Source organism: Pongo abelii, chromosome 8 (genome assembly GCF_028885655.2).
Source record: "Pongo abelii isolate AG06213 chromosome 8, NHGRI_mPonAbe1-v2.0_pri, whole genome shotgun sequence".
NCBI lineage: Eukaryota > Metazoa > Chordata > Mammalia > Primates > Hominidae > Pongo > Pongo abelii.
Window position 1 is genome coordinate 81544663 of NC_071993.2, and position 72089 is coordinate 81616751.

Sequence of the window (72089 nt, forward strand, 5' to 3'; positions counted from 1 at the left end):
AAATGTCTCCCCTGGCAGCTCAGCATTGCTTCTGTCACTGAGGGAAGGCCCTTGGCCATCCATGGCAGGACGCTGAGCAAAAAGGACCCCTCCCTGGGGCTCTCCATCTTTGTGGAGAGAAAATGATGATGATGTATGAGACAGCTGTGCCTTTGGAGTCTAAGGAGGACATGACAGACGGGATAATATGGGAGGAAAACCTTGTCTTCGTAATGGAGACTGATGGCCTCTGCCTGTCTTAAGCTGCCATTGTCAGGGCTGGGCTGAGCAGGGCCTGCTCCTGAGGAACATCACTGGGTGGCAGGTTCGGTATGTCAGCCACGCCACCCTCAGTGGTAGCCTTCAACCCAGGCAGGGGAGGCGGGCAACCAAATGAAGGCGTGTGTGGGGGTGTTGAGTGGACCCCAGACCGCCTTGGGTTGACATGCATGTTTGTCAGGCGTGACAGTCCTAACTTGATTGGCTTTTCTTTATCTTTTTTTTTTTTTTTTGGCCTCCTCCTTACACCTTTAACTTCTCCCTGCTCTCCTTCCCTCCCGAAACAACTAAGTGAAACTGAAACTCTAAAACTTAAATATTAAAAAAAACGGGTCCCAAATTCTCACCAAACCCCTCCTGTTCCCACTTCAGGCCCCTACTTGGCCTCAGGAAAGAAAGCTCAAAGCGAAAGTAGGAATGTCATCTTTAGAAATCATCTTTTGGAGCAGTTTTATTAATTTTACTTCTCTGTGGTTACCACATGTTTGGGGAAGACAATTGATTTCACAGATCTGTGTGGGAGGCTGAAGATTTGGCTCTGAGGCAGCAGAGAAAACCTGCCATAAGAACAGGCGCACTAATTGACATACAGCAAAAGTCTATTCTTTAAGGAAACTTTTCTCTTAGTGCTTGTTATGTTAAAATGTAATTCTAAATTCTTAATTCAATTGTATTTTTTTAAAGAGAGTTTCAATTTTCTTCTTCCTCTACCCATGTACTCCTCCAACCACCCTTCCCAAGATTTCCACTTAGGACATTAAAAGGTAAACCAGACCAAGTGTGAAATCATAAAGTTGGCTTCAAAGACAATACCAATGGCTGGAGGAGTGTCCAGGCCCAGGGCTCCAACAGAAATGAGCCCTCGCTACCTGGGAAGGAACCAGCACTTTTGTTTCTGCCCCTGTTTTGGAACCTCCAATTTAGGCATTCCTGGTCTGAGCAAGATCTCAGCAAGGTTGGGGGAAGTAGGTGATAATGGTCAATGCATGAGCCTTCCTGGATTTGGCACAATCCCACCCTCAGCCACAGAGGTCACTGTTGTAGTACCTCACTGGTTCTTCTTAAGAGGGAGGGGACTCTATTGTCGGATGCTTTCAGATGTCAGCCTAAATGACTACATCATCCAGATAGAAATCAGTTCTGATTCTAAATAAATAATAGGCCAAGCCAGAAAAAAAATCTCTATCACTAGATCTGTGGGTGGTGGTGGGTGCGCAGCTGCTGTTTTAGAACTTTAAATGTGGGTTCCTTGGCATTAGCTTTATTTGAAATAGGAGTGGTAGCTCTCCACGCCCTCTGAAAAGTTCATAGCCCACCTTACAGGAGATGGTAGCCTGCAGTGTTTGATGTTACTGATTATATTGCCCTTGTGGGAAGAGGACAGGGTGCTTTAGAAAACTCACAGAAGACAGGGTTCTTCCCCAACCAGCCTCCATGATGACTTGATAAGAAATTGATTAGCAGATGTGAAATAGACAGGTGCCTTATGTCCCTGCCCAAACATTCAAGGAGTTCCTGCACTGGTCACTTTGGCATTGCTGAAGGCCAGCTGTGATCACCTCGCTCCTCCCCTTTGTCTTTTCATCCACTCTGTCCTCTGTTCCTCTGTTCAGGGCAAGCAGGTCCAAACTGAGCCAGGTGTGGCTGGGAGGGAGGCTTCTCTCCGTTATCATGGTTCTCCCCTAAAGTTTCTCCGAGTAGTGTGAAAATGCCAAAGTAGGTCATGCAACATGGCTGAGCTGCTCATACATGCAGACCCCGAATAACTGCTCTGTGAAGCGATGGGAAGGGAAGGAGGCTCCAGGGAAGGCTGGATGTGGGTGGGAGGCCGTTCCAAGTTCAGACGATGACAAGAAAACGGCTGTGGGGCCCCTCCTGAGGCTCCTGGGGCGAGGGATCGAATCTCAGCTCTGTTGTTTCTGACCCTCTCTGTGACCTTGGCTGAGATCAAAACTCGCTGCATCACAAAACTCTCCCCAGAAAAATGGGAGTTATATCATATCAGCCTGCCAAGGAGGGGTATTATTACAAACACGAAAGCATTACATTAAAAAAAAAAGTGAGACCCAGGGGAAGGAAGGAAAATGGGGGCTGTGAGTGGAAAGGAAGTGACACGTTTCATGAAATCGGAACTTTTTAAGGTTGTTTTGGGCACAGTTTCAAGAGGAAGTGCCGTTTATTAAGACAAACAATCACTAATCTAATCTCTATCAGGAGACACATCTAAGCTCAAGCACACATTTTTTTAGGCTCTTCTGGATTTTGGATTTTCAATTGAATGCTGTAATATGAGTGTAAATCTGATGGAAGAAAAACAATTTAAGGAAGAACTTGTATTGAATTCTTTCTTTCTGATTTCTGTTATATATAATGAAGTTGGAGAAAAATGATCAGCAATCAAGAACAATATAATTGTCTGGACCTCTGCCTAAAGCCCCCTTCCGTAGTTAACTAGTTAATCTTCCTTTAACTAAGACCTCCTCCTTTGAAGGCTCCCCCAGGCTCCTGCTCTGGCCATGCTGCCCTCCTCCAGGCTCCTGCAGTCCCCTGGGCTCACCTACATCCTGAACACATCACACTAGGCTGGAGTGCTCTGGTTACTTGTTTGTTTTTCCTACTAAACTGACTTCTTGAAGACTAGAAATATCTAGCCCATGGTAGATGCTCAATAAGAAGTCAATATTGACTATAGATGGAAAATAGAGAAATAAGCATTATTCCTATGTTGGTTTACCATCCCACAGTTTCACTGGGTCAGGAGTCTATGCACAGGCTAGCTGGGCCTTCTGCTGAGAGTTTGCTCAGGAGGCTGCCATCAGGTGTTGGCCTGGGCTGTGATCTTATCTGGAGGCTCTGAGGGAGGATCTGCTTCTGAGCTCATTCAAACTGTTGGAAGAATTCATTTTCCTGAGGCTGTATGACTGAGGCCCCCTGCTTCTTACTGGCAGTTGGCTGGAAACCACTCTCAGGTCCTAGAAGCCACCGGCCAGTCCAGCATGGATATTTGCCTTTTCAAGCCTGGCGGGATACTCTTTCTCATTCCAGCTGGCTAAGACTGAATTTTATAACATAATCAAGGGAGCAATATCCCATTATCTTTGCCATATTCTATTGGTTAAAAGCAATTCTCAGGTCTTGGCTACACTCAAGGGGGTGGGATTAGATGAGGGTATAAATCCCTGAGGGGGCAGGTCATGTCAGGGTATGTCCACCTTGATCTCTATATATTACCATAAGCACTTTCACACCACAAAGTGTCCATTTGTTTTTTTTCCTTTGAGGCTTATGGGAAAGTAGTTTAATATTTCTAGTCTGTACTCCATTATCTGAAATAGTTTTTATATTTTGTGGTGTCTTGTTCAGAAAATAACATAGCAATTTGATATTTCTCAAGTCATGTGCTATGTAAAAGTCCTCATGTCAGTTACTAAATTATTGGTTTCCAGCTCCAAATCCACCCTTCTCTACTTTCTTTGTTGTGTGATCCTGGGACTCTGCAAACCATATTTCTTTTTTTTTTTTTTTTTTTTTTTGAGACGGAGTCTCACACTGTCATCTGGGCTGGAGTGCAATGGTGCGATCTTGGCTCACTGCAAACTCTGCTTCCTGGGTTCAAGAGATTCTCCTGCCTCAGCCTCCCAAGTAGCTGGGACTACAGGCACCTGCCATCATGCCTGGCTAATTTTTTGTATTTTTAGTAGAGACAGGGTTTCACTATGTTGGCCAGTCTGATCTCGAACTCCTGACCTTGTGATCTGTCCCTTCAGCCTCCCAAAGTGTTGGGATTACAGGTGTAAGCCACTGTGCCTGGCCTGCAAACTATATTTCCTCTTTGTTAGCTGGCTTCAGGTTAGGTTATTACAAGGGGGGACAGGGAGAGGGGACAGGGGACTTGCTCTTCTTCTGCAAGCAATGGCCCTTCACCCCAGCAGTGGCAGTGGGTTCAGTTCACCTTCTTCTGGCACTTGCAGAGCCAACTTTAATGCAGGCCCTCAGAGAGCAGCATGAGCTGGGCAGTGCTTCCATGGAGGCTGGCATCTCAGCTCCATGGGGCCCCCCACTGAGCTTGTAGGTTCTGATAACTCCAATTTCTTGTTGCTTCTCCTGGGTGGTGGTGGATACTTCCTGAACTTATTACCTTGGTGTTAGCTCAGTGTGTTTATTTTGCTATTTCAGTCCTCCATTGTCTATTTCACCAAATCCCTATATTATATTTTCTCTGTTAGAATACCCAGTATTGTTTATTTTCCTGACTGTATCCTGACTGATACAGTACTATAATTTTCATCCAAGTTGACAAGAAACTGTAGGGTTTCAATAACTATTATTGGAATTTTATATGCCAAAGGAACTGATGTTTAGAAAACAGACAAAACCCATCAAAACCCATCTCTCTTTTCAGGTATTAGAATATTGGGCCCATATTTGACTTTGCAAATCTATTCAAGGCTGCCTGGGTAAGTAGTAATAGATCTAAATAAGTACACAGGGGTGTCATACATCCACTCCCCAAATCACCATGAATCCTGAGTAAAGAGACTTTAGCCCCTGAGAAGCTCATACTTAGAAATCAGTAAGGCTAACTGTAGAAGTTATGGAGTACACCCAGGTATCTCCATTTCATAGAGGAGGAAACAGAAGGATTCATTTCTATCCAAGGGCTTCTTGCCAGTGGAAGCCTTAACCTCACACACTATAGCAACAGATGGTTTTTCTCCTGTCCCTGAACTGGTTCCTCTTCCTGCATTTTCTAACTTTTAAAATGGTATCTGTACCCAAGTTCAAAGGTCTTTAAATCACCAAAAGAGGACTCAATTCTCTCCTTCTCCTTTGAATTAGGCCAGCTGATCTTCCTTCAAAGTGTTTTGGCCATCTATGCCCTGCATTTGTTTTCTATAGACTTTTTGGCTTGTTTAGGCACTCATTGTCTCTTACCCAGGCCATTAAAATAGCTAAGTAGCCTGACTGGGTTCTCTATTGCTGTCCATTTGGTACACTGCTACCAGAAGAATGTATCTGAAATATAACTCACGGCATATTACTCCTTTCCTCAAACACCTTTGGCTGCTCCCTGTTGCCAATAGGGTAACATTCAAATACCTCATTTGGGAAGGTTAAACTTCTTTCAAAATTTTATCTCAGCCTCTGTTTCCAGCCTTGCCTCTTTTTTTCTCCCTGTTAAATATCCTTCGTGTCAGCCAGGTGTGGTGGCTCACACCTGTAATCTCAGCACTGTGGGAGGTCAAGGCAGGTGGATTGCTTGTGCTCAGGAGTTCAAGACCAGCCAGGGCAACATGGTGAAACCCTGTTTCTATAAAAAACACAAAAATTAGCCAGGTGTGGTGGTGGCCGCCTGTAGTCCCAGCTACTAGGGAAGCTGAGGTGGGAGAATTGCTTGAGCTTGGGAGGTTGAGGCTGCAGTGAGGCAAGATTGTGCCCCTGCACTCCTGCCTGGGCAACATAGCAAGACCATGTCTCAAAAAAAAAAAAAAAAAAAAAAAAAGAGATCCTTCATGCCAGCCAAATCTGTCCACAGCCTCTAGGACCCAGGCTCCACTGTTCCTCATGCTGAACCTGGCTCACATCCTTATCATGGGCTACCCCTCCTGAACCCCATCTCCTCTCCCAAAATCCCACCTATCCTCTAAGATCTAGCTCAGATTCTACCTCCTCCATCCATTGTTTCTTCATTCTACTGAATAGAATAATCTTTCCGCTTTCTCTAATGACTATGTAAGGGAAATACATACAGATGATGATAAGAGCCACCAAGAGCAGTACAGCTAATATATAATAATGACCTAGCTCTTCCCTCCACTGTATACGCCCTTCACTTGCATCATCTCAGTTCATCCTCATGGAGATCCTGTGATAGGTACTTTTTATTTTAAAGATGAGAAAACTGGTTTAATGAGGTTACATAAATTGCCCAAGATCACATACCGTATTTTTGGTTTTATGTAAATTATTCATATATTTCTCTTGTCTCTCCTCCAGATGGATAGCTCTCTGAAAGCGGGAAGCATGCCTTGTTCAGGTAAGGTCCTCTCTTCTAAATTTATGGAGTATTTTGTGCATGGTGGACAATAAGTCACCAATTTGCTAAAGTTTCAGAATTCACGGCTTTTTGCCACCAAATGGTTTGTTGTTGAGCTTTATTTTATTTTTTTGGTTTTATATCAAGCATACACCTATGTTCTATGTAATGTAAGTCAAAGAGGAGGTGTTTCTTAAAAGTCTGGAATAAATTAATTCCTGTTTTCCTTCTGTTATAGTTTGAGAGATGATCTTTATTTGATGCTGGCTCCCGAAGTCTTTGCTTTAACTCCTTTGCTTTAACTGAAAGTGCTCCTGAATTTAAGTGTTCATTTGTGAAGGAGCACTTTCAGTTTGTAAAGAAATTGTAGTTGAGTCCTCATCATGCGAAGAATCCTTCTGAATGTCTGCTAGTGATTCCTTTTGTTTCCTAAGCTTGAATTTTTGTTTATTGGCATTTTTTTTTAAAAGCAGGGCATTGCCTTATACACAATTCTGGATGCATGTCTATTTGAGAGAATTGAATGCAGCTGGAGTTGGGGTGGGAATTATTCAAAAACTACTCAAAAGACTTATTAAACAAAAAGACAGGAGCATAGATTCAAGGTCACGAGTTAGAACCCTGGGGTCAGAATGAGCTCAATTCTCTTGAAAATAATAAGGCTGACCTTTCAGGAGGGTGGTTTTGTGAAGATTGCCGTATAGATAGCACTTGGGATTCACATGCAGAGAGAGACATTTTTGGCAAATGCATTCAGTTGCCTTTTGCTCTGACTTCTGAGCTGCAAGAGTTATGGAACCACTCCCGGATTTGGGACTGCTTTCAAAGAAGCAAGGGCTTCTTACACAGCCCCACTTCCGGGTGACAATTTTGTATTCCTGTGAGGGGCCCAGGGAACAGAGATGGACATGTCTGAAATGCGGGGGTGGAGAGAGGAAGTTCAGGAAAGAGGGTAGGGCAACCAGGCTGCTTGTCAAACAAGTGGAGGAGGCGTAGGGGGAAAAAGTCATTTGGTGCTTCTCTTTCTTTCTCCTGAGCACCTTTTCCAGAAGCTACTCCTATTACTGTTGAAGAGGGACGGTCACTGTAACGAGATACTTCCTCTCTGTGCATAAAGGCCCCACAAGTGGCCCGACCCTCTTGGGGCCTGGGCTTGGAGGATTTCCCGCACTGATCATGGCGTCCCGTTGCTTTCTCCCCCCTGCCCTGGCTTTAGTTAGAGTTATCCCGTGGTCATAGAATAGGGCAGAGTTAACTGGTCACCATGGGATTGTACCCTCCTTGCAAATCTTACTGTGCTCAGTGTCTTGATTGACTCTATCTCATTGGGCTGAGTGGAGACAGAAAACTGGACCTGCATTGGCAACCTCTCTGCCCTGGCCTGCAGCTGTTCTGTGCTGGGCCTGGGGAGGCCAGGGACACCTATCTGCTGGCTGACACAGGAAAGGGAGTAAACACTGGGAAGGGAGATCCTGAACCCTTCTCTTGTGATCCCACACATAGGCTAAGCAGGTAGCTACCCATACAAAAGTGCAGAAAGGTAGGGCAACTACATAATTTATCATTTCCATAGGGTAGCTTCTGAGAGTGAAAGGGGGCACTAAATAGTTATGTTTGGGCAACAGGCAAGAACTGGGCACCTTGATCTCAACTCAATCAGCAGACATTTCCTAAGCAGCTCTGTAACAGGCCTGTCCCTTCCATAATTGGATACAGACATGTCAACAAGTAATGACAAGATTGAGTTAGGTGGAACTCTAATAATGGAAGCAGGTGCAAAGGCAACAAAAAGAGGGTGAGGTTAGTCTCTGGGGGCAGGGGTGGGGGAGTAGTTGGGAAGCCTTCAAAGCAAGGGGCTTTGTAAGGTAAATGTTTCATAGGCATATAGATGATGGAAGGGCTTCTAGAAAGAGAACAGCAAATGTAAAGTCACAGATACCTGAAAATACACAGCACATGGGAAGGATTGGAAGAAAAGTGGCATTGATGGTGAGCAAAGTGTGAAGTAGGAGTGTCAGGACTCAGGCTGGCTGAATCCAGGTTGTGATGCCACATCAACAGGCTTGGACATACTTGTTAGAGCAGGAGTGGCAAACTGTGGCCCTTGGGCCAATTCAGCCTGCTGCCTGTTTTTGTGAATCAAGTTTTATTGGAACACAGCTGAGCTCATTGATTATGTACCATCTATGGCTGCTTTCACACGATAACAACAGAGTTGAGTAGTTGCAACAGAAACTAACTGTAGGGCCCACAAAGCCTGAAATATCTGCTGTTTGTTTCTTTATAGACAGAGGTTGGCAAGCCCTGGCTAAGAGCCATGGTGGAAACATTGAAGGACTTTAAGTAATGATGTAACTATATCTCTGATTTAGAAAGATCTCACCATGTCAGGTGGGCGATAGGCTGAGGAAGGAAGGAAGGTGGGAGGCTACAGTGACAGGCTTTGATTCATGCAACCAACCTTTTCTGAGGGCCCACTTTATGCCAGACACTGTGCCAGACTGGAATGCAGAGATGAGGTCACAGTCCACTCCTTATGACCACTGCAAACAAGAAAAGGTAAGAGCCTGGACCAAGGCGGTAGAAATGAAGATGGATGGGAGGGGATAGACCAGAGAGAGGTTTAGAGAGGTAGAGTGAGAGGTTCTGGGGCTCCAGGTTTGGGACCAGATGCTTGGCAGTATCCTTCCCTGAGGTGGGGACACTCAAGGAGAAGCAGGTTTGCTTCCACTTCACTCCCCCTTAGCCTCTTTGAACTCACTGCACTTGCCCTGTGAGATGAAGTTAAGAGATTTCTAGAGATAGAGAGGTTTTAACTAGATTTAGATTTATCTGAGACAGACACCTGAACAAAAACTAAGTTAACCAAGTGTTGCCATCTGAATTCATCGTCACTTAGATAAGAGCAAAGCCCCCACTGAATTTGAAGGATTAGGTCCTGCATGGGCCCATGGAACAGCTGCTCCCTTGAGCTGACAGGTGGAAGGGACTGACTTCCTCATGCTTGTAACCCCCATAGGTCCTCCACAGATGTACACTGGATGAAAGTCTGAGACCAAATCACTTAGGGTCTTGGCAAATAAAGATGGCACACTCAAGGGCTTCAGTTGGAGACTGTTGAGTAAGGGGCTCTGAACAGACATGTGGGCAGGTGAGTGGAGCAATGAAGACGTAGTGAGGCAGCCAGAGGCTGGCAACAGTAGAAACCATCCCCTCTTCTAAGCTTGAAGGAGAAGAAGCATCTCCAAAACCAATGTGAGTCAAAGCCGTGAAACAGTGACCAGCCAGAGGGATCTGAGGCTGTAAGTAACTCCAGCCACTGCCGAAACCATGACCTGGCGTAGAGCAACAGAGGTACAGATGGGGGGGAGGAGGAGTAAACACACCATCTCTCACTCCTACCCTCTCATCTGCTGGTGTCATCCATTGGCTGCACTCCATCAGACCCCCAAGTGGGGGACCCAGATAATGCAGCAAGTGGGGCCATCTTCCTCCCCCACAGAGCCTGGAAGAGAAGAGCCTTTTTGTGATTCCTTTTAGTTTTGCCAAGCTTGGTGTGATCACACTTTCACTATTGAATTGTTAGTAGCATTTCATTACTGAAGTACTTGGACAACACATCATCATTTAGATAAATAAATATTTATTGGTTGCATATTTTTGCAAGCAGTTCTGGACCACCTAAGAAGTGCCAGGTACTTTACCATGAGTCACATACAGAGATGGCTAGAGGGTTTTCAAAGATATTGCCATCTGTGGGCATCCTTGTACACAAAGCTTTTGAGTATTCCAGCAGCATAGATTCCTGGAAGTGGAATCCTGGGCCAGGGCGAATTCATAGTTTACATTTGGTAGACACTCACAAATCACCTTTCTAAAAGGGCTGATGTACACTCTTACAAGTATTTGAGCATGTCCTTTTTTGCCATGCCTTCTCTTGGTCCCTGGTGAGGTTAAGCATCTTTTCATATGTTTTTCAGTTCTTTGTAATTTTTCTTTTGTGAAACACAGTGGTTTAGAGCTTGGTGTCTGAAATCAGACTGTTAGGTGGATTCAAACTCTGTCTTTGCCCCTCATGAGCTATGTGATCTTGAGCAAGTTATTTAACCCTTCATTACTCCCATTCCTCATGTGTAACATGAGGATGGTGTCATTAGCTACTCTTTGGGGTTTTGCAGACTAAGTGCTTACACAGTGCCTGGCACAGGGTAAACTTGATGTAAGGGTTGGCTATTGTAATATTTGACCATGTCTTTTTGCCTAGTTTTCTTTCCTGGTGATGTTAAAGTGTGACCAGAGTTAAAGACTACCAGGCAGAAAGCAGCCTGTTTCTGTGGCTCTTGTTTTATATGTACATGCACAGAGTAACAAGACTGAATCAATCTATTTCTGAAATGGTCTTCTGGTTCCTGTGTCATGATGTGCACTCAGATGATAACATTTCACTTTCTTACCTGGACCACAGATAAGTGTGTGTGCTGATGAGTGGAGGGTCATTTCACTGCTTCGGCTCTCCTGGCATCTCTGGAATTCTGAACTGTTGGAATTTGACCAGAGGTTCCCCCAGAGTAAGTTTGCTCCAGGGAGTGACAGCTGCCCCCTGTGCATTGTTCAGGGCAAGCCTAGAGGTTCTTGAGCCTTTGCTCTGGCGGCCAGCAGATGGAACTGCTGGAGCTCCGGGCTGTAGGAGGCCAGGTGCTCTGTGCTCTCACTTGCAGCGAGCTGAGGGCTGTGGTTGTGGCTGCCTGAGCTATTGCTGCCATTGGGGAGATCACACGCCCACAAGGGGAATGCCTCAAGTGAATGAAAAAAAAAAGTTAAAGGAAGAAGAGAAAAGCTGCTTCCTTTATAGGCCAACCTCACAGTTACGCAACTCTGACTGTACATTTTCAGACTTTCCGTGCAAGTGAAGGTCACCTTAAGATAGATTGAAAAGCATGTATCATAGTCATAGGAAAGTTCAAGAGTGTGAGGGTGTCTGAGGCATTACTTGGTGGTGAATGTGTGTGTAGATTTCCTATAGTGAGACAGGCTTACATGGGCAACGGAAGGAAGTTGCTGCTGGGCCACCAGCAGGGCCAGCATGGGAACCACCAGTGCTGTCCTTAATTGATGCCAAGAATTGTCCAACGTGTTAGCATTAATTCTCATGCTAATACAGCAAGGAAGATACTATTAGCCCAATTTTATTGATGAGGAAATTAAAATCAGAAAGTTTAACTAGAAGACCCATCAGCTAGAAAGCAGTGAGGCACATTTTTGAAAACAGGTTTTTCTGATGTCAAAGTTCACATTCTGTCCACTGCCCAATGCACAGAGTTGCAGAATTTAGAATTCAAAGGGACTTTAGAATTCACAGCTTCTCTGTGCCCAAGATCACAAAGTTTGTGGCAACCTTGGAAATAGAATCTTCATCTCTTATTTTTTTTTTGTTTTTGGTTTTGCTTTTTAGGGTTTTTTTGAGACAGTCTCGCTGTGTTGCCCAGGCTGGAGTGCACTGGTGCGATCTCGGCTCATTGCAACCTCCACCTTCTGGGTAAGAGTGATTCTACCTCAGTCTCCCGAGTAGCTTGGATTACAGGTGTGTGCCACCCATGCTTGGCTAAGTTTTGTATTTTTAGTAGAGACAAAGTTTCACCACATTTTCCAGGCTGGTCTGGAACTCCTGTCCTCAAGTGATCTGCCCATCTTGGCCTCCCAAAGTGCTGGGATTACAGGCGTGAGCCACTGCAACCGGCCAAGAATCTTCTACCTCTGATTCACATGCAGGCATACCCTGTTTTATTGCACTTTGCCTTATTGTGCTTTATAGATATTGCATTTTTTAACAAATTGGAGATTTGTGGCAACCCTGCAATAAGCAAGCCTACTGGCATCATTTTTTTCCAACTACATGAGCTCACTTCATGTCTCTGTGTCACATTTTGGTAATTCTTACAGCACTTCAAACTTTTCATTATTATTATTATACGTTATGGTGATCTGTGATCAGTGATCTTTTATGTCACTATGTTACTATTATAATTGCTTTGGACCACTGCAAATCATGCCCATATAAAATGGTGAACTTAATCGATAAATATGGTGTGTGTTCTGACTGCTCCACCAACTGGCAGTTTTCCTACCTATCTTTCTCTCTTTGGGCCTCCCTATTTCCTGAAACACAAAAATATTGAAATTTGGCTAATTACTAGCCATATAATATCCTCTAAGTGTTGAAGTGAAAGGAAATGTGTGGCTCTCACTTGAAATCAAAAGTTAGAAATGATTAAGCTTAGTGAGGAAGGCATGTTGAAATCCAAGATAAACCAAAAGCTACGCCTCTAGTGCCAGTTAGCCAGGTCACCAATGCAAAGGAAAAGTTCTTGAAGGCAATTAAAAGTTCTTCTCTAGTGAACACATCAGTGATAAGAAAGCAAGACATCCTTATCGCTGATATGGACAAAGTTTTAATGGTCTGGATAGAAGATCAGACCAGCCACAACATTTCCTTAAACCAAAGCCTAATCCAGAGCAAGGTCCTAACTCTCTTTAATTCTGCAAAGGCTGAGAGAGGTAAGAAAGCTGCAGAAGAAGAGTTGGAAGCCAGCAGAGGTTGGTTCATGAGGTTTTAAGGAAAGAAGCCATCTCCATAACATAAATGTGCAAGGTGAAGCAACAAGTGCTGATATAGAAGCTGCAGGAAGTTATCCAGAAGATCTAGCTAAGATCATTAATAAAAGTGGCTTCACTTACCAACATCTTTTCAATGTACACAAAATAGCCTTAGATTGGAAGAGGATGACAAGTAGGACTGTCATGGCCACAGAGGAGAAGTCAATGCCTGGCTTCAAAGCTTAAAAGGACAAGCTGACTCTCCTGTTAGGGGCTAATGTAGCTGGTGACTTTAAGTTGAAGCAAAGCTTATTTACCATTCCGAAAATTTTAGGACTGTTAAGAATTATACTAAATCTACTCTGCCTGTGCTCTATAAATGGAACAACAAAACCTGGATGACGACACATCTGTTTACAGCATGGTTTACTGACTATTTGAAGCCCACTATCGAGTCCTACTGCTCAGAAATAAAGATTCCTTTCAAAATATTACTGCTCATTGACAATGCACCTGGTCACCCAAGAGCTCTGACGGAAAAGTCCAAGGAGATGAATGTTGTTTTCATCTGTGATAATACAGCATCCATTCTGCAGCCCATGGATCAAGGAAAAATTTTGACTCTCAAGCCTTATTAGTTAAGAAATCTATTTCATAAGGCTATAGCTGCCATATATAGTGATTCCTCTGATGGATCGAGGCAAAGTAAATTGAAAACCTTATGGAAAAGATTTTAGGAACTCTTACGAAGTGCTCTGGCTAGGCTCTGGGGATAGCATAGTGAAAAATGGAGTCAAAGACACTGCCCTCATGAAGCTAATAGTCTAGTAGGGAACATCATCATTAGATAAGTAATTACATGGCCAATTAATTCATCATAATTATGTTAAATGCAATGAAGGAACAAAGTAGGGTCTAGGAGCACAAACAGCGGAAAGGCCTGGACTCCCTAGAGGAAGCTGCATTTCATCTGAGACCTGAGAGACAGCATGAGTTAGCTGATGACTGGAGCAAGAGGAGGGGACTCAGACAAAGGAAGCCCCATGTTCCAAGGCCGTGAGCCCGCCAGTTGCAGCATGGCAAAGGATTTGGAGGAGGGCCTGAGAGGGTGTGAGGAGCTTGGCTGGACAGCTTCAACCACGTAGACGTCCACCATAGAATTATTTACAAGAGTGAAAAACTAAAAGGATGAAACAAAACCAGATTCCTAAATGTCTAAAAATAAAGAATTGGTTAAATAAATTATGGTGCATCCATTCAAAAGAATAAATAAATCCTACAAAACCTCCTGTATCGTAGAAGACTATCTCATGATAAAGAAAGAAATTCATTATACAGTATATTGTTTCATGAACAAAAGTTACAAAACTGTATACACTGTGTAATCCTGTTTTTATTCAAGAAGAATAGTATGTACAGGCACAAAAACACCTGGGAGCAGATAAGCCAACATGTTAACAGCGGTTACTTCTGGGTGGTGGGATAACACTTATCTCTTGCTTATCTACACTTTTACAATGACCTTACACACACACTGCCTATGGTATTTTTGCAACAAGAATCTTTTTCTAAAAAGTGTATTATGTTGGCAGTTCGATGCAGGGTTGGAGCGCACGGGCCCTTGGGTTGGGCAGATGGGTTTGGCTCTACCCATCACAACCCTGAAACTCTGCGTACGTTTTTGTGAGCCTGACTTGCCTATCTGTAAATGCATGGTGGTTGCTGTGAGGATTAAATGAAATAATCCGTAGAAAGTCTGTGCCTAGCACAGAGTCTGGCCCATCAGCAATAGCTCCACAATGTTAACCAGTAATATTGAAAATAAATATAACCAATGTTTACAGATGTTTACCTTAGAAGTGATTCTTCTGGCTACTCAGTTAGGTTTATTTAGGACCATGTCAGAAGATGACGGCCACACTCTACAATTGTGGTTACTCACATTGAGCCCATATGGACAGCAAGGAGGGTGAGGAGGAGTTCCCAGAAGCAGGCTGGGGCTGAGCAGAAGGGTTCTTAGGGCAAACCATGAGACTGACAGATTCCCTCTACTGCCCATACCTTATTCCCTTCCCTCCCCTCTCTCGCCCTCCCACCCTTTTCTCTCACCTTCCTGCCACCACTTCCTTGCTATTTTGGACTCTGAACTGTAAATTCCTTTGAGGCCAGAGGTTATGCATTAGACAGCTGTCCATCAGTTCCCTCACATGAAGCATGTTATTGGACCTAGTTTATAGCTACCCTCTTGGCTGTTATAAGCAGGGGGACCTATTGGAGACTTCCCCATTGGGTGGGGCATTAGAAGACAGTGCTAGTGATGGGAATGGAAGGGAAATGCAGATGTAAGAGATATTTAAAGGGAAAATGAAAGGTCTTGGTGAAGGATGAAGAGAGCACAAACTTTGCATCAAACTTGCAATCCCAGCTCTAGTGTTTTAAAGCTACTTTTAGCTTTATTCTCAGGCAAATTCTTTAACTTCTCTAAGCCTCTGTTTCCTCATTTGCAAAGGTAGACAATATTGTCTACCTCCTTGCTTGTATTAAATGAGGTAAGGTGTGAAAATATCCAGTGTGGGACCCGGCATTCTATTTAGATCCATTTTCTTTTCCTCCCTCCGAGCTTTGAGAGCATGGTTGCCAGAGGAATGGTGGAGCCATTCAGAGATGTAGGAAAGTAGCAAGCCAGCTTATTTCATGGGTAAAGAAGCCTTTGACTTGGGGCATGTTGACTTTGAGGTGCTGTTAAATCCATCTGGCAACTTAATGAGGGATAGGCACTAGTTTCTAACCCACCTTCATAACTTATACCCATTGTTATGGGAGGATTAGGAGGAGATGATGGCTTAGAAGGTGTGATGGTTAATACTGAATGGCAACTTTATTGATTGAAGGATACAAAATATTGATCCTGGGTGTGTCTGTGAGGGTGTTGCCAAAGGAGATTAACATTTGAGTCAGTGAGGGGGAAGTTGCCATCATGCTGTAGAGGCTCTCTCCCAAGTAAACTCAGGTGGATACAGGGCAGGGCATCCACAATCCACCACCATGGCCTTATCACACTGTCTTTTTCACCTGTTTTCTTCTTATTTCTGTTAGCTGCTTGAAGGCAAGCCCCAAGGAAAGCATATGACACCGTGCCTTACAACTAACAGATGTTCAGTCAACAAACCAATGATTGTCGATTTGCCTATGAAGACAGAGACAAGGGAGAAAGATTAGATTCAATAACTGGAGTACCTTGTTTAGAGCCCAAGACTGGGCTTGCTGAGCTGGCTGCTGTGAAACCCAGCTATTTGGCCAAAGCAGCACACTTCTAATCTAGATTATTTTAATCATGCAGATATTACCTAGAATTTCAGAGAGAGAAAGAGACAGCATGTTCTCAGGAAAAAAATAAAAAACAAAAAACAAAAAAAACCCCTGAGTTTGAGCAAAAGTGGGAGAGGATTTAATGAAGGCACTTACATGTGGGACTGCAGTCTCCCATGAATGGAGCAGCATGAATTGCCCTGGGAGGCCTTTGGCAGGGCTTCCTTAAGACAGGACACTGGCCCATCCAGTCACACAATATTTATGCTTTTTAGACTTTAAAAGTATTTTTTGTGGTCAAAAGTGCTTCCACCCTCGACTTGCTGTGGGTAATGATTGCTAACAAAATAAAATAAAGCTAAAATGCTTTAAAAGGTGTGAACCCCTGCAGAAAACTATACTAGAACTTGACTGCTATGGACTGAATTGTGTCCCCCAAAATTCATATATTGAAGCCCTAACCCCCAATATGACTGTATTTGGAGCAAGGGCCTATACAGAGCTAATTAAGGTTAAGTGAGGTCATAAGGTGGGGCCCTTATACAACACGATTAGTGTCCTTATAAAAAGAGGACAGGAGACCTCTCTCCATCAAGTGAGGACACAGAAAGGATACAGATTCCTGAAAGCCAGGAAGAGAGCTCTTAGCAGAAACTGAACTGGCCAGCACCTTGACCTTGAACTTCCCAGGCTCCAGAACTGTGAGAGAATAAATCTTGGTTGTTTAAGCCACTCAGTCGATGGTATTTGATTATGGCATCCCCAACTAATACGCTCATTCTAGCCCCATCCCAGCGGCCCATGCTGAAGTCCCAGAAGCAGGATTAGCAAAATGAATCTTATACTAGAGCAGGGCTTTCTCATCTAAAAGTTTTATGATGTTCTTCATCACAGCTAAGAGGGAGAATTTGGCCAAGAATTTTTATATCCATCCCAGAATCAGTGAGCCAAGGTCCCCTAGCATGTAGCCCAATGCCTGGGTCATAGTATAAGCTCAATAAGTGTTTGGTGGCTGTAACTTTGGAACATCCCAAGTCTAGACTGGAGGTATTTTACCTCCTTTTCCTGGGCTCTTCGGCACTGCCTTTTCTCTAATGTCACTTAATAGGTGCTAAGAAAGTGCCTCTCAAAGCTACCTACAATCATAATCTGGGTTCAAATTCCTAACTGAGTGATCTTGGGCAAGTTAAAAGTCTTGGTCTGGGCTCCTCCAGAAAAGTTCAAATCCAGATTATTTGGGAGGAACAGGAAACACTAGTGTGGTAGTAGGAAGAAGACAGGGAAAGAAAGGCAGACAATGGAGTTGCATTCTCAAGAAAGCTGCCACTGTGGGCCACTGAAGCTTACTGCATGGGGGACTGTGGAAGCCAGCATACAGCACATGCCTCAGAATCAAATCCCATCCTGCCACCACAGGGCAAGGGAGCCAGGGCATTTATAAATCAACTCCTGCCAATTATTTGTTGACAGCTGCTCCTAGAGGAAATCTATTCCCCAATACATCTGGCCTGCTGCGTGCAAGAACACACCAGGCTCCAGAGGCCAGTGGAAGCTCTCGGGCCAAGATCCTGCATTTGGAAGATGAGCTGGTAGGTGCTGAAATGATGAGGGCCAAAAAAATGTGGGTGGGGTACACACAGCATCTGCCATCTATAAAAGGAAGTCTAGTACCCTATTCCATTAAATGAGTTTGTTGTTGTAACACACTCGGAACAGTCTATGGTATATAAATGTTATAAGCGTGTGTGGCAGACTGTATTTTTCATATGGGGACACAGTAATTTTCTGGTCCCATGTGCTCTGCTAGAACCTTGCCACTCTGTATTCTGGGTGGAGTCTGTTTCCTCTCCCCTTGGACCCAGAGGGACTTTGTGACTTCTCTGATGCAGTTTGTTGCAGAAGTGAAGCTGCTGGTTTCTACAGCTAGGTCATGGAAGGTGATAAGGACCCGCCTGCTTCTGTCTCTCTCTGTGTGTGTGTGTGTGTGTGTGTGTGTGTGTGTAGAGAGAGAGAGATAGAGATAGATACAAAACACACACACACACACACACCCTTGAGAGCCCTATCCTGAAGCCACCATGCTGCAGAGATCACATGAAGAGACAACGTAGGAATAGAGAAGTCCAAGAAGCCTCAGCTGTTGAAGTCCCCAGTGAAGTGCCACCTTGGGTATAAATGTGTATACATTTAGTGATGATGCCTTTGATATGACCCTAGCCACTAATGACTAATGACTAGCCACCTAATGACTGCAACCACCAAGAGAACCTGAGCTACATCTGCCCAACTACTCTCAACCTGAATTCCTGATCCACAGAAACCTCGAGAGATAATAATGATTTTTATTTTCAGATGCCACATTTTGAGATAACTTCTTATGTAGCCATAGTAACTGGAACAGTGCTTGATAAATAAAATAAATATAATCTCACCTCCTCAACTTATAGGTCCTCCTCAGAGAGTAAATGAAATCTTCATATTCTAGATTCCACATTTAAGCAGGTGGGTCTAGCTCAAGCTAATGTTCTAACAATCAGATCTTGACAAGATTAGACTTTGCAATATGCAGAGGGTTTAGTTCTGGACTGGACATGTGGTGCTTCCTCAATGTTCATTTAGATCATCTTCCATTCAGGGGTATCCTGCATATCTGATCACTCATCCCTACCTCCAGCAGGAGGTCCTGAATGGTCCAAGCCATTAGGGAAATTCAAGCATCTTGCCACAGTGATTGGACCACACAAGTGAAGCATAGCCAATCAGTACTTGGCTTTCCCCTAGGATTGGTTAGGAATGGAATAATCAGCACCACATCTGGGACTGTTGCTGAAGAATCTAGGGCATAAAAGCATTCTTTCTCCAGGAAGTGTTGGATTCAGACATGCATGCCGGAACCACTGCAATGATTTTGATACCATGGGGGAAGCCAGCCTGAGGATGGAATCAACACACAAAAGAGTCAAGGCGAAGAGAATTACAGAGAAATGAATCTAGAGCCTTAATAAAATCATGCTTAAAGCCCAGAGTAGATCTACACTTTCAGGTATGGGAGTCAAGATGTTGTTTTCATTGTTTAAACCATCTTAATATGGATATACTATTACTTGGAACCAAACGCGTCATAATTAATTCTGGTACCAACGCATCAGATATTGTCACAAAACCTAATCCACTCCTGTTCTACAGAGTTGGAAAAGAGGATCAATGTGTAATCTATATAAACCTTTTCCAGCACTTTCTGTGGACATTTTTGTATGAAACCTTGAGTTCTGCCAAGAAAATAACTACCATTTTCCTGGCTATATCTTTGATATAAATGTGCATACATCTAGTGGGTGTATTAATTTCCTAGGGGCTGCTGTAAACAAAGTACCACAAATTGGGTGGCTTAGAACAACAGAAGTTTATTGTCTCACTGTTTTGGAGAGCAGAAGTCCAAGATCAAGGTGTCCACAGGACCATGCTTCCTCTGAAAGCTCCAGGGAAGGATCTGTTCCAGGGCTCCCTGAGCTCCTGGTGGCCTCAGGTGTTCCTTGGCTGGTTGATGGGTGTGTTCTCTATGTCTCTATGCATATCTTCCCTCTATGTGTCAGTCTCTGTGTCCAAATTTCCTCTTTTCACAGTACACGAGTCATATTGGCTTAGGGCCTATTGTAACACCCTCAGATTAACTTGATTCCTTTTTTACATCCCTATTTCCAAAGATGGCCACATTCTGAGGTACTGGGAGTTAGAATTTCAGTAATATCTTTTGCCGGTGGGGAGGGGATGCAATTCAGCCCATGACAGTAGGGTAGAGGAAGTGGACAAGGAGGGTATACATGAGGAGGACAAGACATCAAATATAGGAAAGTTAAAAAAAAATCTTACCAATCACACAGTTTTGGAGTTGTCCAAGTGTAAGAAGGCTGATATTCCTGCTTTGACTTGTAGAGACTGGGGTTCCTGACTGAAGACACTTACTCTGCAGAGATACAGGGATAGAGATGAACACAGAGCCTGTGTTGCCTCTTTTTTGTAGCCTAGATGTTTTCCTTACAACAATTTCTGTTTTGTTGGGTGGTTTCTTTTTTCTTTCTTTCTTTTTTTCTTTTCTTTTTTTTTTTTTTTTTTTGAGGGAATACACACAAAGCTTTGACTTATATTATTCTCATTGCATCCAACTGAATGAAATTTATGAAGCCTCTTGCACAATGTATTCATTGTTTGGGTTGGGATAATTGAAGTGTCAGGAATATTTGCTTATTGAAAACAACTCAGGACAGTTCTGTGCACCCAAATGGGCCAGGGCCACAAGACATGCCACGTTCTGGACAGCTGTGTCCTGTTGTCTTTTACAGCAGGGGCACCTTCCCAGGTAAATTAATTTCACACCTGGGAAAGAGCAGTGGGTTAAGAATTAGAGGGCATTATTTTTAACGTGGACTTCACAATTCACTCACTGTGTGACTTTGAATAAATCATTTAATGTCTCTGGACTTCAGAGTTTAATGGACATAAATAACATGGTGTTTTCTACCTCATAGGGATACTGTGTAGCTCAAAAAGGAGAATCTATATGAAATAGTTCAGAAATCATAAAACACCATCCAAGTGTGTATCATTTATAATAAAAATTAATCGTGTCTACTTCTGCTCAAAGTAGAACTTTGAACTAAGGAAGAAAATGGGCCAATGTTCTCATTATTCTCCATTTTCTTTCCAAGATCCATCCTCCACACCTTTCTGACCTGCTCTGTGCTTCGGGAGACTGAGCACTGCAGATTGCATTGGCTAGACTTCCTTGTCTTGTGGCTTCTGGGTCGTTTGGCTAATGAGAAGTGCTTATAGGACATAGGGAGGTGGGAGGAGAGAAACGTTGGGGTATTTATTCGTCTTGCTCTTCTGGGCAGTAGCTATGTTCTCCTATAGCCACCACTCTGATTGGGCACCTGGCTCTACCCCTTTGGCCCTCTCTAGGCTTCAAGTAACTCCATTCCCTCTGCTCCCCTTCAGGATGAGGAGGATGACAGTGTATGAATGTGGCTGGTCCTTGGTGCCTGACTCAGCAAATGGCCTCTGCATCATCACTCTTCAACACTTTGAATGCACCGTCTGGTTCTTGAGGGACTCTGACGCATGCAGCATCATGACCACGATGTGGGCGGTAGCGTAACTCTTTCTGAGGGAATACTCTCTCTCTTTGGGAATGGTCTGAGTTTTCTCTTTTCTTTAGCCATTGAGCAGGTCTGCAATGTGATGTTTCCCTTGTAGAAACAAGCACCAGTGGATCAGGAAGAACTATAAGGATTGGAGGTCTTCACTGTCTTCCATCAGCAATTGGAAGGTTTCATTAGGTTTCCTGGGATGCCAGGCCTCTGTTCTTTCTCTGGTACCTCCTGTCCCTCCCTATATTCAGGCATTTTCTGAGTTCAGTCTGCCCTTCTCTGGAGGTTACCCCCCGATCTTTCCTCTGCCCTCATCTCTTGCCTGTGCCTTCAGGGCTCCTCAGTGACTCTCCACATGGAACACAGCCTCTTTTCTCTTTCCCACACCCCAGCCCCGGCTTCCCTATTTCTGTTCATGCTGCCCAGGCTTGGAATTCCGGCTCATCTCTCACACCTCTAGTCACTCCTTATGTGCAAGCAGGCACCAAGAGCATTGCTTTCTCCCTTCCCACGAGTCCCTGCAGTCCTCCCTGCACTCTCAGTGTCTCTTTACTGGACCTCTCTCTAGTTCTGAGTTTCTGTGGCAGGATGTCCAGTCAGCCTTCCTGCCTGCAGTCTCTCCTCAATCCTATACAGACGATAGACTTCTGCCACCTTCGTTTTCCTAAAACTTGGCTTCCATTGTGCCCCTTCTCTCTGTGAAAACCTTCAGTGACTCTGCTGTCCACCATACAAAGTCTGAACTCCTGACCCTGGCATTCAAAGCCCCGCACAGTCTACTTCTTGACCTACTTACTACCGAACAAGCCCACTCTGCTCTCCCTGCTCCCCTGTGACTACATCATGGGCTTTCCAGCTTCCACTGCCCCAGAAATTCTGCCCTCCTCCCTCCTGGTGTGAATCTTGCCTATTCTTCCAAGCTGAACCCCAATGCCACTTGCTCTCTGAAATCTTCCTTGACCACTATAAGTGACAGTGAGGCATCTTTTCTTTCAACCCCTCTTCCTTTTCTTTCAAGTTCCAGGACATATTTGCTGAACTGAACTTCGGCTCCTAAGAATGTTGTTTGCATTCGCCATTTGAGGCTTTTAGCTCCCTGACTTATATTGCTGTGCTGTTAGAACATGGTTTGGACACACATGTCTTGCATAGTATTAGGCCCTTACTATTTACCGAATGATTATATGAATATGGAAAACATCAGCTTATCCAAACTGCGGATCATCAAGAGATTGGACACATATATGTATTTTGCAAGCTCATAGGTCCCTGGCACTAAGGTCATACATCTACTCAGGTAGGCTTTGGGTCTAAAACGGAACAGGGATGATGATCACCAACATTAAAATATCTACAACTTATTGAATACCTGCTGTGTGCCAGTGCTTCACATGCAAAATCTCTTTTCACCTTTATAACCAACTTATATTATTATTATTACTAACTGTACTTTATGAACCAGGAAATGGAAGTTCAGAGCGACTAAGCAAATAAATCTAGTGGGGGGCAAGGCTGAATTTGAACCTGAGTCTGAGAATGCTCAAGTCTGTTTTATCAACCTATCAGCAGGCAGCCTTTGGAAGTATCCTGCAGGAGCCCCCGGGAGTGTGGAGTATTAAGTGTATAATGCATATGTGGCACTTGTCTACCTTATCTTCCTTCCAGTGAGGGCAGGAATCCTATCCTGCTGCTGCCTGTATCTTCACAGTGATGCCAACGACTTGGCTTTGCATATAATCAGCACTCACTAATAATTTATTAGTTGATTTTTGTCTCTCCTCCACTTCATACTTGATTTTCAAGTGTTTTATTTTGTTTTTGAGACAGGGTCTTGCTCTGTCACCCAGGCTGGAGTGCAGTGGTGCGATCATGGCTCATTAGAGCCTCGAACTCCCAGGCTCAGGTGATATTCTCACCTGAGCCTTCTGAGTAGCTGGGACTACAAGCATGTGCCACCATGGCCGGCTCAAGTGTTTTGTTTTTTGTTTTTTTTTGTCAAAGGATCTGGCTAGGATTGCACTATAGGTTTGAATAGGAATTCTCTTTCCACCCCACCAACACCATAAAATATTTAGTTAACGTAATTATGTGTCTCTAGAGGTCTCCCCTTGAAGGGCCTTGGTACTGTGTCAACTTAGCTAAGTTGGAAGTATTTCCCAGAACTGTCTTCCCTGTGTGGTTGTAGATTAGGACTGACCACAAGAGAAGTTTGCATGAGACTGGGAAGGCAGAAGGGAAGGAAGCGGTAGCCACTCTTTGTGGATTAGTGTAGGTGTCAGGCAGGCCCCATAGCTCATGCTGACCTAATGGCTCATCCTCTTGTCATGGAGCAGTGCCTGGGCCTGCAGCTGCTTCAGCTCCTACCCAATCTCCTCCTTCAGATTCTTGCATTGCAAACTTACTGTGTGTGCAGTCTCATGGAGAAGGTGTGGGCTTCTGCAGGTTCCCCACATTGTCAAAATTGGAGGCAATAAGAGGCATACGTGGGGTCCACTCTGCCCTCATTGTTCTAAGGCAGGAGAATAGGGTCTGAAGGCAGGGAACGGAAGGCCAATTCATGATGACTTCCTAGAACTAAATCAAAAGGAAAACCCTAGCTTTCCATGCCCAAGTAACAAAAGGAGCAGAGGCTACTCCCTTTGCACTGCCCCCAGCTGCCCTTCTGCGTGGCAGATGAAAAATTGAAAATAGCTCTGATCAGTCCCCTCCTGCAACCAGTCAGACTGGTCATGGGCCAAGTCTTCATTTGCATAGGGCGTAACTTTGTAACTTCACTTCAGCCTCTGATTGGTCGCTTTCTACAACAAATCAGACTGGTTGCAGGCCACTACTTCATTTACATAGGGTGTACACCTAGTAACCAACGAGAAAACTCTAGAGGGTATTTAAAGGCCAGAAAAATCTGTAACCAGGCTCTTGAGCTGCTTGCTCAGGCTGGCTCCTGCCTTGTGAGTGTGCTTTCATTTTCAATAAATTGCTTTTGTTGCTTCGTTCTTTCCTTGCTTTGTTTGTGCATTTTGTCCATTTTTTTCATTCAAGATGCCAAGAACCTGGACACCCTCCACTGGTGACAGTTCTAATTTTTCTCATGCTTCCAGTTAATGTTGCTCTCCTTACATTAGATCCAGCCTTCTTTCCTGATTACCAGAGCTGCCCAGCTACAGCAGCTATAGGCCCCCACCAGGTACAGAAGCAGTTTGCCATCACCCCCTTCACCAGCTCCCACAATCGTGCTCATCTTAATAACAAATCCCTAGTTCTGTATCACTCAGAGTGGCCCTGCTTCTCTGATTGAACCCTTGTGGATTCATCCCTCTTCCTTGAGTCCCCAGGATATGGTGTCTCTGGTCACATGGCCACCTCAAAGAAATGTGTTTATGGTAATTGGGCAAAGTCACTGTTAAAGCAGGAGGAAAACCTAGAATTGGCGAGATTCTCACTCTTACCCTTTCCCTCCCCACAAGGCTATGCTGTTTTCTAAGGCAGGAGCTAGATCCATTTGTCTTATGGTGAAACCCAACTTAAGACACTTCAGTATTATTCAAGTCTCTACCTGCCCCAGCAAACCTGGGCTGAACTCAGCTCTGATGTCACCACTTTTTGAGGTTGTGTAGCCACCTTCGACCTTTAGTGGTTGCTCTCAGATATCACTGGCATCCAGGGCACCTGTGCATGGAGATGGACTTGTAGTTAATCACAGGTGGACTAGAGTACGAGGTTGCCTAAGGGGCTGTGTCCCAGAGCATCTGAAGACTGCTCTTCAAAGGTATCTGCCTTTGACCAGGTGTTTGAAAATCTAAAATGTCACCATTAATAGCCATCCCTGTGGATTACTCTTCTTGGTGTCTTGTTATTAAAAAGCCATACACCTTTGATAAAAGAATCATTTGCAGAGTGTTGTAGAAAGAATGTGGTTTCTGGAATCAGATGGCTCTGAAATCAATCTACTTCTGCCATTTAAAATAGTTATGAGGCTGCAATAAAATAATTATTTAACCTCTTCATGCTGCAATTTCCTCACCTATTAAAGTGAGGATAATAATATCGAATTTGATATCCAAGACAACAAATGTGAAAGTATCTAACCCAATGCTTGGCACGTAGGTGACCCTGAATGAATGTTAGCATTTACTCCTGATTTCCTTTTCTTGAATTAAATAATGCCTTGGAATTGCTAGCAAGGCCCTGAATGGGCATCATTGCTGTTGCTTTCTCATCACAGTTGGGATCTAGTGGGTGAGAGGGTGAGGGTCTGCTGTGAGTGTGTATATGTGTTTCAGTAGGATGGCGGGGGGAGAGAGAGAGAGCACAGGTTAGAGTTAATAGCTAGTTTTAGAAGAGAGATTAGGTTATCAGAAGAGGAGGTAAGTTTGTTTCGAAAAGCTAGCTTATTTCCATCTACCTTTCTCCATTTCCATTGCCACCATCTTAATTCAAGTTGCCTTCTCCTTCCTGGATTACTTCAATAGTCTTATCTGGTTCTTCTGACTGTTCTGATCTCTTTTTACTTTATTCTTTTATTTGAAGCCAGTGATCTCTTTTAAATGTAAATCGATCTTACTTAACCCTCTGACCCTTTCCATTATACTTGGCATTCATTTAAACCCTAATCATGACCCGGAAAGTGCTCTATAGCGTGGCCCCTGTCTACCTTCCTCCCTTAGCCTTCTCTCCCTCCTCGCCTCCCACTCAGTAACTTTTATTTACACTAGAATTCTCCCAGCTCCTTGGGGCAGTCAGCTCAAGACCTTTACTCATGCTCCTCTCTCTCTCTCTGTCTCACATACACACACACGCTTCCACTTCCATGTTTTTCCATTACACTTAATTCTGCTGGCTGACTCCTACCCAACCTTCACATCTTTATTCAAATGTGATTTCTTCAGAGACTATCCTGACTTCCCAAACAAAAGTAGGCTTCCCTCTTGTTCTTTCTTGTAAAAGATCTCGTGTATGTCTTGTATATTTTTCTTCTTATTGTCTCTATCACATTTCAAAGTGATAGAATTGTGTGTGTTGTTTCTTTCTGAAGTGTTGCTTCCCCTATAGAGTGAGTCCACGACAGTCCCATTTTCCCATTGTGTTGCCACCAGCCAGCCCACTGCCCGGCACAACAGTCTCAATAGTGCTGGTTTATGATGAACAAACACGGTGTCACCCTGGGACAAGTCTATCTGTATGGGATTCAGATTTTCTCCTTACAAAGGAGCCACAATTCTTTAGTTTGAGTCTTATAAAAGCCACCCAGAAAACCACACATCCTGTTTACCTCTATATTAATTTTTTGTTTCCTACTTTTTCATTTTTAAATTGAGACATAATTTGCACAGAGTAAACTGTACAAATATTAAGTGTGCAGATGGTGAGTTTTTGATACATACACACCCATGTAATCATTATTCCAATCAAGATATAGAATAGTCCAGCAGCCAGTAGGCTATTTCGTGTCTTTCTAATTCCATAAACCCTACCTGCACACTAGCTAAGGTAACCACTACTCTGATCTCCTTCTCTGTGGATTAGTTTTGTCTGCTTCAAAATCTTATGTCAGTGGAATCACACAGTGCATATATTTTGGTGGCTGGCTTCTTTGGCTCAACATGTTTTCAGATTAATTCAAGTTGCTGTATGTAGCAATTGGTTTTTTAAAAAATTACTGAATTGATGAGTAGTCCTTCATTGAATGTTTAATTTCCCCATTTGACTATTGCTGGACATTCAGTTGATTCAAGTCTGGGCAATTATGGACATACTTGCATATGTCTTTTGGTGCACATGTCTTTGGGTTTAGAAATAGGAGTGGAATTGGTGGGTCTATACATCTTTAAGCCAGACTCTTTTGTCTTCTGCCTCAGCCTTCACAAAATCCTGGCACAGCTCAGCCACAATTTTCCAATGTGATAAGGCAGAGGTGGTTATCTACATTGTGGCAGGCTTTTTACCTGCAGGAATCCCTCATATGGCTTTTCTTTAAGTTCATTTCATGGGTTTCTGTGAAGGTCATTTAACTGTTTGATGCTGAGTCTGTGGTCATGATAGCGTCCTGGAAAATGTCACAGGATCTTTAGGGTGTCACTTTGCCAGCTGGAAACCTCTGTTGCCAGTGGAACCTTTGCCCAAGTTTTCCTCGGGACCGCTGGGCTCATTCCACCCACTTGGCCCCGCAGGCTGCACTCAGCTCTAGCTACTGGCCAGATTCCACACCTGTCAAGGGTGAGCCATGCGCAGAGTGGTGAGGGATGTGTGAGTGTGAAGGGGTTCTGGCCACTGCACACAGCCAGGCATGCCGGCTGCAGTGGGGAGGCCAGCTCCAGGCGCTGGCTCTGTGCGAGGCTGATGGTGGACCAGGCGTGCTACAAGCAGCTTCCATTGTGGGCACTGAGAAACACAGGGGTGCCCAGAAGCTTGGAGACACCAGGAACCACAGAGCCCTAAAGAAGGTGTCACAACACTGGCCTGGGGAGCCCCCCGGTCTGAACTCCTTGAAGGGCCACAGCTCTTCTCTCATTATGGAGAGCGGGGGTTATGTTTTACCCCTGTTTGTATTATAGCTCCTTCAGTCCCACCATTTGGCAGGTCCCAAGTTTTTGTCTTGTGTCCAGGAAGAATGGAGTGCCTGGACAACTGGAGGGTGAGCAAGGTGGAGAGGAGCTTTACTGAGTGACAGAACAGTTCTCAGGAGACACAAAGTGGGTAACTCCTTTCCACAGACAGGTCGTCCTGGCAAGTGTCCAGCTCTCAGTGGAGACGAGACCCATGGTGGGTAGCTCGTATCTGCAGGCAGGTCATCCTAAAGAGTCAAGGAGACCGGAAGTGGGTAGCTCCTTCCCACAGCTGTTAGTCCTGACTTCTGTCTGAGTCTGGCTGAGTCCAGGGTTTTAATGGGCTCAGAAGTGGGGAAGTGTGTGCTGATTTGTTCATGCGCAGCCATGGGCAAGCCTGGCAAAAGCACCATAAGTTCTCACTCTGGGCCTTGGACTCCACCCAGAACTGGCAGCCTGGTCCCCAGGATTCAGGCTGTCCCTGGCTTGAAGGTGGAGTTTCACTACAGACCTGCCCCTTTCTGGCCAGTAACCTGCCTGCCTCTCACCATCAACATGCCGTCCATGGCACCTTGGCTGTTTGTGCCAAGGGGCGCAGGCCTGCGCTGAGCCACCTTCAGCGCCCCCAGCCTCCCTCTGGCACTGTTGGTGCCCAAAGTCCGGAGGGGGCCAAGGTAGAGGGTGGGCTGCGGGTCTGGCATGTCAGTGCTGCCCTGAGCACCCGCACCCTTGGTCAGGTTGCGACAGTGCACAGGATTGGACACAACTTTGCTCCAAAATCAGAGCTGGCGCCGGGAGTGGGGAGAGGCCAGGGAGCAGGAGCAGACATTTCCTAGCCTAGCAGGGGCAAGGGGGGGCTTCCTGGCCCCAAGAGCAGAGGGATGCCTGGGTCCAGAGCTGCGGCTGGTTACTGCAGGGGCACCCGAGAGCGCAGGGCTCCCTCCCCACCAACTTGGTGGGGACCGGGACTCCCACCTGTTCCTGGCCCCGGGTGGCTCCGCAGAGCACGCAGCCCTGGTTGCGCCTCCCCTGCTGCAGCTGGCATCCCCCCAGCGGCTGCTCCAGATGGGCTGCTGCCGCCATCAATAGGTCAGAACAATTTAAAATCATAATCTGAAGGGCTCCTGCCATTGGAGCTTCATCAGACACCATGATAAATTATCTCTAAAGTAGTAGTCTGAGCCAGTAAGAAAACATTATTCTATTCATTTAAATCACTGAATTACAGACACATTTCACGGGAATGTTTTTCTAATTACAATGATCTTAAGACAATTGCTTTGGCTGTTTCTATGAAATGCTGTAGCTATTCCTGATGTATTATTTATTCATTGGTTTATTGCCAGGAGTAATATTGACTGTTTGCTCTATCCCTGTCATGGGAGGCTTTCTGACATGACTGTGTAGTAATTGTTTTCCCTGTCTACAGGAACACATAGGGTTAATAAGTTGTGGCCATTAGACAACATTCACCAAATTCTGGGTGCCCTTTTCCCAAAAGATAAGTTACACTGAAGGAAGAAAGGTATAATCTGCAAATTCGCATGCTAAAAATCTCCTTCTCTAGAAAGGATATTTGCTTGTTGTTTTCATGTTTCTCCTTCCAAAGAATTTACAAATATTTTCCTTAATTCCTTGCGTGAGACCAGAAAATTTCAGCTTTTGCCCCAGGCAAGGGAATAAATACAATTAGAACATCTTTCCCATTTGAGGCAGTGGGCCACTTCTCTAGACCACAGAGGGCCCACCTCTCCTAAGAATTCTTGAATTCTGCTCTTAAGAATTCAAGAGGCTTACCAGCCTGGGAGGCTGGGACCACCCAGATGGAGATGAAGTGAACTTTCAGCAGAGAGAGGGAAGCACCTGGAAAATACCTGGATTCTGCTTTGAGTGGGAATGCAGAGACAACCACATGTTTTGGACACCCACCTCTCAATGTCCTGGAGTCCTAAGACATCCTTCTCATTGTGATGAAAAGTCCCCCCCAAAAGGGAAATAGCACCCAAATTTGGCTAAATCCTGAAACAGAATTAAATGACCACACTGAATTCTCATGATAAGTCTTTGAGGAAGATGTCATCATCATCCCCAATTAAAAATTTTATATTTTTACATTTTATTTTATTTTATTTTTTTATTTTATTTATTTTTGAGATGGAATCCTGCTCTGTCACCCAGGCTGGAGTGCAGTAGCGCAATCTCAGCTCACTGCAACCTCGGCCTACTGTGTTCAAGTGATTCTCCTACCTCAGCCTCTCAAGTAGCTGAGACTACAGGCATGTGCCACCACGCCCGGCTAATTTTTGTATTTTTAGTAGAGAAGGGGTTTCACCATGTTGGCCAGGCTGATCCTGAACTCCTGACCTCAAGTGATCCGCCCACTTTGGCCTCCGAAAGTGCTGGGATTACAGGCATGAGCCAATGCACCTGGCCCCAGTTCAAAATTTTAAACTGAGGCTCAGAGAGGCTGAGTATCCTGACTGAGGTCACACAGCTTCTAAGTGATAGAATGGGGATTTGAACCCAGGGAGCCCAACTCCAGCCTGAGGGACTGAGAAAGAGTGAGCTCCAATTCAGGGTGTCATCTTCCCATCCTCCACTCCACCTTTTTAAGCCTCATCTGAAAATATCATGCAAGATCACCTTTACCACACAGAGGAGAGGAAGAAACAAATAAATATGGGGGAGGAGGAAATGGAAAATAGAACTCCTACTGGGGTCTAGCTATTAATATGTCTGCCCTGTTCCGACACTTGAATAGGTCTGGTTCTGAGTCTGCTACTGAAAGGAACCAAAAATGACCTTGAATTGAAACTCCTGCATAGGGAGGTGCTGTGATGAGCTCAGAGAGACCACAGCACGACTCTGCAAGTGCGTTCAGCACAACGTCACGGTTGCTTCCAGTCGGCCAGGGGGATGCTGATGAGGTGGTTTCCAGATCTGATGAATTACCTGACTGCCAACACCAAACTTGGGTTTTCCTCTCTGCAGGATGGAGAGGTTGGAAGACGAGATGGTCTTTCCAAGGGGGGAGCCTGTTTCATCAGTGGCTTCTTTAGATGTGTTGACTTTGTGGAAGAACCCCAGTTAACAGGAACATAGGGAGGGGTTTTCTTCAGTAAGTACCTATGTCAGCTAATCCCTTACCTCTTTAATCTCATCTTCCATTGTTTTCTCTGCTTTCTCTGCCTCAGCACACTGGCTTTTTACTGTCCCTGGAACATGCAAGGCACACTCCTGCCTCAGGGCCTTTGCATGTGCTCTTTCTGCTGCCTGAAATCTTTCCCCCACCCATGGCTTGCTTCCTCTCCTCTCACGCCTTTCCTCAAATGTCCTGTTCTGAGTGAGACCTTCCCTAGTTACCTGTTCTAGCAACAATTGCATTGTCAACTCCACCTCCCTCAACACGCACACATACACATTCCCACTCCCCTTCCAGCTTAGTTTTCTTGTTAGCGCACTCCACCTTACAATCTCCTATGCATAATACTGACTTACCTTGTTTTTGACTGTCTCCCTTAGCTGAAGGTAAGCTCCGTGCAGGCAAGGATTTTTATCTGTTTGGTTCCTCTCTGTATTCCAGCACCTAGAATAATAAGTAGCTAGTGCTCAATAACAACATGTTGATCCGTGCGCAGTGGCTCACGCCTGTAATCCCAGCACTTTGGGAGGCCAAGGTGGGCGGATCACCTGAGGTCAGGCATTTGAGACCAGCCTGGCAAACATGGTGAAACCACGTCTCTACTAAAAATACAAAAATTAGCTGGGCATATGCCTGTAATCCCAGCTACTCGGGAGGCTGAGGCAGGAGAATTCCTTGAACCCAGGAGGTGGAGGTTGCAGTGAGCCAAGATAATGCCACTGCACTCCAGTCTGGATGACAAGAGTGAGACTCTGTCTTGAAAAAAAAAATGTTGAACGCACAAAGGAATGAATTTATTAATCCTAGCCCTGAGATTTAGTAACCAGGCAGGCTGTAAAGAGTTAGTTAACTTCCTTTCTAAGCTTCATTTCTGCAACCGTAAATTTAGAATGAGAATTCCTATTCTCCTTGTGAGCTGTGCTTTTTCAACAGGATTACAAAAGGACACACCCAGCACAGTACTCACACGGACTCAGTAAGAATTGGCTTAATGATTGTGCGTTCAATGAAAGAATTACCAATAATAGTGGCAAGCATTTGTAGAGTATTTCTATGAGCCAGGCACTGTTCTAAACATGTACGTTTATTAACCCATTTAATCTTTACAACATCCTGAAATGCATGTGCTATTGTCATCATCATCCTAGCTTTAAAAATAAAGAAACTGAGGGGGTAACTTTCTCAAGGCCACATGACTAATAAATCACAGAGCCTGGATTTGAACTCAAGCCCATCTATCTCCAACGTCCATATCTTACCCACTTCGACATACTGCTTCCCTATAGCAAGAAGATGTAATTTACATAACAGAGGCACAGGAAATTCCATTTAAGTCATGAAACCTCCTATTTACAAATTTTAGTTTTTAAACTTGTAAGATGTCTTCTTGGATCAAATGTGATGATAATTCAATTTCTAAATCAACTGGAACATTTAGATGGAGGCCAAATTGTATTTAACTCCAAGCCATGAAATATCTTTGGCCATGAAATGCTACCATTGTGGAGATATTTGTAAATTATGTTTTATTTAGACACACTTTGTATGAACATATATGAGACACAGTTTTAAATAGACAGCAGTGTCATTTAGTTTCCAAACCTGAGTGGAAATAAAAACCAGGGCAGTGTAGACACACCCTAAACCTAGCACCTTCTTTTGAGGCTGCTTCAAATAATATCATCCTGATTTTTCTTGTGAATTGGCTTCGATCACTTGTGATTCCTGTGCATCTAGCATGTCTCATAACCGGCAGTCATTCACAGCCTATTTTAAGTGTGAGCATTCAAATGCTAGGTTTCGTTCATGAGCAACAACTCAGGCCATCTTCTCTGTTCACAGTGCTGGCTCTACAAGTCACTGCACACTCAACAGGGAGGTGCATGCACACAAACTTTCCAAATCGTCTTTAAACGTTTTCAGTTCCCTTTTTTCTTTTTTTGGTTTCTATTGCCTTCCCAGTAATGGCTAAGACATTGCCAGTTTGTCTTGCTTCTTGTGATTTCTCCAGATGGCCTTATGGCCCAGGAGATCAGTTGGGACGAGGTGTTAATATCCCACTGATTTTAATCTGGCTTTTATTTTTTGTTGCAAGAAACATAAATCTATTCGAGCCAACTCAGGACAAAGGGATTTCACATATTGCATTACATTACATTATTTTTAAATGGTAAATCCAAGAGCAGGAGCCATATCAGACCCTGGCCTTAAGGAATCCAGAACTTGAAGGTGCTTCTAGATTCAAGGAAACTCAAAGGTGCTTCTAGATTCAAGGAAGCTCCCAGGTCTTCCACAGTAGGAGTTCATGGATGTTTGATTTCTATGGTTAAGCAACAAATGCCATGTCTTCTTCTGCTCCCGGTACTAACTGATGGTTATTTGTTTGTTTCAAGTTTAGGGCCCTCGGAGAGAATCTGATTGGTCCAGTTCATCTTTCAAAGTAGTCTGCACCTCCCTCTTCAGCATATGGGTTGTCTGCCTTTGGCTCAGGTGCCCTGCCAGGGCCAATCATCTATGGATAGAGGAAGTGGGGCACTGGGTACTGAGTATGGCTTCCTGGGCCTGTCCCTTCAGCAGAAAGTGTGGGCAGGATGGGTACCCTCAGAAGAGGCTGTAGGTGGGTTGGCACAGTGTTGACCTTTCCACAATATCATTGTGCAAGACACTGATGTCATATAGCCAAGACATATAGTGGTGTATCAAGGTAAGATGATATTGTATTGACAAAGTTACAAATGCAACTCAGAAAGACATCTACAAAGCCACATGCATATATGTTTGCAATTAGCATGCTTAAAACATGAAACAATACCATTATTCCTTTGTGATATGTTTTATCTAAAAATATTTATTCTTTTGCCCAAGTTCAGCTGTCAAACTCCATGGCTTTCTCAGGCAGGGCCTCCCAGTTTTGGTGAGCAAACTGCATTCAGCACAATTTCAGCCTGTGCCATTCATAGAGATTACAATGGGATGACTAAACTGAAGCCACATTAACCTTTACAGTTGCCAGCCAGTTATTGAGGTTTTGTTGTGATTGAGCTAGTGAAAACCTATTGATTTGTTATCACCATTGACTCAGTGTCTATAATGCTTTGGGCTACAGCTTTAAACATAGGCCGAATGAATACCCACATAAATTCAGAGGTCCCGTGTGTCAAATATATTATGCACATGGTGTTGGTGATCTCTCCTTTGAAGACTGGCCCGCTTCCACCCAGGGTCCCTGTAGAACAATGGCTCTATGATGGGACATTTTGATTGAGGTAGGGATGTTAAGGAGCATGAGTTGCCCTCCAGGACTGGATGCCTTGCTGCAATGTGTGTGAAGGTTGTGGTGGGGGCGGGGGAGAGGAGCTGCTGATATAAAGGCAGAAAGCATGGCAAACTTGGCCTGCATGACAGTTCTGGTGAATGAAAACCCCCAGACAAAGACCAAATACCTGGGTTCGAGGTAATTGTCTTAAGAAAATTCACTACTGATGGTGGCGTCGTTGATCTGCATTTGTATGAACTGCAGTCTCGATTTTTGAGTTCTCAGCAGAAACCATTCTCTTGTGTCACCTAGGGTGCACAGGCTTCTAGGTGTGTTTTTCTTGTGCCCCATATCACTTTCGGTCTATATTTTTAAAATATCTACCTGATTTTTCTTTGCCCTTGGATGAAAATTTCTTTTAAGACAAAATCATTGTCTGATTCATCCTGGTGTTCCTGCTATGGCTTGGAATATGCCAGGCATTCAATAAATATTTGTTGGATGAATGATAGTAAGAACCTAAATTGCCTTTTGAGTCACCAAATTGACCATGATCCATGTTGTGCTCTCTGCTCAGTGGCAGTATTTGGCACAGGGGAATGTCTGAGATGGCATCATTGCCAATCAAAGCTATTTTCAGGGTCAAGTATAACTTTGCAAATATCTCTAATGTAGTTACTGTGAAAACACCATCAATATATCTTGTAATATGTGAAAGGGTGTACAGGCTCCACTGATTACCAGAACAAGGATGGAATTCCTAAGGACAGACCAGGCAAGTTCTTTGAGTGAAGACAAAGAGAAGGAAGAAGATGTAGAAGAGGAGGAAGAGTAGGAGAGGAGGATAATAGCTGGCATTTATTGACAGTTTGTTATGTGCCAGGCCTTGTCATAAGCATTTTGTATGTATTAACTCATTTAATATTCACAGAAGCTCTATGGGGAAGATACCATCATCCCGTTTTACAGATGAGTCTGGTGCAAAATAGGGCAGGTTGCCTTTCAGTCCACACAGTCTGCTTTGCAGGACTCCTTGGACTGCACTTCTCCTGGGGTCTTCCTCTCTCCCTCTCTTTCTGTTCCTTGGCATTCTAAGGAGGCCTTGGGTAGTCAAGGTGATCATTGTAATTTCATCTTAGGGGGCCATGCTGGCTCTTTACTGGTCTCTTGGAGGTAAGCCTAGATCTTCAATATTTTTCAAAATAGAGTGTCTGTAAAATGGAGAAATCCATTTCTTGCTGATATTTAGCACTCTGAGAACATAACACTGATGTAGTATTTTTTCAAAACAAAACAAAATCCTCCTTCACAGGTTTGAGAACGGGAAGAGATGAAGCGGGAGGAGGAGTCAGACAGCCCTGATCTGCCACAACTGTGTGAGTAACCACTACAACAGTCACTGTGTCTGCTTGGGCAGATCCATTCTTCCAGTCTTGCCAGAAGAAGGCATTCACTGCCTTGAATCTGCTCTGACTTTCAAAGACACTACTCTAAAAGCTTCAATATTACTTGGCTAAACAATAGCCACTTCCCAGGAAGGTCTCCTTATTTCCCATCTGTTTTGATTGTTGACATTTTGGTTTGGCAATAGGGAAAGCTTCACCAGAAGCTGGAGCCCATGTCTAAGGCAGAGAGGCTAAGTCAATGGCAGAAAGGTTAGATTTGTTCCTGATAGACTGAAAAAAATTTACCCTTCCAGGAACTTAGGTATCCTGTGTCCAAACTGCACATGCAGGAGCAAAGATTACATAATTCTTCAGATATTTTTAATATACTTGACCAAAGTGGAGAATTGAGACGGCATCCAGAGTTCTGGTTTGGCAACACAAATACTTACCATTAGTCAGGTTTCTCCAGAGGGACAGAACCAATAGGATACGTGTTTATATAAAAGGGAGTTTATTAGGAAGAATTGGCTCACATGATTACAAGGCAAAGCCCCATGATAGGCCGTCTGCAAGCTGGAGGTGAGAGAAGCCGGTAGCGGCTCATTCTGAGTCCAAAAGCCTGAAAACCAGGGTAGCTGACAGTGCAGCCTTCAGTCTGTGGCTGAAGGCCAGAGCCCCTCCCAGCAAACCACTAGTGCAAGTCCCAGAGTTCAAAGGCTAAATGGAGTGTGATGTCCAAGGGCAGGAGGAGCTGAAGGGAGCATCCAGCACTGGAAAAAGAAGGAAGTTAGAAGGTTTGGCAAGCAAGGTGATCCCACCTTCTTCCACCTGCTTTGTTCTAGCCGTGCTGGCAGCCAATTGGATGGTGCCCACCCACAATGAGGGTGGGTCTTCTTTTTCCAATCCATCAACTCAAATGTCAGTCTCCTCTGGCAACACCCTCACAGACACACCCAGAAACAACACTTTATCAGTCATCTAGGCATCCTTCAGTCAATCAAGTTGACACCTAATATCAACCATCACCAGTTCACCCCTTGTTAACTTGGCACCCATACACATCTCCTGAAATCATACCAATCTCCAAATAAAGACAATAATAATGTCATAATTACATCTAATGTAATACAACTATCCTTCATACAACCAGAAGTACACTGATTCTAAACCTAAATGCTGTTACATAAAGCATTGGCATTCAATAAATACTTGTGGAATGAATGAATGAATAGAAAAAGTCTAGAAAGGTATCAAACAGAAATGTTGAAAGTAATTATTCTCTCTTTAAATAGCTGCATGTTCCAATTTTTCTATTATAAATATGTATTTGTTTTATAATAGTTTTAAAAATATAACTTCAATTTTCCAGGAACTTACTGATTTGCAGCTGAAGTGAGGGCAAAGATCGAGCTGGGTTTTCCCAGCTTTAATATAGGCAAGCTCCGCTTTATTGTGTGTGGCACAGCAGCAGCCCCTGTGGTAAGTTCCTGGAAGACTGGGCCCTTTTCAGGATCTAGATCAAGTTAATACTTTCTGGTCGATGGGGAAGTAACTACTTTGTTCTCTGAGCAAAGGGCTTCTTAAAAATCACAAGATATTAGAGGTTGCCTTGCCCAATTTTCCTAGTTTCCAGATGAAGAAACTGAGTCCAGAGAGGTGGTTGGCCTGGAGAATGTCAGTCATGAAACTGTATTAGAATGCAGGTCTTCTAACTTTAAACACATTTATCCTTTCCACACTGGCACAGCCAGAGACCGGAAAGAAACTAGTGGCATCCTCAACTGGGTCACTGAGGGAAATTTAATAAAGGGACACTTTTAAAGGTGTGGGCAGAGTTTGGAAGACCAACAAAGGGAGTGAAGTACTCCAGGTTGTGCAAAAATGGAGAGCTGTTACTGCCTGAGGCCCAGACAGGCAAGCATGGGGGCTGTTATAGAACCTGAAAGAGCAGGAGTGCAGAGAAGGTGGCAGACAGACAGGCACTGGGGCCTTCCATAGGGACACAGCCAATCTGCAGAGACCTAGTAGTAAAGGTGAGAGCTGGGGAATAAACAGTCCAACCTCATTCTTTTCCCAACTGAAAGCCAAAGGCCAAGGGAGTTTGTTGATGCAGCTCAAAGAGATGGGTGTCCTAGGGCACAAAGCATAGTAAGAAAGGGCAGAGAGGGAATCTGGAGGGGCCTATGCAATGTACCCAGCACACTTGCCTTCTGGAAGATCAACTTAGTCCTATCATCGCCCTTTGCTGTTTGCCCTTTGATTTGATTTGGCTTCAAGTCAGTAATAACCTGGACAATTGAGGTTCCATTTTAAAAACTATTATGATACAAAGAATACATATTTATAATAAAAAACCAGAACATGCAGCTATTTAAATAAATTTAATGACTTTCAACATTTATGATTGACACCCTTTGAGATGTTTTCTATTCGTTCATCCATTCATTGCTGCCATAAATATTTATTGAATGCCAAGGTGTGCCAGGCTATTTCAGATGTATGCATGTAGAAGAAAATAAGATAAAGAAACATCTTTTCTTTTCTTTCCCTCAAAGAGCTAACGTTCTAGTGGGAGAGGAGTCACAGTAAACAAGATAAATAACCGCAATGATAGAATGCAAGACAGTGATGAGATTGTAAGAAGAAAATGAAAGCAGGGCCAATAAATAAGCGTGTCATGGGGAGTTATAATTTTAAATAAGGTGGTCAGGGAAGTGTGTGTGTGTGTGTGTGTGTGCACGATGAGACAGCAAGAGAGGGCACCAGCATGCAATGGCTGCCCTTTGGGCTTTTCCTCGGCTAACTGCTGAGTGTTCAGGTAACAGGGAGTGTAGGTGGTGTGACTTCTCCCCTCCCTCGCAGTTTCAAAATGTCTCTTTTTAGATTTTTTTAAAGGGCAAAGCTTTCTCCACTCCATATATTAACCACTTAAAAAGTGCCATGGGGAATCCTTAGCATAAGTTTATTAGCCAAATTCTTGGTGTATATCTGTCCCTTTATAGCTGGGTGACTTGGGGGAAGTCATTTGACCTCTTTGAGCCTCAGCTTCCTCATTTGTAAAATTGAGGGTTTGGGTGACAATTAAAGGAAGTAAGATTAGATCTGTGGGGGGCCTAGTGGCCAGGACATAGCTCATATCCTATAGATAATAGTTTCTTTCCTTCTCTGGGTAGGTGTGTTCTGCTAGTATTATGGACCTGAGATCCACAGAATGGGGAGTTGACTGAACAGCCTATTAATAATAATAGCTGGTGTCAACTGGCCACCTATGTGCTAGGCAAACCCTTTACCTGTGTGATCTCATTAAATCTCCACATTTTAAGATAAGGAAATGCAAGCACAGAGCCCCCTTGCACAGGTGGTAGGCTGCAGAACCCAGGCTCAAGTCCTAGTTTGATTGACATCAAAGCCTAAGCGTGCTTGATCAAAGCCCTGTGCTCCTTCTCTACCCTGCCTTGCCCACCCCCAACAGGAAGAGTCAAGGTTGGATGGAGCCAGAGTATAGGGAAGGATTTTCTCATAATTTGAAAACCTATGATACTACTGGGTAATGTATCATTATTACCTTGGAAAAGCTTCTTTGCTAAATCCCACTAGGACAATGGTTCTGCAAGTAGAGTATGGAGCTGATTACCTGTGGATCACCTGAGTAGTTTATTTAAAAAATACAAATGCCAGGGCTTTACCTCTTGAAATTCTAGTTGAGTAAGTCTGGGGTAAGGCCTGAGTATCTGTGTTTTCTAACACAGACTCAGGTGTTTCTGATGTACAGCCAGGTTTGGACAATAGCTCTGTAGGGTCTAAACTACTAATGCACCCTGGGGATCTTTTGTTCTTGTCTCCTTACTGCAACTGAGATTATAAATTATCACTCTTCCCAATGGTGGTGAGTCTGCTGGGCAATCTAATCCAAGCTTCATCTGAATGTTTGATAAAATTATTGCAGCAGGACAAGGTCAAGTTGCCTTGAAGCATTCATATGAGAGGCTTCCTGCTTGCTGGTCAGCCCACAGACTCGTGTTCTTTGGCCATTCAAAGAACAGTCTATCAGCTGTACTACGCTCCAGTCCACAGTTTCTATGAGGACGCTGTGATAGACCTTGTCAAATGCTTTGCCAAAATCAAGGTGCACAGTGTCTTGTGCTTTTCTTTTCCCTAAACATTCTAGAAGCCCCATCAAAAACAAAGTGTGTATGAGTGGAATAATTCTTTGTCAGTGAACCCAATCTATACTAGATGCCAGGGATTAGCAACTTCTTTTCTTTTTTTCTATATAAGCAATTGTTTTGAGTTTCAAATCTTATTCAGTTTAAAAAAATTTTTTTTATTATACTTTAAGTTCTGGGATACATGTGCAGAACGTGCAGGTTTGTTACATAGGTATACCCGTGCCATCGTGGTTTGCTGCACCCATCAACCCGTCATCTACATTAGGTATTTCTCCTAATGCTATCCCTCCCCTAGCCCCCAACCCCGCGACAGGCCCCGGTGTGTGATGTTCCCCTCCCTGTGCCCATATGTTCTTTTCTAAGGGCTCAAAAGTCTTTTCTTCTTTTCTTTTCTTTTTTCTTTCTCAAGAAACAAAAGAATCTACTGCCTTCTTGGTAGGTTTCTACAAATGTGAGCTGAAAAATGGATCACATTGGTCAATCGTAAAACCAATTTGGGCCTCATATGGCATCACTTGGGTCTTGACATTTCATTTCTGTCAAGAACAAGGGCTCAGATTGTCAGCATACTTGGCACTTTGGAGGGCGGGTTGTAGGGAAGAAGGCGCTGGTCTTAAAGTTGTACATTTACCAAGTTTCTTTAATAAACAAGAAAAAAAGACTACACAGTCACTCATATTCCATGTAGAGGTTTAGCCAGTCTACACTGGAAAACTTAGACCCACACCCATCCATTCCATCACTTCCCTGATGACTGCAAATGGGTCATCCTCTGCAAATGGGTCTAAAAGGATTGTCAGTTCTCCATGAATCTCTAAATGCTCCAGCCAGTACTTTGAGAGTAAATTTTATTCTCTTAAGGAGATGGCTTAATCAACACTACTCAATATATCTGATCTCTATGTGACCTTGTTATATTTGTTCTTATGTTTCTAGGCCCTGAGTGAAACCCCTCACTTGGCTCGTTTATCTTAAGATATCCTATTTGCATGAGACTTTATGTATAAAAATCAGCATATTCAAAAATTATAGCATTAATATCGCCTTGAAGGATTATTCTTTGCTTTAGTAGAGGATTCACTATGTAATCCTTTAAGTAATGAACATCACCAAGAAAACATATTTAAATCTGTGCTCTTATTTTCATAACAGTGTGTCTTGTATATGCTACTCTAAACCTATAAAGAGTCAGTCTTGTCATCATCTATTAGTTACTTTCCTTTCTCATAAATTAACAAACCCATGTATTCTTTGGTCTTGTCATAAATGATGACTTTATGTTATTATTTTTCTGAGTTTTATTTATTTAATTTATTTATTTATTTACTTTTGAGACAGAGTTTCACTCTTGCCACCCAGGCTGGAGTGCAATGGCATGATCTCGGCTCACTGTAACCTCCGTGTCCTGGGTTCAAGCTATTTTCCAGCCTCAGTCTCCCAAGTAATGGGGATTACAGGTGTCTGCCACCGTGCTGGCTAATTTTTGTATTTTTAGTAGAGATGTGGTTTTGCCGTGTTGGCCAGGCTTGTCTCAAACACCTGACCTCAGGTGATCTGCCCACCTTGGCCTCCCAAAGTGCTGGGACTACAGATGTGAGCCACCACCCCCGGCCAAGTTTTATTTTTTGATCATTGAAGAGCAATTAAAAATGTTGAAGAATGACAATGATAGTCACCGTGTATTGAGTGTGTTCATGCCAGGCACTGCTCTGTAAATGCCATACATGCACTCAATTATTAAAAGTACACATTAAATTATGGCATTAAGATATAATTATTATTCTCTCTTTATCTTTAACTACTTTGCTTTTCTTCCTCAAATATCACCCCAAATCTTATAACTCAGAGATAGCCAGTTTCTTCCTCCCTTGGAACAAAAGAATTCTAATACATTAATAAAATACTTCCTCATTGCTCCTTTTGTTTTCTAAGTTAACTTGAACCAGGGCTGTATAAATTAATCTTATCTGCTAGGGTTGGAAACTTTTACTAAGGATTGATTTGTGTTACTAAGCTCATAGTGGGCTTTAAAGATGACAAAGGGTTACTAAATTTATTCATTTGTTCATTTTCATAACAAGAATCGATTGAGAACTTACTGTATGCCAGGCACTGTGTTAGGCATTAGAGAAAGAGATAAGTAACTCACACTCTTCAGACTCCCCTCCAACATCTACCAAAAATTATCTAAGTGCAGGTTCCTCTCAAGCCACTAGGCAAGTGTCCAGATGCATTTTGGAGGCAGGTTCCCTCTGCCCGGTGCTAGCACCTCCCTTCCTGATCTTTTCTTGTTATATGCATACTATTCTTAAGAACTACTCCAGTTTTTATGGGAATAGTTTGTGCTCTACCTCTTGGTATGGCTCCAAGGCCTTTGGTGTCACAAAATCCAAATCAGCATTTAACCCCCCCAACCCTACTCTCAGAAGACTCTTTCCACTAAGAGGATCCTTTGCGACTCATGCCCTTGAACTACCCAGTCATTTAGAGATAGAAGGGAATTTACCTGGAGACAGTGATGGTTATCTGACCCAGCGCAGACATTAATTAAAGGATGATGCTCTCACCCAGTCCAAGGGTCACGATGAAATGCTCTTTCTTCCAAACTGGGCAGAAGGTCCTGCCTTGTGATTTCTCTGAAAACCTTCTAAAATACTATGTCTTTCCAGCTTCCTTCTACTTCACCCTTTGACCCAGGGTTTGCAACTTGTCTTGTAGGGGCCAATTCCTGTAAAATAATGTCCTGCTTAGGCTCTGCTCTAGATTTCCAGCAACCATGGAAATAACTGGGGGGTGGAGGAAACTAAACCTCAGAGCAGACAAAATAGCGGTCACCAAGGCCATGCACAAAAGCCGTGCAGTTTTCTCTGTTGAACAGACTTCTAGGCCCAGTGTGTCAGTTTCCTTTTCCCTCTGTAACAAATCACCATGAACTCAGTAGCTTAAAACAACACACATTTATTGTCTCACTGTTTTGGAGAATAGAAGTTTAAAATGAGTCTCCAAGGCATCAGCAAGGCTACATTTCTTTCTGGAGGTGTTAGTGTGGAGAATCTGATGTTTTACCTTTTCCAGCTTCTAACAGCTATCCCCATTCCTGGGCTGCAGCCCCTCCCAGAGATGAATGGCTTCCATCTTCAAAGACAGCAATGGCTGCCCAAGTCTTTCTCATATCAAATCACTCGGACACTGACTCTCTTGTTTTTCTCTTTCACTTGTAAGGACCCTTGTGATTATATTGGGCCCGCCTAGAAATCTGGAATAATCTCCACATCTAGGGCAGTTGATTAACAACTTTAATTACATCTGTGACCTCAATTCCATCTGTGACCTTAATTTCCCCTTGAAATGTAACAAAATGCATTCAGAGATGAACATCTTTGGTGGGGGGTGCGGGGGGCTATTCTTCTGCCTTTCCCACCCAGGCTCAACTATACATATACCTCGTGCACAGTAGCACAAATTTGGCTAGTTGGTGCTTGAGCTGTTGAAAGTAGGAAACCTTGTGAGTGGCTACAATTGTCTACAATGGGAAATGAGAGCTGGGAGCCTAACGTCAAAAAGAGTGATCAAAACCAAAAACGAGCCACCCAGTTAACAAATCACAGAAGTCTGACATCACAGAGAATAGGGAAAAGTATCCCTATCCACTTCAGTGGCTCCTGGGAGCATTCTATTTAATGCTACAAAACTTTAAACACTATTCAAAATTGTGATCCTGAGTCATTAAGATAACGTTTTATTCAGTTTAAAAAGTAAGCACCACACCATATTTTTTAAAAAAGGATTTTAAAAATAAAGCCGTAAAACATCGAAGAAATTTAGTGAATATTCATCTGACTTCTGAAAGAGAAATAATTTTCTAAGCACAAAAGCAAAAGAAGAAATAAAGAAAAAAGCCATATTTGTGTATAAATAGAAGTTAAGATTTACATAGTAAAAATCATGAACCCAATTAAAAGGTAAACAGCAAGCTGTGAAAATTATTTGTCACAGACATGATCCAATAACCTTAACAAAGTTCACCGAAGTCAATGAGTAAAATATTAAGGCCACAAGAGAAAATGGTCATATGTTATGTATTATAGAAGGAAAAATATCAGTGTCAAATTAGTATTTATAAACATTTAAACTCACTGGTAATGAAAAGTGCAAACAGTTATAAGTTAGCAGTTATAACTTATCAAATTAACACAGATTTTTTTAAAATAACAGCATTTAATGTTGGTAGGGATGGTAAAATATTATTCTTAGAGAATGCTGGGAGTGTATAGTTGGTACAAATCCTCTGAAAGGCAATTTGATAATATGTATGATTTTACTTATAGGTATCTCTATTCAAACAAAATCAAAATAGAGGCAAAGATTTCTAAAAATAGATATTAATCCTTATTCATAATAAAAACATAATAAAAGTGATTAAATGAAATATAATGCATTTCCATTATAGACTATCATAGAGCTATTAAAACATACGTTTTCACTGTTTAATGACACAGAAAATATTAAGTGAATTGTGACAGTTATTTTATATGTTAATATTTTATGCAAAATAAGATGAGATAAATTACAATAAATGTTAACAGAGCTATGGGCTTTTGCCTTATTTATTCTTCTCCAATTTTTTTAGGCTTTGAAAAATAAGCATGTATTTACTTTTATACTCAAAAATATTTAATTTTATTTTTAACAATTAAAAATAGTGTATAATACACTTTAGAAAGATTTTTAGGTTAAATGGTTTAATTGTTTTGGTGTTCGAAGCCTCAGTGATGCAGACAGTTCATCTACATGAAGTCTTACCTCTCGAGATGGTGGATAAGACCTTGTAGTATTTTGGAAATACTGGCTTACCTTAATGAAAAATAAATCTCTAAAATTATATAATGTGGTTAATGTTTGCTTTGTGACAGTATTTTCCAAATTGTGTTTCAGGAAAAAGAAGTACTTTAAGTTACCCTGTGAAAAAAAGCATTCAGAGTTCAAATAAATTTAGGAAATACTGAATACTATGCAGGCATCTCTTGGTAGCCATGGAGGACTGGTTCCAGGACCCCTCTGTCCCCTGCAGATACCAAAACCTGAGAATGCTCAAGTCCCTTATATAAAATGGCATAGTATTTGCATTCAATCTATGCACATCCTCTCTCATGTACTTTAAATCATCTCTAGATTGCTTATAATACCTAATACAATGCCTACACACCAATTTATTTGCAAGGATTCTATGCAGTACTTGGTTCACAGCAAATTCAAGTTTTGCATGTGTGACTTTGTGAAGTTTTCTTTTCCAAGATTAGTTGAATCCAAGATGCAGAATTCACAAATATGACTGTATTCCTTTCTTGGAGAGTCACAATTCACATTAGCATTTTCAAGGCTCTGAAAAGCCCTACAGTAACATGCTTAGTTTTGTTTAGACCAGAGTTTCCCTAAGTGCTACTCTTCAGAAATGTATTGAGTAGCACCTACTAATGTTTCCCTGCCAAATTATGTTTTGTGTATGTTACACACCTTGGAAAACCATGAGTTTAAGCAAAGCTCAGCTGACTTACTCACTTCTAGCTATGAGGCTAGAAGATGTGAGTCCAGTTTTGATTATTTTTTCAGAAACTGTCAGGAAAATGCTAGCTGAGATGATGGCAAGGTTGTGATTGGGCAGGCTTGAAGCTCTGTGTGGTAGCTCTGTGCTTAGGAAGACTTCAAGCTCTTTTTCAAGTTGTCAGATTCCCCTCTCCCACACTCCATCACCAGTCCCAAGTCAGTGAGTGGCTGCCAGCCAGGGTCCTCTGAGCTGCTGAAGGCTTCCCTTTCCACCCACACTGTGCAAAATGGGGATGGGACTTTCCAGGCACAGAGCCTGAAGGCAGACAGCTTCTCCAACTTGCTGCTCCAGATTGGAGAACGATGTGCAATCCCTTACTATCAGCTCTTACATCTGGAAGGGTGTAAGTAGGGTCTATTACTAGAAAGTAAGCTTTATGTTAGAAGGTATTGAATACACAGGAACTTTCCTGAGGATAGTGCAAATGAAGTTTTTGTTTGTTTGTTTCAATGAGCTGCCTGTAAGTGTCTTCTCTCTCTGCTTTTTTGTCCTCTTCTTCCAAGGTCCTTTTGGCCTTTTTGACCTTTTTTTTTTTTTTTTTTTGAGATGGAGTCTCGCTCTGTCACCCAGGCTGGAGTCAGTGGCCTGATCTCAGCTCACTGCAACCTCCGCCTCCCGGGTTCAAACGATTCTCCTGCCTCAGCCTCCCAAGTAGCTGGGACTACAGATGCACGCCACCACGCCCAGCTAATTTTTGTATTTTTTAGTAGAGATGGGGTTTCACCATATTGGCCAGGCTGATCTCAAACTCCTGACCTCAAGATCCATCTGCCTCGGCCTCCCAAAGTGCTAGGATTACAGGCATGAGCCACCGTGCCAGGCCCAACCTTTGAATTTAACTTACGGTTCAGGATCCCCCGCAATGGGCTCTTTTTGGAGCCCCATTATGATTTTCAGGTCCACCAGAGTGGAACAATGTCTTTGGTCATATTGACATTCTCAGACAGCATTCATTGTCCCACTATGCTCCCAGAGCCTTTGCCTCATTTCACTGGCTTCATCAGACTCTCTCCTAGGAAAAGGTGGAAATGGAGAGAGAGAGAGAGAGGGGGGAAGATGGTGGTGAGAAATCATCCACCATCCTACTTAGACTCACAGATGCCCATGACAGTGGGGGAGTCTGGGAGCTTCATGATCATCGCATCCAGTGGTTTGTGGATATCCAAGGTTTGGTGAACAGAGGGATATGTTGCAGGGGGTGATGGGGGGCTGTGAGTAGGTTGGGGGCGACTCCAGATCTGTACATATCGCTTCAGCACTCTGCTTTATGTATTGGGACTTCTGGTAAGGTTTTGTTTAAGAAAAGATTCCTGCTGCTAGAAGAAATGGTTAAAGACAATAGATCCAGCCCAGCACCATGCATGAAGTCATCATGCAGCTTCTTCTCAGATCCCTCCAGTGACAGGGAGCTCATTACCATTCCATATTTGGTTGTAAGAATATATTGTATGGAGCAGAAATCTGTTTCCCTGGGGCTCCTACCCATTTGTCCCAGTTCTGCTTTCTGGAGACAGACAGAAATAGTTTAAACCAATTTCCAGCTTTCAGCTCCATCAGAGCAGAAACTTTGTCAGTCTGGTTCTTTGGTGACTCTCTGGAGCAATGGCTGGCACGGAGTGGAAGCTTAATAAGTGATATTCGAATAAATTAATGAATGAGGAGCTTCATGTATCTGTTGTAGGATTACCATATGACTTAAGTCTTCAAGACTGGCACAACTAAGAGCTCACATGGTGGCAACCTCCTCACCCTTCCTCAACCTGGATCCTCTCTGTCAAGGGAGTTATGGATGGAGAGGCATATGCTAAGGATCTCTGGGCAAGGGGCAAGGACCCTTGGGATTTAATTTACCTACCAAGTGCTTCTGAAAGAAAGCTGTACAAAAAATGCACTGCATAAAAGCAACTTGATAATCCTGATGAAAGCAACCAGACCCTTATCAGGGAATGAGCTATGACCCTGGCATGAGGGTCAGACATCATCGATGGTCACCAATGTAGTTAAGACTTGAGAGGCACTGGAAAGTCTCACTGGCTCCTGTGGTAAGACCAGAAACTTCACCATCAGAGAGTCATTCCTTTGGGTAAAGTACCTCTCTCTCCTTTAAATGTAAATATCGGATATAGTGAGTTGCCAATATCTTGGAGTGAATTCGCTGACCTAACTCTTTTCTTTAAGGATAAGGGGCCTTAATGATGCTGGATTCTGGGGAAGAACCAGGCCTCAGAGAGAGAAGGGGCAAAAGCTACTGAGCTAGAGGGTGGAAGGAAAGTACATTTTGTTTAACTGCATAAATATTCAGGCCCCTGCAAGCTGCTTCAGTGTGGAAAAGACAATTTGGGGTGGGGGAACGGTAGTCTGGCTCCACATAAACCCTTTAAAATTGCAGGCTCCCCCATCCCCCGCCACTGAGAGTCTTCCACATGAATTTGATGTAATGGGAGTAGCACACTCACACATTTTGGGAGATAAGAGCTGAATGTGTTTAAATAACTATCAGGCTGGCGGGAAAGATATCCAGGCTTGCCTGGGGCCACCTTTTCACCACAGAAGGGAAAAACCTAACCCTGACAAGCACGCGGCTGATTATTAGCCGTGTGATGAAGTGTTACTTCCTGTGCAGGACATTCGCATTTCTTGAGAAACTCTTTCTCAATCATAGTGAGTGATATTTTTAGAAAATGAAGGCCTTTGTTTTCTTCCTCTATGTGTGTGCTCCCCGCTTCCCTTCACTTCCCCCAAGTCCCATACCCTACCCCAGAGAAGAGATTTAATGAGGGAGTGCATGTGCCCACATGGGGCGGGGGGAGGAGAGTGGGCAGACAATCAGAAAACTGCAATTTACCTGCCCTAGTAGAACTTGAATCACCATACAGACATCTCTTCCATAGTTTTTGTAGCCAAATGTTGCTTTCCTTTCTTGTTTTCTTTCCAGATAATGCAGCTAATATCTTTTCCTTGTGGGGGTGTATTTACTATTCTGAGATCACATTAACATTACTCATTTAACGATCTGCAATGTTTTGAAACTGACATGTCTCACCATATCCGAGAGTGGGGTTTTTTTCTCCGCCTGATGTTTTGATTGATAAGGACTGCCCATGACCATGACCTTTAAGATGCATAGTCCAGAGGGCATGGGGTTTGGGCGAAAGGCGGCAAAGGCCTCCCTATCAGGAGGATCACTGTAAGCTCCTGCTCAACAAATGACAGTGCACACTTCACTGCAGATTGGATGCTTTCTGAACTGGTGGAGGCTCAGGAAGCTGCTCTGAGCTGCCCAGACTGAGCAACTGAAACTAAAAGTGAAGCCGTCAAACGCGGCTTCCTGAGCTTTCAGTTCTGGTTGATTTGATGGAGAGTGGGATGCTATGTTCTCTAACTGTTTTATGGCAGGATCTGTGCACAGGGGTGAAAGTAAAGACTGTTAAGAGATCATCCCCACCCTTAAGGAGTTTTCAGTCTAGCAGAGAGACAGACATGTAAATAAGTGTGGTAGATGCCTTCCAAAGATATATATACTGTGGCAGATCAGAGAAAGTGGGCAGTTCTCTAAGGAGGGGAGAGGAGTTGGGGGGATGGGGAAAGTTATAGAAGACTAAAGAGAAAATGCTTGGACTAGGCCTTCATGAAGAAGTAGGCGCTGTCTAGGTGGGAACGAAATGCAAGTGCATTTTTTTTTTTTTTTTTTTGCCTTTCCAAATACATTGAAAAGCATGATGCTTTGGGGGAACTTCTAGAACTTTCATGGCCAGAGTATAAGTTGGAGAGAAGGAAGGGGGAAGAGCAGAGATGAAATATAGGAGCCAGATCACAGAGCCCCCTGCAGGCCCTACAATGGGGTTTTTATTCTACCACATAGGCAATGGGAAGCTACTGGCTAGACTTTAAGTAAGGCAGAGGCTTATTAGACTTTCATTTTAAAAAGGTCGCTTGAGTATCTGTGGGGAGAATAAGCCTGGTTGAGACAGAAGGCAAGAAAAGTAGTTGGGAGGCTGTTAAAATAATTCAAGAAAGATGTGAAGTTTGCAAATAAGGGAGTGGAAGAGTGGAAGGATTAGAGAAGTAGAGAATTACCAAGATTTGGTGATTGGGTAGTAGAGGGAGAGGGTTGAGAGTTAAAAGAAAATGAGACGTCTAAGATGCCACCCAGGATTCTGGTTTGAGTGACTATAGATGACATGGAACGAAAGGGGTGTAAGATAACTAATTCTGTGTTGTGCATGTTGAATTTGAGATGCTTGTGGGACACCCAAGTGGAGAGGCCCAATATGCAGTTGCTTATGTGGGTTTGATGCACAAAAGATAGGTCAGAGATGAGGAGAAAAACATGAGAGCCATTGATGAGTAGGTGGCTGTTGAAAGCATGGCAGGGGAGGCCCTGTCCTGTGGGAAGGGCAAAAAGTCAAGGACAGTCCCTCAATTCGTCAACTCAAAGTTGTGGGCAAAGATGGAAGAGCCAGAAAGGGCAACTGCCAAGGAGAAGAGGAGAAATTTGTGTCAAGGAAGGCAGGAGAGAGGGTTTCAAGAGGATAAGACTGTTACACAGTGTCACACGCTTCAGGGAGGCCAGTGAGACAAAGACTAAAAGCATGCACTGGATAGAGCACTTGGTGATCTTGATCCAGTGCAGCCACAGTATGGCCCTGGGTGTGGAGGTGAAATTAGCATAGGTGGAAATGGGAGGTGAGTGAGTGGAGGCAATGCATGCAGAAGGCTTGCCCAGGAGAAGGAGGAAAGAGCTTCACCAAAATATTTAGAACTACTGATTTTGTCTGAAAGTTATTTCACAACCGAAAAAGCCAGGGTAGTGTCATAGGACAAGAAAGGTGGATTTTGAAACTGTTGAGAGCTTCTCACTGTGTTTCAGGCCCTAGGCTGAGGGCTTCGGCATTACAGTCTTGAGTATTCTTTTATTGTATTCTGTCCTTTCATTTTTCTCCAAGATTTTGCAGCCACTCTCCCCTCCCTGCTCAGATTCTACCTCTGCTGTAGCTGCGCTTACACCATAAGGGCATTTGAGGTCTAGATGAAATCTTAGAAATATAAGACTCTCTCAAAGTTTTTCAATAAGCAGGGCTAATACTAATAATCAATGCTAAACAGCAATCAACAATGTCATGATACCCTAATAAACCTTTAAAAAAGAACTTAGACAAGAAAGCTGTCAAAATGGAAATGGGGGTAGAGTCTTGGCCATGTCAGGAGAAACAAGCACAGAGACCCAGGGTGGTGAGCATGTGTCCTGGGAGGCGGTGGTGCCAGGTGTCCACCACGCTATGTGAGGCAGCCACAGTATTGTTTTGAACAGCGTATCCTAAACCCAGCCTCTTCTAATTGTGTAATCACAAAGCCATAATCACTGATTCCAAAGAGCTGGAAGCCTCAGACGATTGAGAAGTCAAAATGCAGATGTGACAGTAATACAGGAGACACACCTTCCTGAGTGCAGAGGTGGTGAAATGAGAGAATTAATGGTTGGAACAGTTGTCAGGGTTTCCAACTTCTCTAACTTGGAAGGAGTCATTAGATGAATAAATAGCATACTCCCACTCACACCAGCAGAAGCCAGAATGACCTAGTGGGTAGATAGGGAGTAGCAGTAGTAATAGAACTTGTAAGTGTTTCCGCATTGAGTTTTTAATAGAGTTCAGGATCTATCTTTGCCCTTTGTCAAGGGCCAAGTTCAGTCCCTCCCATCTCTCCTTGCAGCATCCTTCTTCCTTCCCAGAAAATGGCTTCTATATTTTAAGCCCAGAGTAAGTACCAGGTACAGCACCAAGCATACTGAATATATTCACTTACTTGCATTTTGCAGCCACCCTGTGGGGTAGGTGACTACTATTATCCCCATTTTACAGCTGAAGAAACTGAGGTTTGGAGGATTAAGTAACTTGTTCAAGATACATAGCTAGGTGATGGCAAAGTCAGGATTCATATCTAGCTGTGTCTGAATTTTATACCTGTGCTTTTAATTGTTAAGTAACAAGCTATAGCCAAGATACAATCTTTGACTTTTGTTCTCAGTTGGCTGTTACTTCTTCTTAAAGTGTTACTTCCCCCCATTTTTTTTTTTTTTTTTTTTGGAAATGGAGAGGACTTTAAGAATCTTGAATATTGTTCTGATATATAATGTATTCTTAAAAACATATGACAATCAACTGTATAGAGATCAAGCAATAAGACTCAGATCCTATTTGGTTAAGGGGTAGGAGGATTCCCAGAGATTTAAAAAATAGTTATAGAAATGCTGACTATGGTTTGCCTTTTGGATACTATATTTGACAATACAGTTCCAGAATTTCACCATGCTCTTTAATTTTTTCTTTGTCTTCATAATTGAACACACGATCAACCATCCTCCATTGAGCAACCAATTGAGGCTAAAGACTTGCCACTTATAGCACACTTGATGATTTCTATTTTTGTCTTAATTTTATTAGATTGATGAGACCTCTCTGCTTATTTTCACTAATATCAGCACTTTCCTTTTCTGGTTCCCAGTCATTTTTGTTAAATGCAATTACATATTCAGACAATTACATGAATCTCCCATTACCAACATGGCAGTGCTGTTAAACTGAACAGTTTTGTGCAGCTCTTTATGGGAAAGCACCCAGTGTTCTTCAGTCAGCTAATGAATGAACTCTTGAACTCAGTATGCATGAAATAATTTAGGGGTAGGAGTATCTGTAGTATTGAAAGTATGGGCTGTAAGACAGTTAACACATGAAAATCAAGGACTCCAAATAGATCAGTCTGGCAAATATTTAAGGAACACCTACCATGTGCTCAGCCTTGTGGACATAAAGAATTACCTGCCACTCCTTGATCATTTTGAATGGGCCAGTTCGTAGGGGGTGATATTTGGGGTTAAGAGGAATGGCACCAAATTTTTTTTGGTCAAACTTCCTAGGTGGCCACCACTTGGGCATTTTTCTCTTGACTCCATGTACTATGTTATTCCAGCCCGCTAAACAGTCTGAACCTACTTAGCCTGTCATCAGGGCAGATGAACTACATAAGTGAAGACAATAGTAGGACAAGATGGGGCATGTAAAATAGAATTGGACCAGCCCCCTAAATCTTCCCACTTTCTCTTTCCCACCAGCTGACTTTCTGCCACCGTCACCCAAAGGCATAGGGTAAGGCTGGGTAGTGGAGAAGAAAGTCCTCCCAAGTGTGTACCTTTAAGATGACAGCATTTGGCGGGGTGCAGTGGCTCACGTCTATAATCCCAGCGCTTTGGGAGGCCGAGGCAGGCAGATCACAAGGTCAGGAGATTGAGACCATCCTGGCTAACACGGTGAAACCCCGTCTCTACTAAAAATACAAAAAAAAAAATTAGCCGGACGTGGTGGCGGGTGCCTGTAGTCCCAGCTACTCGGGAAGCTAAGGCAGGAGAATGGCGTGAACCCAGGAGGTGGAGCTTGCAATGAGCGGAGATTGCACCACTGCACTCCAGCCTGGGTGACAGAGCGAGACTCCGTCTCAAAAAAAAAGATGACAGCATTTTTTCTCCTGATTTCCATCAGCTACTTCTACTCCATTGGTGTCTCTTTGGCACAGCCCAAGTTCAATAGATGGGTTAGAATTGGACATACTTGACTGTTCTGGTAGCCAATGGTCAGCTCAGGGAGCAGCCTCAGGCTGTGACCACCACCTTCACTTGGATCACCAGAGACTCAAAAGAAAAGCAGGAAGAGGTGACCCCACCCTCTTCACTGGTGAAAGATTGCACATACCTTTGGGACATCTAAAGGAGAATGTAGCCCTTTCAGAGCTAACATTACAGATCACGGCAATTTACTGGACTCGATGTACTCCTCATTCCACTAGCTTCCCTTAGGAATCATCATTTCAATTAGACCCATAAATCCTTTACTCATTTGTCTGCAAAGACTATGAAACATGATGTCACTTTATTTCTTTTAAAGAAAGCGTTGACGACACAGGTGGTGACCCTAATGATGACATGGAATATCTTGACATCTTTCAGCCCCCCTGGTCATTTCAGTTTGGCCAGGAAATACAGCAGTGACTGGACATAAGGGACCTTATGATGGGATTGTGAGTTCAGACACCCCCAGTGTTGGTCTTGTGCAAAGAGGAAACCAGGAGGAGGAACTGTTCATCAGCACCCATGCACACCCACGCGTCTATAATTACCAACAACAGTTGCAGCGCAACCCAAAAACATAAACACGCTGAGCTGGCTGAAGCCCAGGGCTCTATTTATAGTCTCCATGGACCTACTAATAGCCTTAACACCCTCACTGAAACAGACCCCAAGTTGGGAGCAGGGCAGGGCGGGGGCTGTTGCAGTTGTGGGGTGAAGCCACTGCTCTACACCTTCAGTTCAATGTGGCCCACGTGTGAATGGACCATCGAAAATATCCAACCGCTCTGAGAGGTGCACATCTCAAAATAAACATTTTCCTGAGCAGGCCAGACAAAAGCACAGAGCCAAAGGATTTCCAGTTCAGACTCGGAAATTATAGGGTTTAATTGGGAGGTGTGACAGTGGCACGTCATCATTGCTTGTACGTTTTGCCTGAACTATGTTTGTTCAAGCAAGACAGGAAGTGGCCAAGAGTATGACACAGTGGAAAGAGCAGGGGCTGGGGAGTCAGACAGCTCTACATTTAGCTGGGTGGCCTTGAACAAGTTTCCTGACCCCTTTGAACCTCAATTTTCTCTTCTGTAAAATGGGAATACTAAAAATATCTATCTCTTAGGAGGCTGTTAGGGTCATATATGACATGCGGATCCTCAAAATAGAAGTTTTGATAGTATCATTTTTAATAATGCATTATTATAAATCAGGATTTCTGAAGGATTTGGCCCACATAACTCACATTGAGTACTTCTATCATGTCTTTGAGGTGGTCCATATTATTTAAAAAAAAAAAGGTAAAGAGTTGAAAGATATTTTTAGAGATTTTCCTCCTACATAGTTGATGTTAAAGTTATTTCAGAAAGTTAAGAACAAATAGGTTTGCTCCGTATTTCTTTAACTTCAGTCTTCAAAGGTTCTATCTATCCATCTATCTATCTATGCAGCATAGGTGCAAATTTCATGTCTTTAATATTTTAATAAGGAGTAGTCCATGTGATGGGAGTGGTAAATGACATTATGTCTATTTTAATGTTCAGGAAAATAAGCATAGAAATTCTATAGCTTGGTAAAAAATATTTAAATCTTAAAGAGAATCAGAGAGGCATTGCAAACAATTTCTCCCTGCCCCCAATACCATTGTGTTTACATGGGCTCCCATCTCCTGCTGGAACCCTTCAAGAACTAGGGACCTGACAGTCAGTCCATTCCATTTTGGGAGCCACTCAAGAGATTAAGAAGACCTTCCTCCTGTTGAGCCCAGCTTGTTCTCTCTCTTGCTTTCATTTATTGGTCCTGTTTATCCCTTGAGAAAAAAAGAGAGTCAACTTCTTCTTCTACACAAGGGCTCTTCAAACTTTAGAAGAATGATACCACGGCTTTCCAAGTCTTCTCTTCTCCAGGCAAACATTCTTGGTTCTCTCTGTAACCACAGGAAACTCCTGATCTCTTACTCAAATTCTTTTTTGTTTGTTTGTTTTATTTTTTTAAGCATTACTAGCGGTTCCTCAATATTCCTTCTCCTCCTTGCTGCCTTTGATTATCCATATATGGACTGAGTCTAAGCAAGTAAATTACATGCAACTTCATTTTTCACTTCGTCTCGCAATTACTTGGGAGCCACTTTCTTTCCCTTGGTTTGTTGATACATATTTAGGAAATACCCATCTCATTTTGCTTTCATATTAATCCAAGTGAAGTTTGAAGGTAAATTTACCACAAACAAAAAAATTACAAAGGACATTCCAAAGTCAAAAAAATTTATATTTAATTACACAGCTTTAGGGTTTTTTGTTTGTTTTTTGTTTTTTTAACAGTCTCGCTCTGTTGCCCAGGCGTAGTGCAGTGGCGCGATCTCGGCTCACTGCAACCTCTGCCTCCCGGGTTCAAGTGGTTCTCCTGCCTCAGCCTCCTGAGTAGCTGGGATTGCAGGTGTGCACCACCATGCCTGGCAAATTTTTGTAATTTTAGTAGAGAAGGGTTTTCACCATATTGGTCAGGCTGGTCTTGAACTCCTGACTGCAGGTGATCCACCCACCTCGGCCTCCCAGAGTGCTGGTATTACAGGCATGAGCCACTGCACCCGGCCAGCTTTAGGTTTGCTCTGTAAGTGTAGATGATTTCCATGTGCCCTTGAAAGCATTGTACATATGTGTATGTGGACATATGTAAAACCTCTAGCCACGAAGCCCTATAGTACAGTCATGCACCAGGACCAGACTGGTATTTATTTAATCCACGGTTCTTTTAAGCTGATCCCGTACATAGTAATAATAATAATAGCAGCAGCAGCAGAAGCAATAGTGCTTATAACTTACCAAGAGCTTGCTACCTCTTAGGCACCAGGTTAAATGGTCTAACTTTTTAATATAAGAAATTATGTAATAGATACTATTATACCCCCTTAATGATAAGGACAATCAAGCCTCAGAGAGTTGAAGTAACCTTGTCCAGCATCCCTGGATGAACAATTAGCCACTGACAGGATCTGAGCTGTGGTTGTTTAATCCCAAAGTCCAAGCAGCTGCTGTTTACTTATTTGAAGTAAGGACAGCACAGACAGAAAGAGCAGGAGGAATACTACAAGGATTCACTCAAGTATGAATTCAAAAGAGTGTGTCATTACTGCACCCCACCGGAACCAAGACAGAGGCCCCAGGAGCAGAGGCTGGGAGGCCCTCAGAGCGTCCCTAATGCATATGTGAGAGACACAGTCCAGAGGACCAATCCAGGGAAAGCTCAGTGAGGAAAGGACCAAATGAAATGATTCATCCATTTGCCCAGCTCATAGAGTTACACGCACACGATTGGGCCCCACTGTCAGTGTCAGCGTTTACACTGTAGAGCCACCCATTTACAGGTCGTAGAGAGATTCATTGCAATTTTCTCTCATTTGGACTTTAAAGCCTTGTTCACCAGTGTACATTGGAAAACTTAACTACCTAGTTTGCTACAATAACTGTGCCTTTACAAATTAGACTCAAAACATTTTGTGAATTAAATCCCATTTAAAACAAACTAGGATAGCTGGGCCTTTAATAATATTAAGTGTAATGATACACAATAATAATAAACCATGGTTAATTATTTTGTAAAGTGAAGAATTACTGAGAAATCATTCCCAAATTTCTTTTTAAAACCTAAGTATTATTCTAAGATGTCAGATCACCTCTCATTCACCTCCCATAGATTTCAGTATCTGCCTCACACATGGTAAATTTAATATACATGCAAAGGAGGTGGGAACCCTATGATAATAATGCATATTTTGATGTCTTTTTTCAATCTCTCTCACATATGTTCTCATATCAGATGTGAATTAAGTAGTTCAAACTCATACAGTTAGAGTGTTTTGCAGTTTAAAAATTGCTCCCTATCACCACTCCCTTTTAACAGAGAAGGAAGAATGAGGCTCAGAGAGAGGTAATTTAGCCAAGATCACCCAGCTGGAAAATGATCAAGTCAGGATTTTAATTCATGTCTTTTTAAAACCAGCATATCATGAAGACAGGATTTTAGTCCATGTCTTTTAAATCTGGCATATCATGGGACTTTTAAAGCTCAAACACTGGATGATTTTTGAGCTATTTTGAGGGGAATGGTAATTGACATTTAAAGATATCATGTCTCTTAGCAACCACAGGAGTTTCATGGAGTTCATTTGATCTTCAACGAGATTCACACCCTGAACCAGGCTAACCTATATGAAACTGTTGCCCTGCCTAGGTTCCCAGGGGCCGTGTGGGACACAGCATATTTTGCTGTTTCTGGGTGGGGGGAGGGGGAGAGAGAGAGAAAGAGAGAAAGGGGGATGGGGTGACTATGACTAAGGGGCATGTCATCAACCAGAAATGGATTTTAAAAAAATTCTTGCCCTTTCCCTGATACTGAGCTGGCCAGCGTACAGTCGACTTGCTAAAAGGGCAAGAACAAACTCTAGTTTACAACTCCAAAGGGAGGGATAGCACAAATTTCATACTTTTTCTCTTCAGTATTCTCGTACCCTGGTGCTGTGCTGTTCTAAAGAATCTGTTCTTTTCTGTGCAACTATAAAAAAGCACCACTTGCTCTTTTGGTAACAAATTTGGACATGGAAGCATGGTTTTTGTTTTCCCCTCCCTCCCAATGTATCTATTTCATATTTGTTTGTATATTTATTCACTTATCTTTGTATAAACACAGCATAAAAAGGCAATTTTTCTGCGAAAAGAAACTACAATTGCAATCTCACCATCCTAACTCATCAACCATTTTCATTTTGGGAATTTTTAGCAGGTGTGAGTGTGCACACATGATGCTCCTCCAGATGCAACGTGGTGGTCTGCTTCTGTGCTTCACTCAGTATTAGGATGCAAACAATCCTCATGCTTTGAGCACACTTGCTAATACCTTTTCGCTGATCCTTAAAATGTAAATCTGATGTAGGACAGTTTTAACGTGTTAATATAGGAGTTAAAATCACAAAGATAAGAACTTCAGAGAAAATAAAAGTCAAACTGGGTGAGATTGTTCACTTCCCTAGGACAGCTGTCCCATCTTGCTGCACATGAACAGGTTACAGAACTGGCTCAGGGTTATTCACTCACAGAGGGTTCTACATACAATAATAGCACACTCATCAATCAATGCACAAGCCCTACTTTGTATCAGGAATAATGGTAGGCACTGGCAATACTAACATAGGGAAGATACGTTTTTCTATTCTTAGGAAATTCAGAATATAAAGGCAAAGACAGATGTTGAAACTAATAAATTTTAATGCAATATACGCTGCAGACATACAGAGGGGGGTATAGGTCTTTAAAGAAGGGAGTAGTGACCCCAGAGAATCCAGGAAGTCTCCCTAGAGAAGGGGGCATTTGGTGGCGTTCATTTGAACACAAGCACATTTGCTCTTCTAGGGCTATTTCCCTAAATAACGCTTCTCTGCATCTTCTCTCTGTTCTGTTATCTCTCAGTTTGTCTCCTCTCCACTCTCCGTGGCTCCCCATTCTCTCTTGGGGAAAGATAGCTTTACTTTGCAGACTGGTAGAAAACAGTAGTCTAAACATTATTATGGCATGCCTGAAATGCCGTCTTTCCCTGGCTTCCACTGTCTCTGGAGGCCCATTAAAGTTTTATTTTATTTTTTTAAAAAGCCTTCTCCCTCCAATTCCTGTCTGCTGTGAGCTGTGTGTAAAGCAAACAAAGTCACAGAAAATGTCAACACAATGCGAAAGGAAGCCAACGGTAATAGCGTACACTGTAAATTGAATGTAAAATGACCACAGATTAGTATATAATTGGTTGTGTTTCTAAAGCTGTGATTCTTCTTTTTCCTTGAGGCCCTGTACCTCCAGAGATCAGGGGAGAAGAACTTTTAATATTTAATAAGCTTTCCTCTGACCTGGGGCTCTGGAGGAAGGTGATTGTAGATCCAGATGTACAATCTCCAGCCGGGACACAGCCATCCTGAAAGCCCCCGGGTATTCCCTCATTCTCCCTCAGAGCAGTGGGAAGAGCACTGGAAAGGCAGCGAAACCCAGGGCGCCAAGTTCAGGAATGTTTGTACTGGTCCCTTGCTTTCATCCCTGTCACTATCAGACTCATTTCCAATGCCCAGGCATCCATTCACACCATGGAAACTGCTGTTTCAAGTTCTCTCATTCAGGTACCCCCATTTTTACCGTCGATGGCTTTTTCCCCACAAAGAAGCTAAGTTTGGCTTGACATCTCTACAGGGCTCCTCTTCATAGGCAACCAGGAGCTGAGAAGACCTCATTCATGCTGAGATTGTCCTGTCTTCAAGAGAAAGTGAGTCTAATATGCCGCTCTGCAAATATGGCTAACTGCACTCTGCATCTTCCCACCCCATGCTTGCTCAAACGTCCTTCAGCATGCTCCTGAGTTGTTGGAATCTTGAGTATTAAATTCTCAAATGGAATGGGACGGCTGCTGTCTTGCTATCTTGCCTCACTCCCCCAGCCTCCAAATAACTTCTAGTTGCCAGCCCACTGCCTTGGGGCCTGCTCTGAGATAGTTCTCCATCAGAGCTTTGGGTAGAAAAAGACAGAAAAGATGTGACTCCTCTTGTGCCCTGAGAGTTGCTCTCGGCTCATGCTGGGACCCCTTTCTGCGGCTGGCTGCTTCCATGCGCCACATGGGCAAATGGGGGCAATATGCCTCCATGGTTTTACAGTGTTATAAATTATTTTTTATTTATTCTATTTTATTTTGTTTTTATGTTTCTTTTTAGAGAGCCTTGTCTCATTGTGTTGACCAGCCTGGAGCACAGTGGTGTGATCATGGCTCACTGCAGCCTCGAACTCCTGGGCTCAAGTGATTTTCCTGCCTTAACCTCGCAAGTAGTTGGGACTACAGGCATGTGTCACCAACCTGGCTAATATTTGTGTTTGTTTTGTAGAGACAAAGTTTTGCTATGTTGACCAGGCTGGTCTCAAACTCCTGAACTCAAGTGATTTTCCTGCTTGGCCACCCAAAGTGCTGGGATTATAGGCGTGAGCCACTGTGCCTGGCCAGTTATGAATTCTTTATGTGCATTTTGAGGACTCATTTGAATCCAGGCTCATGTACCACCTAAGACAGATTGCTAAAATACCTTCCATTCCATAAGTAAATTTTGCATACTTATTGAATTATTTGAAAATATATATGTATATACATATATATACACATATATATGTACATATATATATATATAATTGACTAATGAATCCTATTGTTACCCAGCTGTAACTGGGTGCATAGATAAAATGGAAGCTCAGGAAATGTTAAATGGAAAGGAGAGGGGGGGGAGGGAGAAATAATACTGTAAGATAGGCACAAATATTGTGATATGAAAGGCAAGGTCACTGACAACTGAAAAATTTAGTTAACTCTCAAAGTGGCATAGACTGTAAAAGCAGATCACTTCCTAATTATATAGTATTGGTCAAGTTGCTTAATTGCTCTCAGCCTGTTTCCTCATTGGTAAATCCATATGGCTTTATGAATTAAATAAGAAAATGCATCCAGGAAAACTTTGTATAGTACATATCACATAGTTGGAGCTTAATCAATATTGTCGATCAGTATTATGACAGGAGCTTGCACAGTGACCATACAGTGGAACCAGTGATTGGAACCACATCTAACTCTAAAATCTGCCCCTGCTCCACTGCTGGGGGGCTTCTATGAGGCCACATTTGCTGCCGTCTCTGTTCTTCCTCTCAGAGTCCAGTTCTAGGAAGCCGATCCATCACTGCCTGCTGAATCGCTCCTGATAGGGATCTAGCTATGAACAACATGTGTTTCCAGCTCTCTAGTTGCTGAGGTCTTGTCTCCCCATAAGCTCAGGAGGCAGCTGAGGAAGCCCATGGGCCTTGCCACCAGCATTGTACAAGAGGGGCCCAGCGAGGACCACAGGGACTCTTCCATGCCAGATTATAGCCCTGTGGAACCTCTGCCTGGAAAATGGGATCAGATGGGGAGATAAGGGGCTGTGTACAAAATAGTGATTGGAGAAGAAAAACAGTAAACCAACAAAACAGCTCTTTACTTAAGCCGCATGAACATGCACATCACTTGAGTGTTCACCTACAGTAGCTGTGGAAGATGTCCAGGGATTTCCGAGAATCCAGAGAAACGTGGCTAAAATGATTCAGGGCATAGGTGGGGGCTTGCAGAAAAACTAGACAATGAGAATCTCTCAACCCCGAAAGATGGTGGTTTATATGGCCAAAAATCTAAAAACAAACAAATAAATAAATAGCAAAAATAACTAGGTAATACAACCACAAGTATTCTTCATCACCAAATGCCAGACTACTGAGAGAAAACCATTTGAACCTATAGCACATAGCTAAGGAAAAGATAAGGAAATGCCAAATTATGAAATAGGTAAGAAAGAAACAAGAAATCTATTGCTTTTAAAATAGCATTATTAAAAACTATTCTTTATTACCTATACCCTGCCTATTCCCCCCCCTCCCCAAAAAAAGGATTTGAGGCTGCAGTTCAAAATGAAAATGACTTTGGGATAAACAAAAGGATGCCCTTGCCTACAGGAGCATCCTGAAGTGGGAAGGTCATTTTTCTCCTCAGAGGTTGACTTCCATGTCTCTGCGTAGGCAGGTCCCCACACCCCTGATACCATGACGCTGAAATATAGCCTGGTAGGTACTTCCTCCAGTCTCATTTACAGACCAAAAAATTGAGGCCTAGGGATGGGGGAGCATCTAAACAGCACAGAGTTAGCTAATGGATAGTCAGTGTCTGACTGGGAAAATGGAAACCATGCTGAGTGTTTAAAACACAGGGGATTTAATGCAGGGAACTGGATGCACAGCTCATGGGGATGCAGAAAAGCCAACAGGGGCCAGGGAAGCAACCCAACATTACCAACAGCAGAAGGCCACAGGACTCCTGGCTGGAGGGGAAAAGGAGAAGCAGGATGGTGGGAGTTTAGGGGCCGCTCTCTGGATTCTGGAAGCCCACTGGTATCTCCTGCGGGAGCTGGTCCCACAGAAGTTATGGACTGATGCCTGACCTGCTGCCTGAGGCAGGGAGGAAAGAGGAGAAATACCCTGGCTGTTCCTTTACTTCCATCCTCCCATCACCTCCCAGTTCCTCCCATTGGTCAAATCTAGCAGGAAGCCTGGAGACACAGTTGGAGTAGATGATGCAGGACAGAGCAGGGGAGGAGCCCACTTATCACCAGATAGTCATTCCTTGGGCACCCCCATAGGCAATGCTAGCTGTCCAGGGTTCTTCCTGGTTCAACATCCTACCTTTTGGGGCAATCATCAGAACTACTTTCTGACGTGCAAACTATAGGGGCTGTGTCATATTTCGTCAATGAATGCATTCCTGGTAAGTTTCCCAATGAGGAAAAATGTTCACACACAATGTAACTCTGAACGGCAAGTGTTACCTTAATGCATTTGTTTGTATTTCCAGATATTGGGGTATTTTTTTCTTCATGAGGGGGTCTTCTGGGAAATATAGGCATCTCAAATTTTCCTATTTAAAGTGGAAGCATTGCCAAGAAGTGGTTTGTGGAGGTAATGATTTTAGCTCCCTAAAATAGCCATCAGTTCCCCTAAGCTATAACAAATAGACAATCTAAGTAACCCCATGAACTGGCTGTATGTATGCAGTCTCCTGTCTCTACCTTGAAAATTAATTACAGCCCCAAGACCTCTAGAGGAACTCTAGAGCTGCCCCTTACTAAGAGGCAGGAGTAAGGTTCAGAATACTTAGCAACCCCCTTAGCACAGGCACTGACCAATCAGAAAGCTGGGGTGGTATCAAAGCAGTGTCCTGGAGACCCCCTGTGCGTCACAGGTTAACGCTTTAGGTGTAGCATTTTTGGGGTAGTAATGTGGCGTGGTCAGAGCATGGCAGTTTACCAACCTACTTAGAAGCATTTTGTTAGCTTGATAACCATTATGGCTATACTGGTGCATACTGGCTGAATATCAACATTACCATGAGGTTTCTGGAACAGGATGCTGACGGACAGAATGGGGAGCCTTTTCACATGTCCCAGAAAAAGAGTCTTAACTGCTAGTACTGGGTTGCCTATATACCTCTATTTTATCCCCGAGGCTATTGACCTCTGTTTTTGCTCCAGGGCAGTGACGTCTCTAACTTGTACGCAGGTCTCAGTCCCCAGCACAGTGCCAAGCACGTGGATACATGGCACGAGGATGAAGAAACTGACTACAGATGGTAGTGGAATAAATGAAAGATTGAGAAGATCTTCCCCACTCATGGCCAAGTTTTGGGGGACTTTTTGTTATTTGTTTTTTTTTTTTTTCTTTTTCCAAGATCTTCCTAAAAAAGCAGAACCTTTGCCCAGACAGGGCAAGCGTGTCACGAAGTTCTGCTTTCACTGTGTGTTAAGTGGAAATGATTAGGCAAGCAAGTAGTAAGAGATTCCTCTCTGTGTCTTCTCCCTGTGTGGGGCAGTCCTGCAGTGGACCGTGCTTACTCAGGCTGACAGTGCAAACTATGATGATTTTCACTGATAACCCTAGGATATACCTCATTCATTTGTCATCACGGCTTTTCACACAGAGTGTTGCTGAAAGGGCCACTTCCTGGATGCGTACACAGGTGTGAAGATGCTAGCGCGTGTGTGTGTTTGTGTGTGTCCAGGACTGACTTGAATGACTTGGTGTTTGATGACAGTAATGGCACTTGATCCAAGCACCCATGGCTGATGAAGTTCTGCCCTTGGGCTGTGAGATCTGAATGAGGTACAGAAAACTTCTGCCCCTACAACAATGACAACTGTTTTCACCACGACTACCATTTGCTGAGCACTTACTCTGTGTTAAGATAAGCATTGTACATCCCAACATGTAACCAGTGGTCCTGTGAGATCTTATTCTCCTTATTTTACAGGTGGGCAGACTTTCTCAGCTCTCAATGGGGCATGGTAGGGCAACCTAACTGCCTGCCTCTGGGCATGTCCCAGCTGAACTGGCTGGAACATGGGATGAAGTGGAGCATTTTGGTTGGTTAAGCTTTAGTCTGGGAGTTGGTAATGTGTCAGAGATTCTCAAACCAGGCTACAGGTTAGAATCCCCTGAGAAGCTTTCTAAAAATACGAATGATGGGGCTTCTCCCCAGATCAATTAAATCAGAATTGTTAAGGATGCAGCCACGGCATTGTTTTTGTTTTGTTCTTAACTCTCCAGCTGATTTTAATGAGTAACTATGGTTGAGAACCCCTGCCTTGGGCTCTAGTTTTGACCTCATCTATTAGGCAGGTCATTTGTCTTGAGTTGCCTTAACTGTAAAAGAGATTGTATAGTGGAAGCAGCCCATCTCCCAGAAATGGGAGCAAGGGCTCAGGAGCTCAAATCAGAGAATTCAGATGTCAGAGTCCCAACTCCATCAGTTACTAGCCATGTGACTGTGAACAAGCTACTTAACTTTTCTTAGTATCAGGCAACAACTAAACTTATGTGACTTGTGATAATTAAATAAGATAAATAACATATTCATACCTGATGCATGATATGTGTTCAATGCATATTAGTATTATGTAATATATTATTATTATTCAAGAGTTCCTGAGTACTTTAGAAGAACTGTCTACCCGAGACTGTGGTTGTCTTGTAATGATTTGGCATTGTTACAGTGAACCGTGGTTTTCAAGTTCTCAGAAATGGGAAATGGGGCCTAAATTAAGGGGAGGGAGGAAAAAATATGGACCTAGGCACCCAAAACTAAGAGATGTTTTCCGGTAGGAGAGAAAGGGTGGTCTGATTGATATCTTCAGGCGGAAGAAGGGAGCCCCCTTCAGAAACCAGCCTAAGGAGTGGCCAGATTTCCTTAGCAGTTAAGTAAGTTTAGGTGGGTTTTGAAAATGTCCCTTACACACACAACTCGCTGGGGTTAGATGAACTTCAACTGAAGGCCACCAGCGGGAATGGACAGTGCATCTTGGGCTTTGCAGAGGCTGCAAGTCCAGGAAACTCCAGGAGCTCAGGAACGAAGATTAATGCACTGCCTGAATTCACCCTGAGTTGATGCTCTGGACTCCCCATGCGTGCAAAGCATCTCCACCGGCTGCCAGCACATGACTAAGATTCTGCAAGGCAAAAGCTCACCCTTTGCCCTGACAATGCAATAGTCTAGCCTAATGAAAGAGGCAGCTGGACCCTGCCTACTTGGAAAATAAATGCATTTAAATAACTCCCAGAAGGAAGGAAAAAAAAAAAGCTTTTACAAGTTTGAACACAGGAAGGATACACTCAGAGGTCTCATCTGTTGTCTGTCTGTGGGTGACACCCCATTTTTTCAGCATGGAATTTTATTTAGCCACACTGGGAAAGCTGAGTGGCTTCCCTGGGGTTTTGCTCTCCTTACTGCAGGGTTATATCATGCAGAAGAGTCTGGAGCATGGGTTCTGAAAAGGCTCCATGTGGCCCCCAGGCACCGCCAGCTTGGAGTCTAGATCCAGAGACTCGCAGTCTGGGAAACGTACACAACAGCATCTCAGACAATGATGCCCCAGGCTCACAGGAACGAATGAAGGCAGTGCTGCTCGTGTATGTGTGTATTGGGGGGATGAGAATAATTGAACTTCTAGTTCAGATTGCCTATTAATTTAAGATTTGCTTCTCTTCAAATCAAACTTAAGTTTATAACTTGAACTAGTCCATTCATTTACCACGTGGTGTTCTGTCCCAGGGCACACAGAAATGCCCCCAGGGCACACTGGTGGATCTTCGGGTATTGTTTGAAGCAGGTTCTGAAGGCCCTCCTTGTTACTGGGACTAGAATGGTTAAGAAAACTCTCGTACGGCTTTGCTGCAAAAGCAGACATTTCAGGGCTTCAAGCAGGAAGAGTTATGGTGATATAAGATGAGGATCTCAGTTCCAAATGGACCCCAATCAGGAAGTGACTCCATCTGCCAAAAGGAGAAGCTCTAGCTTTCCAATCATTGCAGGGTGCAGGCAGTACAGTTAGCAAGAAGCCATGGGGCGTTCATCTTAGAGAGAGAAGTCATTTCTGGGTTGAGTAATAGACTAGCAGCCAGTGTATTTTGGAACATATTTGAAAAATCATTTAAGCCTCAAATCCTACTGATAAGCACATGGCACCTAAGAGCAAACACATTAGCAGAGACTGAGTCTAATGACTTCAAATAGGAAGGAGGATCCTAAAACAAGGACAACACCCGTGCGAATCCAACAGCACTGGGAATAGCACTGTGGGATACAGGAAAGAGTCTGCAAGGACAGCCACGCTGGGCCGTGGCAACGTCTGTTCATAACACTGCCTGGTGGTCACTGGCAGGCCACAGAGGAGCACCCATGAGTTTGTATCAGAACCCACAAGCTGTCAGCTGTCACTGCCCTCCTCTCTAAGCTCTTCTCTGCTCTCCACCAATTCAAACTCTGTCTGCACAAAAGTATTAAGAAATACTATGTGTGTTGCAGGGCGGGGCAGGGGTGGGGGTGGGGGGGCTGGTTATTGATAGTCCTGCAGGGAAGCTGGGTGAGGAAGTTCTTATCATACAATACGTGAAACTGGGTAAAGTGTGTTGAACAAACTTCTTCTCTTCCCAAGCCCTTTTCTGAGGGCCTTCAGTGGGGCCTTCTTTTCCTGTGATTCTTCCCCAAACAGACCTCAGCCCAGTTCTCACCTTCTCCTTTCTTCCTCTCTCCTGGATGTTTTCTTCCTGTGACATCCAAATCCTCCTTCTCTTATCTGAAGAGTGGTTTCCTACTACCTTCTGGAACTGGGGCACCTGCTGGCACCCAGCCCAGGAGGCTCCCTTCCACCCCAGTGGCAGGCTCATCAAAGTGCATCTCAGCCCCAGCAGCTCTCTTGCTAAGAGGGGCTTCCTCATGCCCTGCAAAGATTCATTCACTTAGCACATACTTGGGGCCTACTTTGTGCCAGGATCCTCTTCTGGTGAACAAAACAGATAACAATCACAGTTCTTGGAGCTTCCAGTCTCATGGAGGAAATCAAGGTTTATCTAATACATACACATCGCCAAATGTGTGTGTGTGTGTGTGTGTGTGAATCAGCAGACAAATCTAGATAATTCTCACTGCAACATGTGGGTTCTGTCATTGTCAATCAATCCTTCTGGCATTTTCAACATCTAATTGCTCTTCTCCTGTAAGGAGATGGGTGGATAGAGAGCAGCTCAGCTGGGGGTAATTCCCACAAGGGTTTTACAAAGCATGCCACCTCAGGGCCTCTCACAGATGTGGTCTTTAGAAGAGTATGGCCTAGATGGGCATGGCAGAGCAGGGCTGAGTGGCCAAGGGGGAAGAGGATATGATGGGGGAGCCAGGAAATCAGAACGAGCAAAGCAGGGAGTGGTGGAACTGCATATGAGAAGTGGTACAAGAAAATACTGGAGGCTGGCCGGGCGTGGTGGCTCATGCCTGTAATCCCGGCACTTTGGGAGGCCACAATGGGCAGATCACTTGAGGTCAGGAGTTTGAGATCACCCTGTCCAACATGGCAAAATCATGTCTCTACTAAAAATACAAAAATTAGCCAGGCATGGTGGTGCAGGCCTGTAATCCCAGCTACTCGGGAGGCTGAGGCAGGAGAATCATTTGAACCCAGGAGGCGGAGGTTGCAGTGAGCCGAGATCACCCCACTGCCCTCTATCTTGGGTGACAAAGTGAGGAAGGAAGAAGGAAAGGAAGGAAGGAAGGAAGGAAGGAAAGAAGGAAAGAAGGAAGGAAGGAAGGAAGGAAGGGGAAGGAAGGAAATACTGGAGGCAAAAAGGAGGTGGCTTTGTAGGTGCCTGAGGTCAAGCCAGATTCCTTTAAGGAAATGATTCTAGATACACGCTCCACACCTGAACTGTCCTTTCCCTTCTTCCTCTCCACTTAGCCCTTCAAATACTCCTCTTTGTGCAAGCCCCACAAAGACAGGGATCTTGTCAGTCTTGCTCAGAACAATTCTTTGCAAATAGTAGGTATTAATTATTGGTGGAGCAAATGATGGGTTCAGATGAACTGCTGTTACCTCCTCTGAAGCTTCCCAGCCCACCTCAGCTTCATGATTCTCCCACTTCTGAATTGAAGCCCTAGGTCTCCTGGCAAGAAGCTATTACAGTGCAGAAAGATCAAATCCTGGCTCCACCTCTTACTGAATGTTTCCAAATGTCCAAATTAAATGTTTCCACTTCAATTCTCTCCATCAGTTTTCTCATCTACAAATGGGGTTATTTTTCCCAAGTCTCTAGTGAGAACCACAGGAAAGATGTATAGGTAAGAAAGTCCCTGACACTTCAAACCATGAATTCAGCAAGTATTTTCAACTGTCATTCAACATATCTTTTATAATTGCTTCAAATTATTTAGCTTTCTAACTTAATGATAATAGGAATAACCATCATTTACTGAGCAACTAACTACTCTCCACTGCACACTGTAGCTGTTACACACATGATCTCTAATTCTTATATCTGCCATGGGAGGCAGGTACTATTATCCCTGTTTTGTGGATGAGTAAAGAGAAACTGGAAAAGATTAAGAGAATGAGTCCAAGTTACACCCATTGTCATCCCTAGAGCCAGAGTTCAAATCCTGATCTGTCTGCTATGTGGCTTTCCTGGCCTTGTAATCTAGATTGTAAGCTTAAACTAGGCTCTAAAGGTAGCCTAAGCTTTAGGCCAGGAATCACCTCCTTGTTATCTGTTCTCTTACAGTATCTAGCCCATCACACTTCCTTATACCTAGCATATCCATATATATTTGTTGGTTTTTAATATTCTGTGAATTAAAGTACTGACATTGTTTGATGATCTAGAAGCTAATTCATGACTCTAAAACTTTATGGTCCTCTCTATAGACTGCAATCTTTTGGCTCCAAGAGGTTAAGGAAACTAAACATATGAATAGTAGAAAGTGTCGTATTCCTGGATAAGAGTTATTTTAAAAAACAAACAAGGGATGCTGGTACAATATCCCAGAGTACTTAGGGCATCATCCAGAAAAAAAAAGAAAAAGACAAAAAGAACACTTTCCCTGGCCTGGATATAGATGGTGGGTCTGACTGGGTTGGCATGTGATGCCCTGCCTGGCAAGACAGGACAAGAAATTAATCAACTGCCCAGCACGATGGTATGTGCTATTTCCAAGCTGCCTAGCTCATGAGTACTGCACAACCCAGCAGCCCACTCTAATTTGTCACACCAAAGGCTGCCTTCTTAGTAAACAGTTGTCCACACTTCTGTTGGTTCTGAGTCACCGCTTAGTGTTCAAACTGAAATGCCAGCGCAGTCCTTGGACTACACCATGCAGTGTGAAACCAAGGGAGATGGGCCAGGCAGGACAGCACTTCCTGTGGAAACTTCCGGGTCTTGCAAAGGAGCCAGAGCCTCCAACCAGTGTTCCGCAAGGGATGGTTGCAGAGCAGGCCCCTGGTCACAGCTACCCCCTCCTCTCAGTGAACCCCCTCTCTTTATAGCTAAGGAAACTGGACGTGAACTGGCTTGGTGACTTGTCCAAGATCCCACAAGTCTTTTTATGACCTGGCTCCTACCCTCTTCTATGTCATCCCCCACCTTATCCCACAAGCATCCTCTTCCCAGTCAGATGAAGTCATTTCAGCAACACTGTTGAGTGTGCCACGTTATTTCACTTCTCTTGTCTTTGCGTGTACGTCCTGTCAACCTGGATACCATTTCTACTCCTTCGTGGCTGAGGAATGACTCATCCTCCAAGACCCAACTCAAGTATCTCTTCCTTTCGGAAACCCTTTTGACCAGTTGTTTCTCCTCCATCAAAGCAGATCTGTCCATTCTGTGCTCTATTCGCATAACTGCTTATCAACCTGGAAGGCATCATATCTTAGAAATCTGTTTACTCCCCTAGGCCATGGGTAGTCAAGTGACAGTTAGGATTGTGTTCAGCTGCAAGTAACCAAAAGCCCAGTTAATCAATATCTTAGACAAATTAGGGGACTAATTTTTTTTAGATAGCCAAGGTTACCGTGATAACTCTGTAATATGATTAATCATTAGAGCCCCTGTTTCCATGTAGATTTCTGCTCAGCTCTCTTTAATTTGTGGCTGTTTTCTTCATGCTTGTCACCCAGTGGTCACAAAATGACAGTTCTTTCTCCATATCCAACTTCCAGACTGGAAAAAGGGAATTTAATAAGGTATTCACTAATGAAGCCTGCTCCTTCTACAGAGCTTTCCTGGAAGCTGCACTTAGTGACTCTTGCTTCTGTCTCTTTGGTCAGAATGGGACTGGATAGATATCCCTAGTGGCAAAGAGAAAGGATGATACATTTAATGACTTGAATGAATTGAAATTCCAAATGCAATCAGGATTTGGATTGTTAGGAAGAAGGGGAGAATTGATATTGGGTAAGAAAGTAACTACCATATGTAGGGATTATGTTGCCTTTTTCATTCTCTCTCTGGGGCTTAGCATAGGGCATGGCACAGAGTAGGTACTCAATAAATAAATGTCCAAGAAAGAAAGGAAGTGACGTTTTATAATTCCCTTGTCCACTGCTATTTGCACAGTGTGACTCAGCACATCTTTGAGGTTTTAGACATGAAACGAAGCTTTCTGGGGGTGGGGAAGAACAGCAGGGAGGAGAGATTCCTCGGGGGAGGTTCCAGCCAGAGCTTAGTTATTCCAGTGCGACCACTCAGCTTAGCAATGCTTAGGAGCTAAGAGAAAGGGAAAAGAGTCCATTCTTGATATGTACAGCTGAACCATCTCCCCCCGCCCCATCCCCAATTCAAACAGAACATGTTGGTCACTACGTGACATTAGGAGCCTCGCTATGTTCTTGGGACATCTCCTTCCCAGTCCCATACCCTATATTGAGACTCCTCAGCTAGGGAGCCAGGCCCAGTCTTGGGTCCTCTAAGGCCAGGTGCTATTTCTGTGTGTCATGTTTGTTTCCAACTTTTCACAATTATAAACAACTTTGCAGTGAGCATCCTTGAAATAAATCTTTAGGATCATTCTTGTACATTTTAATTATTTTTTTCTGTAGTCTAAATTCCAAAAAAAGTAGAAATTCTGGGCAAAAGGGTATGTTCATTTTTAAGGTTTCTGGGGAAACATCTTGTTGCTTTATGCTCCCATCTGTCATGAATGGAAAAGCCTGCCACCACTCCAGGGGTGGGTGCTCTCCCCTTCTGAAGGCTTCAGTTGTCAAGCAGTCACTCCAAGGGTCTAGTCCTTCCTCCCTTCTGAAACAACAGCAGAACCACTATAAACCAGAAACAAAGATGGAGGATGCATGACGATAACATGTCTTGATTCCCCTAGCTGACTGTAAGTTTTGCTCTGGAAAAAATGAAGATCATAGATTCCATATGCATAAAGGGAATATTCATTAGCTGCTAGGTGAAAGGGCTCTGAGATGGTCCCATGGGCCCAGCTAGGGTCCTTGGGGCCCTTCTTGACTTCTCCCTATCATTCTCCATCAAGTCACCAAGTCCTGTCAACTCTACGTCCTACGTGCCTTTGTAGTCAGCCGCCCCCCGCTTCTGCATCTCCTTTGCCACTGCCTCTGACCCTGACACCCTCATGATTTTCCCCAACCAACTGCCTTCTCACCCATTTCTTTTTTCTTTTTTTTTTTTTTTCTGAGATGGAGTCTCGCTCTGTCGCCAGGCTGGAGTGCAGTGGTGCGATCTCGGCTCACTGCAACCTCCGCCTCCTGGGGTCAAGCGATTCTCCTGCCTCAGCCTCCTGAGTAGCTGGGACTACAAGCGTGCACAACCATGCCCAGCTAATTTTTGTATTTTTAGTAGAGATGGGGTTTCACCATGTTGGCCAGAATGGTTTCGAACTCCTGACCTCATGATCCACCTGCCACAGCCTCCCAAAGTGCTGGGATTACAGGTGTGAGCCATAGCACCCGGCCCTTCCCACCTATTTCTTTGCTTCCACCCCTTCCATCCTTTCTCCACACAGATGGATTTTTCTGAACACCCATGACCATGTCAGCATCCAGCTTCATCCCTTGTTTTAAATCCTGCTCTTACAACCTGGCAGCTCCCCAGCATACTATGTTCTC

General features: G+C 43.5%; 1 protein-coding gene across 1 annotated transcript; it reads right to left on the minus strand.

Annotated features, from left to right (window-relative positions):
* Positions 1 to 15981: 15981 nt before the first annotated feature.
* Positions 15982 to 48556, minus strand: LOC100452621 (talanin). Its single transcript, XM_063727237.1, is given in 11 exon segments — positions 15982 to 16076; positions 20069 to 20134; positions 25997 to 26004; positions 29817 to 29874; positions 29877 to 29906; positions 30690 to 30918; positions 30920 to 30955; positions 31386 to 31473; positions 39639 to 39837; positions 46804 to 46951; positions 48491 to 48556. Coding segments are annotated over 11 exon segments (1023 nt in total).
* Between the last annotated feature and the right edge of the window lie 23533 nt (positions 48557 to 72089).